Below are 58,262 nucleotides of genomic sequence, written 5' to 3' on the forward strand. Positions count from 1 at the left end.
ATTTCAAGTTATGCAAATTTCCCCCCAGTGACTTAAGCTTTTGCGCACTAAATTGGGCATATGTAAAATTGTGAACCGGAAATTATTTTTTTGTTAATATAGAAGCATAGAGATCCAAACGACCGGGACAGCGATTCAACGAGCCCAGTCATAGAGACTGAGTGTGGAGCGAGCATGAGCAGGGAGGTACAGTACAAGACTACGAGAGCATTGATATCGATGATCGAGTAGCGATAATAATGCACACAGCCACATTGGGCCTCTCACAGCCAGTCTAATGTGGTCTCCAAGTGAGAGTTAGCTTGAATTGACGACCGTGTTTAATTATTATAATTTCGTTTTAATTTAAGGTTTTGTGCGCAGTTCAATTTCCTATGTGCGCTGATTTCAGGCACAGTTTAGAGGGAACATTGCTGGAGGGTATTAGTCAGCCTGTATTCTAATTGAATGAATTGAAATGGATGTGGCTTTGTTCCTCAGCTGTCCTGGCCTGGGACACAGGAGGGATCTGGAAGTCCTTCACTGAGGTTACGGTGAAGAAAGGGATGGGAACACCCCCTCCCTCCCAAAGGCAGGAGCTACATTATTCCATTAAATTCCCCTCATGGCAGAGGTCCTTTGGAAAGGCCGTTCCCAGTCCCAGGATCATCACGTCCAGTTTGGCCTGGAAGTGCGTGCATCTTCTGTGCTCTTCATCAGTGCAGTCTGTTCATCCAGGTGCCACAGAAAAAAAAACTAGCAGGCAGGATATTACGTTTTGGTGGCATGCTAATAAATTCTCAACATTTCTTTGTCACGTTTTTAAATGTGCATTAAAAAAAGATGCCCAGTCATTGTACAGTACATCTCATCTGACAGGACATCTGGGATCTGTGCGCTGGGTTACTCAGTTATTCTGTCATCGTTATTTATTCCCCTAGACCGATGTGTTTTGCATATGTGTGATATTCTATCAATCTGTTGTTTTGTTTTGTCAGCAGCTAATCCAGACACTGCCACCTCTATTACAATTCTACCTGTAATGTGGGTGTGTGAGAGCTGCTCATGAGCCAGACAGATGTTGTGAGGTTCTCCATCACCTCCATATATTACATCTGCTTGCAAAACTGCATGACTATTGTTTGTGTATCAGCTGACATACTACCATTTTTTAAAATGTATCTATAAAATGACTTCTTACATCTACTTTGCTTTCATATGATCAGACTCCACTGCTGTCCTTTACACATTGGAAGAATGTGAAGAAGAACATTCATTTTACTGCTACAGCAAACTCCTAAGCCTTGCAAATCTGTGTTGGACACTTCTTTAGGCAGATCCGCTGGTGCTGTTGTGCCTCAGAACCAGGAGGCTGTTAGTTCCTCCCTGGCAGGAACATTGCTGTCAGTAAACCACCGATGGCTACTACCAGAGCCCCAAGCAGCCACTTCCAAGGAATTCCCTGAAAAGATAGAAACACGATCATTTAGTACATCCATGAGGAAACCGAGTTCATCCATGATTGAAGTGCAAAATCCGCCTGTTGAATTAAGGGGGAACTTTAGGGAGGGCAGGCTGTACAGCCCGGAGTGGGATTTAGCCAGCACACTGGGGTTAACAGCCCCGCTATTACTTGCACTGGAAACTTTCCAGACCTCGGTTTAATCCTCCAGTCCTTGCGGGCAAGAAGCCAGGAGGTTGTCTAGGGTTCTTTCAATCTCCAAACGGGTCAGATTGGTCCAATCAAGCTAATGATTAGGTCAGTTAAGGACAGCACTACACAGTGTCCCGTGTCCCATAGTGGGCGCAGGATTTGGGAAATGCAGTAGCAGCAGGAAGAGTGCCACCTACTGGTTCACTGCTTAATGCAATAAGCAGGTCTTTCTCAGGGTCCTCCCATCCCACGTCTGACCAGAGCCAGCTTCATCTTGACATCTGAGATCTGACAGGATAGTAGCAGCACAGGTATCACGTTGAAGAGGAGTCCAGGAGGAAGTGTCTACCGCAGCACACATTAAAACCGTCATGGTATTCTGTGTCCATGGGATTCAGGGTACTTACAGAGGGCTTTCCTTTGGCGGCTTTCAGGAATGGTGTTATATTTTCCCCCAACATCTGGGCTGGCTTGGCTTTCCAATTCAGGACCTCACTGCCACCTGCTTGCCGTTTCACCAGCTTAGACAGCTCCACGTGAATAGCCTAAGAATAACAGTAGGGCATATGATTGAGTTCCTGTGCAATTAAGTCACATGCTATTAACACAAGACACATAACATTAAAGTTGAGGTAACTGACGGAGTGAAAGTTCAGCTTTTAGTTGAATTCTTTGGTTTGATTTCTTATCATTAAATATCATTGGCACATCCAGAAATATATGTAAATGACTTGCGGTGTAAATGGTACACTCTCTAGAGAGCCCGTGTAGGCTTTCTTAACGAGAAAATACAATGCAAGTCAGGAAAGCGAATAAAGGTCAGGAAGAGTGTTTGACTGCACCACTGTCTCCTGTGAAATGGCGTGCATGGTACCCATGCACACCAGGTCAAGACTGGATACTCTTAGAAGCTCGATAACTATCAGGTGTAATCATTGGGATAACGTTGTTCTGAGGGTGTGATGTGGAGATGATGAGCTGTCACAAGCCATGCATCTGAGTTCAGCTTCCAGTTGTTCTTGTTTAATCAGGAGCTCATGTTGAAATTGTGGTAAACCTTTTAATCACGTATTGGGTCGAAGGTTTAAAAACAATTATGAAATCAGAATATCAAAGGCGTGTTATGAAAGTAAAAATATGTAAGGAATGTTTTTCAAAGGTTTATGTTTTTTAGTGGTCTGTTATTGAGCATTTGTGACAGACCAGGATTAATGCACTGAAACTGGAGTAAACTGTGCATATGTCTTTTCATCGGTAAGGGTCATGGGTTATTAACAAACATTATGCAATGAGTCTGTCAATATAACCAAAACTCTCCTGGCATATTCCACTGTGGTCTTTCTTGTGTCTTTGACTCATTCTCAGGTCTCCGATCTTCTCTCCATCGTTTTTAAGATCATTTGTAATTCATGAAAAACACAGCAATTATTTAACCACTAATGAACTACCAGGAAAAAAATCATTAGGAACTTTTTGTGTGGGAGTCCGAAAACCTTGGCTTGGCGTCCTATTTGAAGTGTCCAGCAGGTGGCAGCATGTATTAAGCTGTTTTGGTGAAATTCTTCCATTGTTGAAGATACTAACAGAAAGAGATCACTTAGCCATATACAACTTCTTGCATCAGGAATTTGTCTTTTCACATACCCCAGGTTGCTCTCCATGAGACACAGACAGGGAGAGAAGCTTGGGGTCAGAACACAGGGTCAGCCATTGTACAGCACCCCTGGAGCAGTTGGGGTTAAGGGCCTTGCTCAGGGGCTACCAGCTGTGGGATTTGAACCAGCAAATTTTCCAGCCACAGACGTGGATCCTTAGCCACAGTGCCACCACTCCGCCCCTTCCACTCTGCAAATGTTTTTCAAGAAGTGAAAGATGAGCTTTAAAAGGTGTATTAATTTGCCTGAGAGCATATGGACAATCATTCTTTACTGTCTTTACCATGCACTTCTGTTTTGAATCTACATTCTTCAAACTTTATTGCCCAGGTTAAGGTTGGCTACCCCTTACAGCAGAGAGACCAGCCCTGTTCCTGGAGGAACCCAACAGAGCTGGTTTTGAGTCCAGCTGGGCTCTGCATCTTCAGTGCTAATTGATGACTCACCTGCTTGCTTGGTTAGACTTTTATCCAACTTGTTTCTTCAATTAGTCTACAGTGTCAAAAATACCCAACTTCAAAGGGTACTGTTCCCAACAGCTTCAGCACACAGAACTTTGCACAGACTCTGCTCAGCTTGCTTGCTGCTTTTTCTGCTCAACATGTTTGCTGTTTACTTTTACTAATTGATTGGACAAATCTTTTTTGCAGAGGTCCACTTGTTTTTCAGCTGCACACCAGAATGAAGGCAGTTCAGGGTTAATGCCACCTTCAAATCCCATTTGACCTTTTTAGTGTTGAAAGCACATTTAGAAATCTGTCCCAAATAGAAAATTGAAATCAATGTGCCTGTGAGTAAGAACTCAGCTGTTCCTCCAGGACCAGGGCTGGGAACCTCTGCCTTAGAATTCATCTTCCCCTTTCTGCACAATGTTTCTTCCTTTTGACTTTAGTGCTTCGTCGTTTGAGCTTGAACTGGTTTTTGCATTACAGGGCCTCAATTGTTTTTGTTTGGTTTTGTCCTCTGTAATCTGTCATGTGTATTTTAGTGGTATTGAAAGGGACATGAAATGCACAGAACTGTTAATGATGGCTCACAACATTACCAATACATGACAAAAAAAACATTTGTATTAAAAATAAAAAGCTTTTAAACCAAAAATTACCCTAGGTTTGAAACATCCTGGCCAGAGAAGGCTTTTCCATTGGTTTGGTGTTTTGACTTCCTAGAATTACAGGATGTTGACTGAAAATTACTTCTGATGCTGAGAAATACATTTGTTAGGCTTTCTGATGTGATTCAGAGTGATTTTGATTTTCAAACCACATTTCTGAAGCTCAGTTTAAGGGAAGAAAGAAAATATTTGACTCCTAATAATGAAGTCTTTGCTATAGAGGAAATGTTTTCGGTAATGTGCTTTTCCTAATCCATTCTATTCAAGTGATCTCATTAAAAGGCACATTTGAAACATCATCTTAATGTGGCTGTGATATGCATTCAGCAGCTCTGATATGGATGGGCTTCAACATGCAGCAGGTAGAAATATCACTTCTTTTGAATAATAGAAGCTTAATTCCTGGTGCAGAATGACTGTTGGTCAGAAACTGCTTTCTCTTTGTTTTTCAAACAAATACATAGCACTTTACAATTGGCATATTCTGTGGTCCAGTAATTTTTTTTCAAGCAGGTTTTTTTACTGATTGACCAATTCTTAACTACATTTAGTCATCATGTGTTCTCAGAACTGTGTGTTAATAATCTAGCTCCTATTTCATCCCCTTTTGAGAAAATCTTTTGAAACTGAACTCTTTAACGAGTTTTGTCACTGTCATTTGTCAGAATTGTAATACAGAATGAACAAGCTTGAAATAGAAGAAGGACTTATCAAGTCAGCCAATTCTAACCTCTGTTGTGTTCAGAGTTGCCCGCTGTTGGTTATTAGTGGATTACCAAAACTTATTTAAAGTGATTTGTTTTAAGAATCATATTTTAAAGTGTGATTTGAAGAACATTAAAATTATTTATTATTCATTCAAAATGTCAAAGATGTTTCAGATCTGTTGCAAGGCAAATTCTTTGACGAACTGGACATTTGCACTTTATACTTATCTGTGTGTGTTATTATACATGCACCATGTACAAGTATTATATGTGTGCACATGTATAGCTAAAATTGTTTTTGCAGAGATATTATTTCAGATCAGTTTTGGATCCTTTTGAAGGACAGACATTAAAACTGTTGCACCAAAAATCCTCACATGCTAAAAACAGTGTTCAGCGCTGTTGGAATCTCTGATTTCCTTACTGCAAAGGATGTAACGATGGATGTGTTCCAATAATTATATACCTTATTTAATTGTAGAGTAGACTGTAAATGGTATAATTGCACAATAAGTAAAAACACAATAATTATAACTCTTCGAGGTCAAGTTATTCTAAACTAGCAGTACTTTGTGAAAGTAGCAGTAAATTAGATGGTGAGTTAAGTACAGACCTTGCAAAACAGAGCAGGCTTGTGTGCCCCAACTAGAACATTTCTTTTGCAAAGCTGGGTGTTTGGAGGGGCAAAACTGAAAAACTCTAAGCCCGGTGTACACTGGCATGTCTGCGGTGTAAGATGAAGTGCCATCAACGTGTTCTCGTCTGACTGCTGGCTCCAAGATTAATCTCCGCAAAGCAGAAAAGACGTCTCCAACAACGGAGGCACTACACAGAATGTTTATATCCATCCTGCTTATTTTTTTTTACATTTTCTGAATGCTGTGGTTCTTGACACTTTGGTTTTTTTTAACAAATCACAGCAGTCGGATTCGATTAAGTTTTCACAGCTTGTTTTCGATCAGCTGGGATCTAAGCTTTCCCTGCCCCTTAAATATAAATGGAATGGAAATGGAAGTATTAATAATGGCATCGCAATTGCATGTTGCCACTGCATGCTTAATTTCTTTTCCAGGGAGGGTGCTACTGCAGCCATTTCAACAACATTGTCATTAAAGAGCCAACAGATATTTTAGTGTTGTCTAGACGAAGTGTCTTGCATGCCAGAGTTGCTGCTGTTGCTGGAAACGAAGGATGAGGATCTGCACTGAGTGCAGTTGAGAAATCCTCTTCCAGGAACCCAGAACAAGCTGACAGGGCTAACAAATCCTGGGGTGTAGAGTTGAGAAGACTTGGAATAGTTTCATATATATATATCGGGGGGGAATAATGCTTTCACATTATTCTAAGGGTGGAAGATGAAACCGCTTTTAAAAGCTCTAATTTGGATTCCATTATTCTAGGACGACTATGAAAAGGATATCTTTTATAAAATGCTACAAAGCCAGAATTAAAAATGGTTCAGGTCTGTGTTTGATCATCTTTTAATAACTTGTTTCCCCTGTTTGAAACTTCTGTTGTAAACGAGAGCCGCTCTTCATTGAAATAGGCAGGGCATTTCATGAAATGGGCTTTTTGGAAAAATACCATTCCAGGATTTTAAAAAATGATTTTGGTTCAATCTCCTGATCATGTGATCTTTAAACTGATGGCGCCTTGTTTGGAAAAGGGTTTGTTTTGTTTGTATATTTTGCTGCAACTACTGTTTTTTCACTCTTCTTTTTTATCTAAGGAGATAAGAGTACAGGGGGGTTGAGTTTTCTAAACTGAGTCAACCTCTGTGTGTTCTGGAGGAGGAGATAAAAGCCTGTGTTCATGTCCACATTTACCAAAAAAGAAAGCTAAACAGTGTTTAGAAGACCCCACAGTCTGTTATTATCTAATTTACACCTTCCGTTTCAATTCTTTATTTTTTCTTGGCATGTGAGCAGAAGATTTGATTTACTCCTCACTATAAAGTTTAATTTTGTTTGTGAGGTTTATGTTTGTATACACACACACATTGGGTGATTGTGATCCAACTGCGAGCAAAGGACTGTATAGCAACAAAAAGGCTCTCAGTCCTTTAGGATTCAAATGATCAATACATGCACTTGAACTACATACTTCAGCCTCTGATTCACGACGCTATCTAACATCCACGGGGGGAGGGGGGGAGTAGGATGTCAGGTAGCGTTTTCAATTTTGTGAGCTAAAGGGTCACTGATCCTGTCAGAGTGGGCCGCCTGGCTCTTGGACACCCCTAAACTTGCAGGCTTTACAACAGAAGTCTCTTGGTCATCCCTCGCCTCACACGGACGTCATAGCGACTGGCCGTTTCAGCCAATTCGGTTACAAACTGGGGCCAGCTGATTAATAAAGGGTGGAGCAGAGGACCCTGAAGCTGTGCTGGCTCAGGACTGACGGTGAGGTGATGATTCTAATTCCAGAACTCAGACAGAGACGTGTTGTCAGTGTCAGAAGCTGCTTCACAACCACCGGCAGGAAAATGCTCCATTGACGGAGACCCTGGCATATTAGTCTGCTGTCTAAAGCTCATCTCACGGTTTTTAAATAGCACCAGGGTTTATTTGTTTTTCTCAGACCTCTGGATTACAAAGAGCCTCATTCCGGAGGCGTTTTTCCTAAAACACTTGCAACCCTGTCATTGCAGCTGGCTCCCTGGCTGCTCTAATCTCTGTAGGCTCTGGATCGGGTTTTTAGGCAAAGCAGCGTAACCCCAGAAGAACAAGACAGAACAGGTACAGATGAGGTCAGAGGCACCGTGAACGGAACAGGTGAACCAATGTAAACAGAGTTCAGTCAGTGCAGAGAGCGTGGGCCCTCCTCGATGGCGCACTGTGTTTGTTTTTCTGCGCTGCTCGACGGCCTGTTTTTCATAGCCCATCCACGAACTGTTGCTGTCACGCCAGCCAAAATGTTTCGCCGAGCACTCGTGGAAAACTCAGAGCAGCTTTGTTTTTGTTCCCTCACCCCATGTCTAAAGTACACCCACAAGTATTAAAAGGGCATTATATTCTAATGCTTTATTTAAACGGCAACCATAAGTGGGTCTAGGATTTCAGTGCTGTGTTTGCTGGCCAGTTGAGGAGCTATGAACAGTAAATAAGGAAGCTGACCATGAGGCGGTTACTGGTTTCAGTAGGAGTGAATTAGCATTTCAGTAGATGAACTGCAGACTTTATGTATGGATTTTTTCCCCATTTTTTCTGTTTGTTTTAAGGTGTCTCACAGTATAACTGAACACCTGGGGTGACTCACAGCCGGAGGCTTGGTCTTCATAATGAAAGCTTTGATTGCGATTTTCCTATGATGTGAGCGTGACTGAGGTCCCCCACTGTCCACCACAGCTGGGGTGGTGTTCCTATTCTTAAAGGGAAAGAGATGTGACTTTTCATTCAGTCCAGAATCCTTGGTCTGCTCTGGAATTGGCATGTAGCCACAGTCTGTGCTGAGTTTCACACAAGAAAAGATTCCCCCTTTCCTCTTTTTTTTCTCTTTTAAAAGAGAAATGAAAAAAAATCCTCTTTTAAATGACATGTGCGTATCTATGTATTCTATGTCCTATTTTCATTTTTCCATAGGGTAAAGTCTTGTATAAACGATGTTTAATACCCCATTTCTAGGTGAATGAACTCCATACTAAGAATATCTCATGACATCCTCTTTGATTACCTCTACATTCTAAAGCACACACGGGTTATGTTTCAAAACCTCCTTTTTAACAGACAGCATAAGTTTGGAGTAAACATGAGGAGCTAAACTGCTCTGAAAAGTAATAAAATTTTGAAAGTGACACACCCTGTATAAGAATAGGGCTGGAATCCAGCCTAATTTGAGTAACACGGACATGCTGGGCATTCACTGTGTTTTTTTTTCTTTTAAAATAATGATTAGCCTATCCATTAACCTTCAGACTTGTTTTAAAGAGATTTGTAGGATTAGGAAGCTTACATAAAAGTTCTGATTTTTCACTGGGTATATTTGTTTTTCTATTGTGAAGAACAAAAATGTGTTTTTTCTAAAGCTGACCAATTAAAATAATCACACTTGACATAATTCATATTTGGTTACTGTTTATGTAATCAGATCCAGGACTTAACTGTTAGTCTAATTTCAACTTCATCCTTAAACCATGTCAAGTTAGAAACAATTTGCTGTTTAAAGACAGCTACTACCCATCATGCTGAATTCCACTAAAAAGTGAATAAAAGTTTTTATTTTGAGACGTGTAAGGGAAGTAAATGTGCTTTGCTCTAGAATCTAGAATCTACACCATGGATACAAATTTAGAAGATGAGTGGACGTAGCATTAATCACTGGTACTAATTACATCACCCCAATTTGAACATTCACAACTTGCCTGTACTGTTTTCTATTAACCATTTCTCAATCCCTATGTAAAAGGAAAATTAATCTTTTATGAGAAATTTTATCAAATGCTTTCTGAAAATCTAAATACACCACAACATCTAACATGCACCACGTATGCTCTGTGTGCATTATTACTGTTCTTGCTTGTTTGAAGAAATCGGACACATTCCTACCTTTTGTAAATCCACATTGAGTATTTCCTAGGCTCTTATTTCTATACATTCCTCAAAGTTCAAATAATTGTCTCCAACCTCACATGTCACAGATGTCAGACTTATTAGTCTAGGATTGCTTGGTTCACTTTTGTCATTCTTATAGATGGGCACTACACTAGCAATGCTCCAGTCCAGGTACTACCACAGTCTTGAGTGACTGTTGGAGGAGCTGTGTCAATGGCTTGTGAGTAACGTCTTTCTTTGAGTACTGTTTGGTAAGATATTATCGGACCCTGGGGATATATATTAACACTGAGTGCCTCTTCTATGCTACTTGTATCCAATACAGTCCTTCTGCTGCCTGAGAAGTGCTGCTGCTATCTCCTTTGGTGAACACCCAAGTGAAATACTCATTTCGTACATCAGCCATTTCCTGTGCATTGTCTAGAAGAGAGTTAAAGAGACAGTACTGAACGGGGCTGGATGAGTGCCCTGTATCTGGTGTTGTGCTGTGAGTGGTGAGGGGGGGGGAGAGTCAGGAAGTGAGGGGGCTGACACAGGAAGAGAGAGACATCAAGTGGGTGTCGGTCTTGCTCACCTTGGTGGACGGCTCGAGTTTCAGAGCTTTCTTCAGGACCTCCATGGCCTCCTGATACTCCCCCTTGTCCGACAGTAACTGCAGACAGACAGCAGCCTGAGAACACGGTCCTGTTCCACTGCATAATTATACTGTGCACATCGTTACTAGAAAGGTCTCTTTCAACCATGGGTAGTACTTGGGGAGTAAATAGCAACTCACAAGCTATAAGATGAATATTTTTATATATTTTCTCTTAGAATTGTTTTAGCCAAAACACATTTCTGCTTTTCTGTGCTAAGCGTGCACAAAATCCAACATTTTCAAGTGTCTTGTTTTTTACGTAGGCTTTGTCCTTATATAGAATATAACCAAAGATGAAAAACAAAAGAAGAACATTTGTCATCATTGTTTTTTCTACCTGAGAACAGTCCCCAGACAATTCTGTTTTATTCATGGTTCTCTAGCTTCCAAGAACTGATAACAAGTTGATATTGATTCTTGCCATCTGTTATAGTCTAGAACCCACAATTCCATGGGAAAAACACTGGGAAGGATCGATGCTGTTAACTGGTCAAGCCTAAATCTTTACTTTAAAATGCAGCATGAAACCACACATGCCACTGGCTGCCTTGCTGGTAGGTCGAGGTTGTCACCTTTCCTTTCCTGAAGAGGGCCTTGACGTTGTTGGGGTCGAGGAGAAGCACTTCTTCGCTGGTGCCGAGCGCGTCTTCGCACTGCTCTAGCTTCAGCTGTGCAGCCGCCAGGTTATTGAGGCACTTTACCCAGCATTCTCGCACTTCCTCCGCCTCCTCCGGCTCCAGGGCAAAGGCTGCATGTGCACAGAGGGCGCGGGAGCACAAGTTTGCTAAGTGATGCTCTTGTCCGGTTTTATTTATATACCTATCCATTTATACAGCTGAGTATTGGACTGGAGCGGTTCAGATTAAGTACTTCGCTCAAGGGTGCAGCAGCACTGTCTTGCCAGGGATTAGAACCCACCACCTTCTACCAGGTCAGAACCCCACACACTGCTCCATGCTGCTGCCCAGGTGTCAGCACTGCTAGCACAGTTAGATTTACGTGGTAGTTTGCGTATTGTATTTTTCCAGGTGTCCCCTCTCGAGTTTTTCTCTCATTGTCTTTCATTCTGTCTTCCTGTGGGTTTAGCCTTGATTTTGCTGCCAGTCTGCGCACCACAGTTACAGTAGTGCTGTAATTTACCTCAAAAGGTTTTTCTAAGGGCTCTGAGACACTAGGTGAAGGTGACCTAAGATTTGCATGATGAAACTAAGAGGAATCAGCATATAATTTAGTGGAGCCCCATGAACAAACTGTGATGTTACTGTGCAATAGCGAACCTTCATAAGAGAACTTCCAGGCATTTAATTATCTACTGCTCTGATCAAGTCCATTTGAAAGATGACCTCTTTGTGACTCTTATTAACTTTTTAAGATTTGCAAACAGTTCCAAAGACTTATCTCTGTGGTTACTGCTCTCTGTCTTTTTTTTTCTAGGACACTTCTGGTTTGTGCGAAACCTGCCCTAAGTTTTTTTTCTTAGGAGTCGAATGTACAATAGAAGCTGTTTTTTTAATTTACACAGAGTAGTTTTTCATACAGTAGCTTTAATTTCAAAAGAAGAAAGGGTTTTCCTTAATAAAATAGGAAAGGGGGTTCATTGTTTTGGGTCTGGGGTCTAAACACTAGAAAATCCTGTTATGGGCTCAGACAAGAAGTAGAGGACTAAGATGTGGCCCAGTGTGGCGTCTCCTGAGTAACAGATAACAGATTCAGTAACAGATTCAGCTTGAAGGAGACACGGCCCTGGGCTTCATTGCTGTTATGTGTCGAAGGCCCGAAGGGTGTGAACTTCATATTCACAACAAAGGAGGTAGCACCTGGAGGCCAAAGGAAGTGGGACAGCTCACGTTTGAAATGCAACTTTCCAGCTATTTGTTTTAAGTTAAAAAAAATGAGCTATAAAACTATTTGCTGCAGACTACTGTTTTGCAGCTCTGTGACTCTTTTGACTCTTTATGATAATCCAGGGACAATATGACCTGACTAGTGCTCTGTAAACGGTTCTCACAGGTTGTTGTTAGTAGGTACGTTAGATTAAAGGGACTGTGATTTTGTTTTCCTCTCACTTTCCACACCATCCTTTTGTGTGGCGACTGTAGTACTGTTGCAGTTTCGTTCTTTGATGGCTGTCTGCAAAAATTCAGTTCAACAGAGGCATGATCTGCATTGCTTTTATTCACTGTATACCTTATTTTGTACTCAGTATAAACTTGCACTCCAATTGTGTTCTAGAACATATTAACATCCTGTCCAGGTTATTTGGGTGCAGACATATAAGAAATTAATGTTCTTGTTACATTATTTTATGTTCCCCTCTCAAATTAAATTAAATATAAGAGCTGTGAACACTTGGAACACTAATGCGCAGTAAGTTACAGGCTGAGTGAGCACAGATGTTCCTATGAAGACAGAGTGGTGTGGAAAAACACTTGTACAGAATGTGTCCAGGCTTTGGGGGTGTTCAGGGTTGGTCGGTTTATTGAATAATTACCCCACGTGCCAATATAGGAGAAATTAGAAACAAAAATATTTCTACTGGTGTCCATTTATAGTATTGGCAGTACATATTACATTCAAAAACCTTTAGAAAAACAGTCTGAAAAAATGAGGTTTAATGAAATGGCGATTTTAGGTGTTTTGTCATGTGTGGGAAATTGTATCACTGTATCAGTTTGGAGCTAACTAAGAGAGGGGGAGCAGAGATTGGAAAGGTGGCATGTGGGGGAAATGTGGCTCCTGTTGTACCCCCATTTCTGGTGTTGCTTGTGGGGGGCAGCATGATTTTTCCCCAGGTGAGTTGCGAAGACCCTGCAATTCTGCTGTCACCTTGGTTCTCTCTCATTGCAGACCCTGATTCAGAATAATATTTTCACCCACCTGTGTCAGTGAGTCATCGCTGATTGTTATTATTTTTGTGAATTATGAGTTTTCTATAAGGAGATGAGGAGTTGAGAGATAATTTATTGATGTGTCACGCTCCATTCGTTTAGCATACTTTGTTCAATATCGAATTGCATTATACATTACTGTCACATCTTCTTGCTGTGGCAGTGCATTATAATAAAACCATTAGCAGAGTGATGATGTGACATAGATCATAAATTGTGGTGAAACTTAATTCTGTGTCGAAGGCCGTGTGGCTTTCATCACCCTTACAGCTGAAAGACAAATTGCGAAATATTTTAACGTGGCTGAATGATGCTAAAGACCTGTGTGTGTGAATATTATATGAGCACATGCAAAACCCCTTTTTCTAAGTAAAAATAGGTAGATGCATATTAGGATCATGGGCTTAAAAAGATCCTGCCACGGGCAAGTCTTAAGCAAGTGCATGTGTGGCCATTGGCATTATCTGTTCGTTTAAATTTTGTGCATCCCCCAGAACTCAGGCCCGTCAGTCGCCCTGACCACGGCTGCCCCCACTGCAGGCAGCAACTAGCCTTCGGCATTAGCGGGAGGACGTCCTGGAAAGAAAGGTACCTGGCTCTCTGAGGGCTTCCAGAGCCATGCGGTAAGACCTTACAGCCTTGCTGTACTCCTCTCTCTGGAAGTAGAAGTTGCCCAGCTCTCTTTTCTGGTTGCCGACCCGAATGCAGTCTGAGGCCGGCAGGGTCCGGGGGTCAGGCTTGTCCCGGATGTGGAGGAGGTGGAGCTGGTACAGGAGAGCGGCGCCAGGTGGAATATCGGGCTCTCTGTCACCCGCAAACACAGAAAAGTGGTCATTACTTACACTGAGTGTCTTTACAGGGACAGGAACCGTTAAAATGAGACAGAAAGAAATGACTAAAATGGCATTACAGCTAGCACTGACTGGAAGAGGGACTGCCATGCAAACAAAATAAAATGTAAAAGAAGGGAGGGGAGCTACAGAAAATCTGGTGGAAGAGGAGTGAGGAGAGATTTTTTTCATGAAAAACAGTTCTGCCTTCTAGGGTTTGCTCAATACCTTGAGAAGCATTGTAACGTAGGCTGTTTCTTTGTAAAGTGTTTTTGTCTCAGAGACAGATCAGCCTCTAGGGCATTTTTGCCTTCAGCAAAGTTCTAACTGTTTAAGAATATAACCTGCCCAGCCCCCACCAAGACACCAGTTTTGTCTCTGGACCACCTAGTGATTTTTTACAGCAGGGGTCTGAACAGATTCCTGATCTTCTGCTGTGCGAAAATGTACGATCGGTGGTCTGCAAAAATCTAATAATGAAGTATCTTTTCCTAAGAAAAGAGTTCTGCAGTGGATCTGAAGAAATACGTTAGGATTTGGATAATTGCATAACTTTCTATAGTACTTCACAGAAGAGAATTGAAAAATTCCTTCACCAATTGATTTAAAAGGGAACTTTAGGAAGAACAGATTGAGCATGTCCATCCCTGTTTGTCTCCCAGAGCAGGGTTTTCACCGGGGGATCCTCAGAGCCTTCTCCTGGGGGGACGGGGGGGAGGTTTCCAGATACAGTGGACAACTTCTCACTCTGAGCCAGGAGCAGAAGTAAATCCCTCTTCCACAGTTAATGTACTCTAATTGGAATTACAGCAGGTCTGTTGATTTATTAACGAATATTCTAGTCTCCACTTTGACTTTTGTGTTTAAGTTGGGGCTCCAGCTGGCACCCCAGTCAGAAAGGGCTCTGGTGTGGTGTGGTTTATCAAGAATTGTGGTTTGTGCATCTGCCAATTACAAAGCAATCCCCTGTCTTTTCTGAGCTTGCACAGCCTTTTTGGATAACAGCAGATTTTCTGTTTTTTTCAGATTTGGAGCATGGCTTCAGAAAATTAAATGCTTGAGTGCCCTAGTGGTTCTGGTTTTTGTTTCACACAGACTTCTTAATTCATTGAACTAATTATTACTTCACAGATCCCAGCTCTGCGAGATGCAGGAAGATTCTGCAGGACACAGACCTCCAGGAGTGAGTTTCCTGAGGAAGGACCCAAGAGCCAGCACAGAGTGCGCAATGAAGCAGGACTGTAGCACTAACTGAAACCTTGCTTGTTTGTCTGATTATGAAGTGAGAAATGTTAAGGGCTACATCATACACATTGTGGGCAGTTTGTTAGGGTGGCAACAGCACCAGACAGCCCAGCCTGTCTGGGACTCTTATGGTGTTTGACCACAGCAGCTGTTAAGTGGTAGCACCTCGTTAGACTTGCCTTATTTTCCTTCCTGAAAAACTAATCAACTCCAAGCATTTACAATTTAGTCAGAAGTAACTACAAATGCTGTAAACAGAAACTGAACGTCTAATAATAACTGAATGTCCTAGACTAACCGTCTGTCCCTGATGTTATTCATTGCACTCCCTGTGCATCCCGAAGCCATCTCTGCACTGTTTTCTGGCTTAGGTTCCCTTTTCAGGGAGATAAACACAATCTGCAGGTGAGGACTTTGACAGAAGCCTTGGCCTTAGGTGACGTGCGTGCCAAGTTTATTTCCTTAATCACTGTCATAGGTATCGTGGAGCAAGTGTATAAAATCTCACAGTACTGCATCCCCATCAGTGGTGCCTGTAATAATAACATTAAAGCTATCTTACATCAGAAAGTGCCTCATCAAAATAGAGCTACCCACAGACTAGCTGGTATGCTTTAGAACTGTGTGCTTATTTTATCTTGCAGCATCGATTGCAAACACAGGTTAAGTAAGGTGAGTCTTATGGTTTGTTCTCTACAAAAAGGATCGTTTTTAGTGTTGCCTAAATAACACGCCGTATCAGGTTTTGTAAAGGACTTGGGCCAATTGGAATATGTAAGTGATGTCGTGTTTGATGAACTTGGTTTATCTGTGTACCATGAAAAGGGGTAAACAGATATGGTCTTATTTTTGTTGTGTATTTGTTAGTAAAAAGTAAAAAAAAAATGTAAATAGTAAAAAGTGGTAAACTGCCAGTTAGAAACCAGCTATTTCCTCGGCCGTTATTACAATATAAAACACCACTTCATCATCTAGATAAGGGGCAGAAGCATCCATAGTGCTTTCACAGAGCACGACACTGGAGATGAATCAGCGGGCATCGTCAAAGTATTATTCCAGCAGCGATCTGTGCAAGTTACTCTTCACAAGACTGCTGCACTGAATCAGTTAAAACCTTCATTCTTTTTACCTTTATCTTAACATCGTGTCTTTTGCTTTTTTGTGTTTTTTTTTAATAGAAAGAAAATCGAGAGGATTGATTCTCTCCATCTCCTGTCTCTCTCTTTCTGTCATTAAATGCAAATTCCAATACGCAAATGAAGTATCTGCAGGCAAGAGCTGTTTGTAAAGTTGGTCAAATCCTCTCTGGAAATGGCACGGTTTAAAGCAGGACCCTCTCACAGGCTGCTCTGCTGGAAGGAAGCAAGCTACCCTGTGTGATGTCAGCAGCACTGCTCTGTGTCTAAAGGCTGTGCTGTTCGTGACTGGATGAAATGGGAGGGGGATGTCTATGGTCATAACATTTGACCCTATAGTGTACTTATCCTGCTGTAAAACCATTTTATTGTCCATCACCCTGCTCTTTAATCAATAAATGCTTGAAGAACCAAACTGGTTTACCGGAATTATGACGCATGCAAGCCACAGGACTCCTAGAATGTAAACTGAAGAGGTTTCATGGTCACATCTTGTAGCTGGAAAGCATGACCATTCCATGTGTCAGACGCGTAGTCTCAACACACCCCAGCAAATTCACTTCTGAGAAATGCTATTTTTATATTCAGCTTGCACTATCCGGAAGGAAAGGCAGAATCTAAACAACTCCCTTCTGTGTTTTGATTTGACAATTGGCTGTATATTATCTTTTACTTGTCATTTACTTTGAGTTTACAAGAGGCCCTTTACTCTATGTACTCAGTTTTGAAGACAATTTATTGTTATCTCAAAGCAACAGCCCCAACTAGTTGCTTGGTTAGAACTTTTACACGTTTGTTTACCCCCAGGGGGGTTGGAGATTTTGCATTACTTAAGAAGTGCAGGCGTTTAAAGGAAACCTCCTGCAGGTTCAGAAACTAAAACTAAAAAGTTAAAAAAATGAAACTTATGATTAGGTCTTTTAATGACATGAATAATAAGGGGCCAATGATTTAAATGAGCAGGAGGAAAAGAAACTAGCAGTTGTGGGGGTCCCCAGGAATGGAAAAAAAAAACTGTCAATCATTTGCCATCAAACATTTTAATGTAGCATTTTATCTTCAAAAAACTTTTCAGTTGCTATGACTGGGTACAGATATAGAGGTACTTGACGGCGAAGCTGTGGTTTCTCTAACACAGATTGAGTGTAACAGTTGGGTCTGGATGAGAATGGACCTGCTCTATGGGGGAAAAAATCTCTACTTTTAAAAATAGTAGATTTCCTTGATGTGGTAAGTACCTCCAGTCAAATTAATTTTTCAATTTGGGATACCTGACAAGGAAAACGTTTAAAAAAAGCAAAAAAGGTTTATTTCTCCACTAAGCCTCTCTTTATCCTTTTCTAGGTACAAGGATAGGTTGTAATTCTGTAATGTTTGAGCCAGTGCTGCTCCACCTCTGAAGCTTGCTTCAGCAGCTGTTTTCCAAATGGTAAAGTCCAATAAACATACAAGGTCTACTTCAACAGAGGCCAGATGCTTGCAGTCAATAAAAAGGTTTAATCTGTAGAGCAGTCAAGAAATTGGATATTGTTCAGCTGCTTGGCAGCGATGGGTTTAGCTGACTCAAGGTACTGCCAGCAGAGAACTTAATTTAGCTCCCAATCAATTGGTCCTAGTGATTGCACTGTAGACAATGGAAATGTGAACCGTTACAGTAAAGAGCCTCTAATTCCAATCCCAGAATGCACCGGTCTGAACTGTGTGACACAGCCAAGCAGTAAACCGGGCCTCCCGAAATGTTTTTTGAATCTCTGACATATTAAGATGGCTGTGCAGGACGAGAAGAGTTTGATTTTATCCTGGACAGCTGTCTAGGGGAAAACTAACTCAGTCTCTGCGGCTACCACCACTGTTGAACCAGATCTGTGACATAAAACAAAAAACAGCTCCCATGTATAGAGGATCTGTGATTATCTTCATTTTCTGCCACCATTCAGATCAGTATATTAAAAGAGGCTACAAACTGTCTTTGTGATGTAAATTGGAGGTTTTACATGTTTCTGTGTACATTTTACTTTTACTGTGGTCTGAAATGCAGTCATCAATGCTGATTCTTTCTAACCCCAAAATATAAAAATAATATTGCACTTCCCCTTTAAATTAACTTAAAGCCAATACAATTGAAATTAATTATCATACAGGGCAAGATTTCTTATGTCCTTAAACTAAATGTACCATATACTGTAGTACATTAAGCAACGGTATAGGGGTGGTTATGTGTGAATCTGGCTGTTCGCCATGGTTCTCTGCACCGAAGTCTTGTGTGTGTTAAAAGCCTTCTGTACTGCAGTGTCAGGAAAATGCATTCAAGTTGTCTGACAGTTTTCCCCGTATTTTTCTACCTTGTCCTTATGGGAATCATTAGATGTGAGTAATAATAAAACTATCTGTATTCTTTTTGTTGGGGGGGTGGGCATTTTCCAGAGCAATTTATCATTTTTTTGAAGACGTTGGCTGTAGCAAAACAGGAGGAGCTAAGTTCACCAGCTTTCCCCACAGTATTGACCTTCCTGTGGTATCAATGCAAGTGTCGTGCATGACACTCAGCTGGGTTTTGCGCACACCCCAGACTACTGCATCCTTTTGTGTTAGTGTGTTCCATTTTGAGCTGGGTGTTATGTCAGAGTTGTGTAACCTCAATGTGGAACAGAAAGTGTGGGGGCTGCCTCTATATGAGCTTCCTCAGTCACCAGGGTCACTCTAAATTGAAAGGGCCCCAAGCAGAATTTTCTGCCCCAATAAAATAAATAGGATGTCAGACAGTTATATCGATGCTTTCACAAGACCTAAATCATATGCAAAGTAGGTCTTTCCCCTCCATTTAAATTGAAAAGTAAGGCAAGTTGATCACAATGTCTATTTTATTCAAGTAATGTTACATATTTTGATGTTTTGTATCTATTTTTGTTATGGCTGCAGGCCTTTTTTCCTCATTAAGACCAATAAAACTGTTGAAACTAAAACAGTCATAATTTTATTTGACTTTATACATCAGAAAGGTGCAAAGGTCAAAACATTTTTTGCAGCATGTTGTAGATAAAGTGATGTAGGTTATCATCAGCCTGGTCTCCAACTGTTTGAGATATTAAAACCGCATTCTTGATATCATGCTTGGTGTAAAATGAGGGTGATTTGTCTCTGTGCACCTGGTGGTTGATAAAATCAAGCCGCCCAATCACCTTTCCTTCCCTAAGGGATATAACACTTTAAAATATGCGTAGAACTGGCTAGCAAGTGACCTCCAGTTGAATTAAATGTCAGAATCCCTGCCAAAGGTCTGACCATGAGGTCAATAACCATGGAAATGATCAAGGAGCTCCAGGAAGTGTTGGTAGGTTTATTTGCAGAATGAAGTAAGAAGAAGGAAATGATTCCTCAGTTCTTTGGGTTTATAGTTCCCAAAAGATTAGCAAGACATCCTTTTATCTGCAGTGTTCAACTATGTGCTCATTTTCTCTTTGTGGTCATCTTTGTAGTTAGATTCCCTCAGTCTCTTATTTAATTTCTTTGTATTCTATATCTCTGCGCTCTCTTTCAATATCATCAATATAAACATTTAGATACGACACAATGCGCTCCGTGTGTACATATGTTAGGTTTCTTTGAACAAACTGATGAATGAAAAAGTACTTAATTGATCAAAATCAATGTATTAATCTGTCCGTTCGAATTTCTTGGGGAAAGGAGGAACAATCTACATCCCGATCACTTGTTCTTATATTGGGTTCTGCTTCACTGTTGCTCTGGGTTCATGGCTGGCTTTTCAAACATGAGGGAAAAAGCCCTAAAAGATCAACCTCACATTTTCATTAATAGAAATATAATTTTTTTACTGACGTCACATGTTTTTTTTTGCTCGTTCAGTCTTTGCCAGACTGATTACAGCTGTCAATACAGAGTATTATAAAAGTTTGACTCAAATCTTTCTTTAAATTTCTGTGCACTCCATCAAGATATTACAATATCTTTTGGGGAACGTTACTGGTTATCCGGTTGGCTGATGCGGCGAAGTCCATGCCTGTTGATCTGGCAACAGTAGCAGCAGAAAGGCCTGGTTGAGCTGCCAGGAGTACTGTTGCACAGTGTCCCCACCCTCGCTCACTGTGAGTATCCTGTGGGGTTGATATCATCCATTATTGAGCATGATGGGTCTGATTCACTGCTGTGGGCAAGGCGCCAAAGTAATTCATTTTCTATAGCACTTACTGCAACAAGATCCTACAGGAAATAAGTGAATCCTACAGGATTTTCTAGATTTTTACAGATTTCTGCACCATGTACACTACCAAGCACCTTGCGGAGCTCTTTTCCAAATCTACCAGGGAAGATCCGGCCTTGTTGCTTTCATCCAAAAAATAAAGGATTTCCTATATAAGCACCAAAATCCTGTGGAATTTCTGCAAGCATCCTGTGGACGTTTTTACAGGATTTGTGCTGTGTGTGTGGTACAGGTCATTCACTTTTGACTTGTCCATGGTGGAAAAGGAGGGCCAAATCTTTTTTCCTGTTTATTGTGTGTTGGGGCACACACAGTAAGCAAAATTAAAACTGACCATTTGGCAATATCTGTAGGCACAACTTTAAATCCATTTTAAAGAACAATTTTAATGAGGGTATTTTTGCCCAGAATGTGGGATTAAGTTTTAGACTCCATGGTGTAATATTATTTAATGCTTTGCTTTGTTCACAGAACTTTTATCTGTTTTAATGATGCTGGCATGACATTTAAGTAACATATACTGGGAAACTTTCACAAAAACGAATTGTGATTTTTTGTGTATGTTGTGTATGTTTCTCTAATGCCTGCTCTAGATTTGTTTCTCAGCAGGGCTTTGGTGAAATGATATTTTTATTATCACAGCGGAAATGCAATAAAGAATAAAAAAACCTCAACATTTATACAGCAGGGATGCATTGTGTATTCTGGCATGTCTTTCCTTTGACACTAATAATGCAATATTAAAAGCTGTCTCTGTGAGCTGTAGGCCAACATTAAAGTAATCTACTTTTTATTGATGATTATTAGTTCTATTTTGTCTCACGGAGCACACAGCTCTGAGTATTTTCCTCTCTAATTATGGCTTTTAAAGTGCCTACTTCAAATCCATCAGGATTCCTGTTGTATTGCTCAGGTTTTAAAAATGTACAGAATGATTTTAGTGATATGGACTTTTTCATTACTGATTAAATTGTGCACAAAGCCTTTCTGCTCTTGATTGTCCTGTGCTTTTAGACAGACTTTCCAAGGAGACAAAAAGGGAACTAGCAACCTGCAACTTCCACCAGCTCACATGCTCTGAAGGTCTTGTTTTTCAAAGCTGCAATGTGTTAGCAATCCCATCCCATCTGAAATGAAATGATCATCCTTGTCAGGATGTGTGCCCGTCCTGAAAAAGTGGGTCCTCTGTTGAGCACTCTAGTGATTAAAACTTCTGAGTTCATCCACTGCCTTGTTTTTAAAAAAACAAAAACGGTACTTTCTAAAATTGTCTCTTTTCCTTCCCAAGGTGCAGAGAATCCACCAATAATTCTGTGCCACACTTTAGATGTATTCTGCTCTTTTTACACTTAAACTGGTTTGCTCTGAAACTGCACAGCACACGCTGTGCTCATCCAAGGGCTGTCTCTGTGTGGACAAAGCCATCAGGCTCTCTCCATTTACAGCCAAATATGGAACCTGTCATTCAGGGTGAGACATAAGCACAGGAAATGACAGAGACCTATGATGTATTACTGAATCATACCATTTTCCCACTCTCAGCATTGTAGTGCATTATTAAAAGGTCTTCTATGAATTGATGTTAAGTCCATTAACCATTATTAGAGGTGAAAACTGGTCATTAAAATACTGTTCTAATGATTTCCTTTTCCAAGAAGTTACATGCTGGTTGGAAATTGCCTTTATACCAAAACATTTTGTATTAAAAAATGTACACAACCTCTCCTTAAAATAAAACCTGTGTATTATGGTGAACAAGGCCGATGCATTCTGACACAAATATAAATTTCTACCCTTGCAGCACTTTATGAGTCCGGCCACACAGACGCTTCAGAATCTTCCAGACTCTTTCTCATCAAAAGATTAATTTCCTCTCTCATCCCTGAACATTAACAGACTGACAGTTTTGAATTTTAGGATTAAAGAACTTCTCAGAGAGTCTCGCAGTGACTGAAATTAATTGACTTTGGCCCATGAATCACTGGCAGCCTTCTTTAGCAACAGCTACGTTCCAGATGCGTGTTTTTTCTCTCTCCATGTAACAGGAGCATTGGTGGAGCAGTGGCACTGTGGCTAAGGATCTGCGCCAGTGGCTGGAAGGTTGCTGGCTCAAATCCAGTGGCTGGCAGAGGAAATCTACTCTGTTGGGCCCCTGAGCAAGGCCCTTAACCCCAACTGCTCCAGGGGTGCTGTACAATGGTTGACCCTGCACTCTGACCCCAAGCTTCTCTCCTTGTCTGTGTCTCATGGAGAGCAAGCTGGGGTATGTAAAAAGACAAATTCCTAATGCAAGAAACTGCATGTGGCCAATAAAGTGATGTTATGTTATAGATACTAATGCCCTCTCTCTGATGAAAAGATGACTCATTTCCAAATTATAGCAGGTCGCTGCTCCTTGTCAGACTTGGTGCACTGTTACATGTGTAGAAAAAACGAGGGCTGCAGTACTGAACATCCACAGACCCACACACTTAGTGTGCCCGGTTGAAGTGCTAAAAAAATTCCTTTAAAACTGCATTTCATTGAACAGAGACTTTTAACACAATAGAAGCCCGTTGGCAGTGGGTCCTATTTCAGATTCAGGTTTACTGAGACAAGTAAATAAAATGACTTTGAATCAGTTGTTAAATTAATCATCATTAGGGCTGTTTCCAGATGTTACATGAAAAGGAATCCACTGTTTCACTTGCTCATTGAGGATTCATTGCCAGTAACCTATAAAGCTTGGTGGACTGCAGCCATCCACAGCAAGGAGTGAATATCACTGGCTCAGAGACTAATTGTTTCAGTTATAATTCAATTTAAAAAGGTATGAAGGGTAATTGGAGAACCTAAAAGAGCAGTGATAGAGCTGGTAGCAGCTATTAAAGTTTCTCCTTCCTTTTTGAACACTGTTAATCTTTTTCTTTGAGCTCTCGTGTGGCCCTCTGAGCAAAAGGTCTTGAAGATTTGCTCTAAGATGGGGGATCTCCCCCTGCAATGCCCTGTCTCATTTAAAAACTTTATAAATGTCTAGTGATCTCCAATCCGGGGCTTGCAGAGTGGCAGGGGGTTTTGGTTTTGAATTTAAATGACTTGATTGAATCAGTCGTCGATTACAATTGGTCTTGATGACCAGTCTTAGCCATTGGTGTTTGGCCATTGGTGATTAAGCTAACTCTCCAGGAGTTGGGAGTGAGTATGTCAATCTGCCCACTGCTCCTGTCAATTTGCGTAAATGAGCAAGCCGTCTGAGAGCTCTCCCGGGCTTTTTTGCTTAAAACGTCACAGCAATGCTATGCCAAGCTCTTACAAAGCATTAGGGGTTACAGTCTGAGTTACAAGTGAGTACAAGACACCTTACAGGGTCTCAGCTATTGGCACCACACAGGAGCCACTTATCAGGTTACATCGATCTCGCATTCTTAGAACCACTGTATGTTGAACATGTACACTTCCATCTCTTCCATTTCTAAACCAATATTACCCTTTCTATACTTCTACAGAAAACAGTGCATGCAAATTGGAAGGATAAGACGTGGTGCTGAAGGATGTGACACATATTTAAGGGACTGTGCAGAAAGCAGGCTTCACTGAAGACATCAACGTCCCCACTACAACACAGCGGGCACCTTGACAAGCCCCTGCAGGGCAGGTTCAGAATAGAAATAGAAACTTTAAGCATGGGGTGGCTCGCTTGGCTCCTGGCTTTGGATTAAAAAGAAGAAGCTTTTCCGGTGAAATCTGACCCCTGAGTCTGAGAGACAGGGCAATGCCTCACGAACAAAACAAACACCTGCTTCGGTTATGTTTTCTGCCAAAAACAGACAAAAGGCAGCTAGCAGCGAGACTGTCATTGAGAGGACACACAGCTCAGGTTGTGTCTTATAAAAGGAAAAGTTTATTTTCTTTTAATTTTGTGATAATCCATGACTTTGAGAAACGTTACAAATGAGAGGAGGCCGCTAAGCTCATTTTGTTAATGTGGTTGCTAGTATCTTATCAATCCAAGGATCATGTCCAGTCATTTCTGGAAGGATACCAGGTAATCCTCTTCAATAACATCTGTTCGTTCCAGACTCCCACAACTCTTTGTGTAAAGAAGTACTTCCTTATTTCAGTCACAAATGGACTCCTTCCTGATTTCCAGTTGTGTCACTGGTTTGCAGTTTCACTGTTGGTCCTGAAGCAATCCTTCAGGTTGTCTTTGTTAGTGCCTTTTACAATTTTAAACTTGAAACCGTACTCCCAATAGTCTTGTCTGCTCAAGAGGTGGAACATTTGAAAAGAAAAGAAAACTTTTAAATAATTTTCATCATTTCAGAGCTCATAGTGAAGCTGTGAGATTCAGTGCAAAATTTCTTCCAACTAGTTCTCTCCATGATATTCCAAAATAATAATGTTTTCACTTTTCCATAATTCTGTTGTTTCCTGCTGCGATTGCGCCTTGTTTCACCAATTACTTTCATAATAGAGTGGGGGTTATAAATATTTGAACATGGCAGATTCGGTCAGATTTATGGAATCGTTTTTTTTCACAGATTCAGAACACATTACCTTAAAATTGCATTAATTCCACTTGATAGTTTGATTATTTGAAATTATTTGGAAGAGCAACATGAACGGAATAATCTCCTCATCTAGATCCAGTGCAAGAAACCTTTATCAGCTCACTTTTATGGGGTACTCATTTGTAACATCTTGCGTATTAGCAGCAAAGCCCAGTTTGGGATCTGTGAATTATGTTTTAAGCCACATGTTCAGTGGTCACATGAAAAATACACTTAAACTGACTAGGCAGACATGCTAAGTTTCCTTTCTCTCTTGGGTCTTTCTAATTTTTTATTGACTGTTTTCAAGGCATGTTGAGACAGGGTCTGACTGATTCTTCTCTACACAACAGACTCAAACATTCTCTGTGCCTTTTGCTTTCTGTACAGTAATGTATTAAAACAAAGTGGGCTTTAAACAAAGTCCTCAACCAGACCATGATAGGTAGTGTATATCTTTAAAGAGCGATTCAGATCCTGAGTTGCCTTTCTCGTCAAATACTTGATCAGCAGGGATCATGTCCTCAGATTTTCTTTTAATGTTGTCCATTTTTTTTGGATCTGCTTTCTTTCTTTGCCGATAATTTATTCCATCATGTCTGTGTTTTCGAAGAAAGCAAACTAACTGAAGATTTTGATGAAGTGCAGGACTTTCTGTTAACATTATGAAGGAAAACAAGAATCATCCGAATAGTATAGGTTGCATGACTTAATTTCAGTATCTGATGTTAAAACTTGATTTTGTTTAAAAAGTCCCAATATAAAAGATGTGCATTTTAGGCAACGAGCAATCTTTTCCTCCCATGTCCTAGCAGACTCCACATCACCTGCTTGCGATCCTGTGAGTGGGGCATCTGTGGGTGGTTTGCAGGGGGGTAGATCTGATGTGGCGTGAGATGCAGCTCTGCTGGGTGTGTGCGAATGGCCCTTTGGCACTGGGTGGGGCTCGCTGGCAGCTGGGCCGCGGTCGTTCACAGAGGCTCGTGCGGTGCGGCCAAACAAAGAGCCCTGGCACACGCCGCTCTCTCCGCGCAGCTGGGGCGTCGGCAGGTGTTTCTGTTGCAACATCTGCCCGTCCTGTCGGAGGGATGACAGGCACACCTGAGGGCAATGCTGAAAGAGTTACAGTAAGCGTAGTCTCCGATTCTCGCCATGGATGGGCGGCTCCTGCCAGGCCTGCGAGCAGAGCTGCGAGTTCTCGCTGGCCAGGTGTCACGCCGGCTCAGTCCGGCGGAGCTCAGCAGGAACTTGAGCTGGGGGGGCAGGAGAGCGGACACTTGGAAGCACAAATCTCAGCAAGGTGTTGCTTTAACTTGTTCTTTCTGCTCTTCCCCCTTATTGAATGTTATCATCATCTGAACCTGCTTATTATTTTTTAGCTGATGCCGTTATCTACGAAGACTTGCCTCCAAAGCAATCTGCTTTTTAAAGCTTTGGCTCCTTTTGACCTAGTTTGGTAGTTGAGCACAAATATACCGTACCAGCAGGATCACATGCAGGGCTTTAGAAAGTGATACAGGTCAAAACAGAAAAGGATAAAAAAGATAAAAGCACTGTTACATTTTGTATTTCTAATTTAATTTTTTATTTCTATTTTTTTTTAGAAAAACACAAAGATCTGCAATTGGCTTTGGGAGGTTGCATATCGTATCAAAGGTTTTTGTTTTCTGAGAACCATGGCAAAATGTGTGGAAGAATGCTTCTGATTTGTCCCGTAAATCAGTGCTTTGTTTCTCGTTCAAGGATGGAAAACCTGTACGTGTCTGAATTCAAGTCCCCTAATTGGAAAATGACCGGACCTGAGAAGTGTGAGACATGACAGTACTTGTGCAGTGAGAGAACTGAACTGACTCGTGGCGTCTGCTCGGATAACACTGATAATGTCTTTGCAGGTTTTGTGGGGGATTTCTGAATAAACATATCTGGTAGGCCCCGCAGGCCAGAAACATCAGGGCAGTTTGCAGAGGCTGCGTCCCAGAGTATTCAGTTACGGTGATGGGATCTCTCACCCACACACCACCTGCTGAGTCGGGCTTCAGTGGCTGTGATCGGGTATCAAGGGGAAATGCCGTGGGCACATGGGCCACTTCTTCTTGTTTCCCTCCTGCTCAAACAGGAGGACAGTGAGTTTACACAGATAAGGAGGTTACTGCTCATAGACAGGGCACAGTGAGTCTTTGGATCCACCTTCTCCATGACCACTTGGACTGGCCTAGAAGACATGCAGTACTGTGCTTCCTGAATGCAATTATTCAGGTGTCACCCATCAAGATGGGTCTTCCAATTTTTTTTTAAATTGTTACCAAAGTGGCATTATAAAGACAATATTTCAGAGGTATTTCATAGACATTTAAAAAAAACAAACATCCATCTCTTATCAGGGAATTGTTCTTGATAAAGGTTATGACATCATCCTGGAGCTGATCCCAGAACTGCAGGACCACATGCTACGTGGGATACCTGTCCATCACACAGGCCTTTGAGAGGTTAGAGTAAACTAGAGAAAACCTATACAAACACGGAGTGAACATGCAAACTCCACACAGAAGGTCCCACCAGCTTGTAATTGAATACTAAACCAAAGAGCAGTGAAAACTGCCAAGCCACCATGCCACTCTAAAGAAAACTGATTGAAAATACATTTATTAAAAACATAGTTTGCACAGCATGAGAACCCTTATGGTTTATATATCAATCAGAAATAACTCTATAAGATCTTTCCAAAAGTGAAAGTCCGAGAAACACTTCTGCTTTCTTCAACTCCTTTGCAGTGAGTTTAGTCCCAATTGTCATTGAGGCTGAAAATAAAGGTTTAGTATCCGGGACATTACCTTATAAACCACCTTGTTCTTATTTGAAAAATCTCTCTCGTTGTTTTTCTAATTTCTGCTTCTGAATTCCTGTAACTCTCTAACAGTTAATCAAGTGGAATGTGCTTGTATTTCGTTCTCAGACGTAGTGAATTTGTTTTCACAGTGCATTAGGTTCGTACATAATGGACACCAGATACATTCACTGGCACTTGGCTACACTGATGTGCAGGAAAATCACTCCCTCTCTGTCATTTTAGCAGCAGACTCTGTGCCTCAGCCCCTGCCAACTGACTGTGTCCATTTACCTCACAAACAGTAAAGCCACTCTGATTTTTAATTTCCTCCTGCGCCTGAGAGTTTATTGTTCTTTCCACAGCTGACTCACTCCATTATCTTTTTAGCAGAAATCTTTCTATTAAAAAAAGAAGAACAAAAAAGAAAACCTACCGCGGGATAAACAAAATTCCCAGCCTTTTGACAGAATTTCTGCTGTGCTGCCTAGAGTAATAAAACTGAACAATGAGAGTGACGAGAAGAGTGTACCTGGAAATCGTTGTCATGGAGATTACTGATTGCACTCCACTCTAGTAACAAATTCCAAGTGTAGCTGTGTGCATGTACACACCGAAGAGTAAGGAAGAGTAAGGCGAGTGATGGCCTCGTTAACAACAGTTATACATGCTGTTCATGTGGCTTAATTGTCAGTGGGGAGTGTTCTAAAAATGTTCTTTCTTTTATTCAGTCCATAGGCTTTAAAGGTACAGGAAAGCTCAGTATTATACTTCAAATGAATACTGAACATTGTTGACATGTCTCAGAAACCAACATTGGAGTCAAGTTTTAGGTTACTGGTGCTGGTATTCTGGTACTGGCACCTGATATTCATGGAAGTCAAGTTTTCCAAAGCGCCTGATATTCATTCAGGTATTTACTGAAAGAAACTGTAGCCTTTTACTCCATTGGTTTGTGGCTATTGTTAGTTTCTTAGCCCTTGCCGTTGAATAAGAAGGGAAGCGACAGTAATCAAGGCAAGGATGTCTGTATTGCCTTGGGCAGAGCGCTTGCAGAGTCTGTAGCTGGCCTTCTCGGTCATTCACATTAATTGCATCTTCACCCCTAGGCTATCATCAATGGCTAGAATAGCTCCTACTTACAACAGCATGCATGGGTAACCAAAGATGGGTTTTCAAGGCTGACACTTGTTGTCATAAGTCTGTTACACCATCCGCTACCAATAGTGTGGAGCAGGAGCTCAACTGCAGCGGGACCCTTACATTGTCAAACCGCTCATCCAGCCGATGATTCTCTTGCACATTAGAACTGACGCACTTGATGTGGTTGGATTTTCAGGTTGAATATTGCTGTGGATGAGCCTGTCATTTTCTACACTCGACCGCACTGTCGAAACTGAGCTATGAGAAAGAAACTCTGTGGTGCAGAACATAGCAGGATAAGAATAGCTTTGATATAACAAGGAGATTTTCACCATTTTTAGTAGGACATAGCAACTCCTATGTGATTAATTAGAAAGCCTGTGTCTGTGTTATGATGAGAAGACAAAGTATATAATACTGTAAAGTCTGAACCTAACAGCATTACGAATGGCTAAATATTGTTAAAATTAAAATGTTTATTATCTTTTATCTACTCCTTCTGACACATAGACCGACAGTTGGCCACTTTTCTGTGAAAGACATTTGCTAGTTATGAAATGTTAAAAACTTATGTGTTGTTGACTGCAAGATATAATGTTACCTATAGTAATTTAAAAAAATAAAGTTTACACTGGAGACAGCAATTCAGTGTTTAAGTATTAGAATACAATGACATACTATGACATGAACAGCCCATTCAGTCTGTCTGAGCTCACCCTTGCCTTTTACACTGAGTAATTCTTTAACAGTGTCACAGCGGCTTCTGAAAGATTTCTGTGTAACAGTCTGTGCATTGTAGCCTGGAAACATACTCTGATCCCTCTTACATCTGTGTTTAAATAAATCGACCATCAACGCAGAATCCGTTTTCAAATCTGCTTTCTCTGTCATGTATTTTTTTCTGTCTCTGTAAAAAGTGCTATTTGAATCAGCTGATAATGGGTCCCCAGAAATCAGATCCACTTTAAACCAGTTAAACCACTTTAAACCAGTTAAGGAAGAGCCAATGGTACAGTTCTGCCCTGGGGACTGAACCCTGGCTCGGTGAATCCCCTTAGTGAGGCAAATAGCAAAAACACAGTTAAGTAATAATGACAGCTTCTCGCTTTCTTTGCCTATAATTCACATGTGAGCTGATGTGAACAGACCATTAGGGAATGCAGATATGGACTCATATCTGTTTTGAATTTTGTGCTTTTTAAATCACATCAGAGGTCAAGGGGCAGAGATACAAAGTGAAATGCTTGAGACACACGTTACTTTTCTTTTTGTTTTTAAGTAAAGAGTGTTGTGTGAGAGGCAGGGAGGCTTAAACTAATTGAATGCAAGCTCCTTTTTTTATAGACCCGATAGTTAAGATTGAAGCTTAACCCATTAAAGTTATTATTCGTGAAACGTGGGCTTTGGCCATCGCTATTGAAAATCACCCATTTTTATTTTAACAGTACAGGTAATACACAACTTTACTGTAACAAGTACTTGGCTGGGTATGAAAGATTCAAAATTTTAGAATTATAAATAAATATTTTGTTTCTGCATCTGAGCATCACACCATAAGAAAAGCTTTTGTTTTGCTTTTCAACATACAGTATTCAGCAAAGAATGAGAACATTGGGAAGCTTAGAAAACATATATACAAACATTTATGTGGAATACTTTGTAAGTCATCATTAAGCAAAATTATAAAATCTATATAACTTCTACTTTTTTTATCAACTCTGAATAATATGAGCAACAGTTACATAAAACGTAAAGACTAATTTCATCTTAATGCTTTTTTCATGTACATTTTATAATCCCTTCCTTTGGATATGCTGTAGAATAACAAGTAGAATAACCAAACAGGTCTGAGTAGGAAGCAGAGCCTAAATGTCCTGTATCTAAAAAGAAGGAGTGACTCAGCTGAGATCAGCTTTCCCACGAAGTTGTAAACTCATTTTGTTACGACGTAATTGGGTTGTCACACCCTCGTTCTGCATCTGTATGGCCAGACCCATCCTTTATCTGAGCTATGATATCTTGATCTCAGATGTCACAGCTTTATGTACCACAGTAATATGTTTCTATACTTTAATTCTTGCCAGAAGCCTGCAGTGTTAAATCCAAACTCATTGGAACAGAGGAACTATGTTTCAGAATGATCACAGTGTTAAGGGACTATCAAAGGAAGTAGTATGTTATTGTCCAAACATAGGAAAACCAAGTGAAGTGCTGTCTGGCCCACTGATGTGTCCTTTATATACTAAGACTGAAACATTGATACGGCTCCTCATGTCATTCTCACACATGCTACTGGTAAATTACCAAGCAGACAAGAGGAGTCCATTCACAATCAGGTCCATCTTGGTTTGTAGCTATCATACTGATCCAAATCAATTTAACTGAAGCTTATCAGTCCCCTTTTCTTGAAGACTTCCAGCACATCAGCTTCTACACTGAGCAGAGGGTTCAAACGCCCCCTAATCTCTGATCAATCATTCAGTTTGTCTACACACTTTCTTATTCAGTCTCCCTTTCCTGTTTAAAAGCTCAAAGCAGCTGTTTCCTAGACCTTGCCCATACATCGCACGGCGTTGTTAACGCAGAACAGGCTCGGTTTAAGTGGAGTTAAAGTGGCTGGGCAGCGGTAAAGGAAGGGCAGCTCCAGAAAAGCCCACAGAAAACAAATACAACGGAATCATATAAAAATCAAGTGAGACACAAGCCAGGAAAGTGCATGTGAACCGAGCCACGCCTTTCAGTTCCAGCCCCACTGGGAGGGAGAAAAAACAAGGCCTAACGAGAATAACTTTTTTTTATTTAAGTTCATATCCTTCAAAATATTTATCACAAACAAGCAGCCCTTGGAATTATCCTGTGTATACTTGTCATGCTTAACCCAGCAATTATCAGCCCGGGAGTAGAGAGTTTTACTCTCTCTCCATTTCTCTCTCAAGCCCCGGAGTCTGGCTTCCCTGCGGGCGCTGGGCCTGTTGGTCTCTGCACTGTGCCTCCTGCCCTGGGTTACTAATTAAGGGGCTGTCTCTGAGGTTGCCATGGCAGAGCTCCTCACATCTGGGGCACTAATTATAGCAGCATTATTGTCATAACTAGTTATTGTGCTCTTTATATACCACAGTGAACTAGAGGGGACAGCGAAAACTTCCACACACTTTAACAGGCGTGTGTACAATTCAGGAGGGTGGACTGGACTGGCTAGTGGCTGCAGGTGACCACTGCCGACATGTACTGTATACATCCTGGAGAGGTTTCCAGAATCTCAAGAGCAGTGTGTGCACTGTTTGCCCTGAGGTGTTTGCAGATCCATTTCCAGCTGGTGCTCCTGAAGTTATATCTGTGTCTGGGTTTCAAATAACCCAAATATACTCTGAGATAAAAGACAAAGTAGCAGCTCTGTTCAACAGTGGTTGTAAAATTCTAAAACATTCAGTATTTGTTCATAGGAACTATGGGTCAAAATGACTAGGGAGTCGTATATGAATAAATAAACTACTACATTGTTCAGTTTCCTCACAAGACACTTAGTTATTACAAGAAAGCAGCATGAATAATTCATTTAGATGCATTGTTATTGATATGAAGAAAAAGAAATGAAAAAGGGATGATTTTGTTCATGAACAGTGTACATTGTTATCTGGATTTTATTTGCCAGGTTGAGACAGGGACACGCCAGGCGAATAAATGCTGTCTTTACTTTCAAGACGTGCAAAGGCAAGTGTGCCATGATGGTGAGATTTGTACACCGGTGTGTGATCAATAGGTTCACATGGCAACAGCTTGTGACAGCATGCTGACATTTCAGATTCCCTTCTATGACTCACTTCTGTAGATTCATAAAGAGCAGGAGCACCACATGGCCTGCAAATTTGTCACAAGCTGGCAGTTCACTTTAGCAGGGAAAAAAGAAATCAGCTGCTCTTCTTCCTTCATTGTGTTTCTGGCCAGCAGTATGCCATTGACCTTCAGAAAAACAAATAATTATGTATCGGTGATTGGTTATTAGTTAACTGGCTGAAAGGTATTATCATTAGGGTGGACTCCTGCTCTTACACCTGCTGTCTACAAAATAACACCATAAGAAAGGTTACGAATGGGATGATTGACATAATTTGACCCATCAACCCTAATCTCATCCAGCTGTTTCTTCAAAGAAGCCAGAGTCAAAAACATGGCTTGGTAGCTTGTTCCAGACTCCCAGAACTCTTTGGGTAAAGAAGTGTCTCCTGTTTGTACTTTCAAATGCACTTCCACAAAAAAAAGTGTTTAGTTTTCGATTTTTGACTGCCTGGTTGTTAATTTTTGTCAAGAAAAGCAGAAAAAATAAAATTGAATAGAATTTACACATGCACACTGCCTGCAACAAACAGTCCTTCATGATTCCTTCAGACACCTTGAAAAACACTGCAGCAGGTTAAATGGAACCAAACTCCTTAGTGGTTTCTTCTTGCTATTTCAGGAATTGTTTACTGTTTCCCCTTGAAGTAAATTGGGATATTTCTTTTTTGCCCACCAAAAAGCTGAGTTTATTAAGAATATATGCACCTGTTTTTCTATCTGTGCATGTATTTGGGTATTAAGGGCTTTCTGCTGCAATAGCAAATTTCTCCCCATTTCCTGAAGTAACATTTGAAGGTTAATATCCTGCTGTGAGATAGCATTTTTTTCACTAAGCCTTGGTTTTCTGACAAATAACTGAAGCATGAGTCAAATACAAAAAAAAAGAAGACCACGTACGATACTTGTTTCTGTTTGACCAACAAAACATAAGCTGCTCAGGTAATTTTGATATTCTTTGTGTATTCCCATGCAAATGCTCTCTTGTTTCCCCCTTAACTGTCTCGAGAGAATTGAAATCCCCTGACAATAAAACTAGCAGAGGAAAATTTTGATTCCAGTTAAAATATGCGACAAATCTACCTTAAGACTAATTCCTTCTCACACACCTGCATGTGAAAAAATATTTTTTTTAAAGAAATGAAAAATAGTACCAATAAATGTCTTAACTTGTGCCATAAATAGTACAAGTTAATTGCAACTCCTAATGCTGCGGCACGCTACTCCTGTTTGTCGTATGGAAATCCAGCCTGATTACTTCTTGAAGCTATTAGAGAGGTACAATGCCATTGCGTCTTAAAGAAAGAAAGGATTAATCATGACTGTTTTTGCAGCACCTTCACACTGCAGACTCGACAGGAAATAAGAAGCTGTTGAATTTTAAATTGATTAATGACCCCAGGGGGCTGTATGGTGTGTGCGGCCTCACAGCTCCTGTCTCCTGGGTTTGATACAAGCCTGGGGCACCTTCTGCTCGGAGCTTGCATGTTTTCCACATGTCCATGTGGGTTTTCTCTGGGTGTTTTCCTCCAGTTTTCCTTTCACCTTCCAAATATATGCTGGCCATGTTAATAGGCTTCCCCAAATTGCATCTGTGTTCTGGTGTCTATGTCTGCCCAGCGATGGACTGGCATCCCACTTAGGATACAGCTCACCTTGTGCCCTGTGCTTCCCAGATAGGCTCTGTGTTGTGTGTGCCCTGTGCTTCCCAGATTGGTTCTGTATTGTTTATGCCCTGTGCTTCCCAGATAGGCTCTGTGTTGTGTGTGCCCTGTGCTTCCCAGATTGGTTCTGTATTGTTTATGCCCTGTGCTTCCCAGATAGGCTCTGTGTTGTGTGTGCCCTGTGCTTCCCAGATTGGTTCTGTATTGTTTATGCTCTGTGCTTCCCAGATAGGTTCTGTGTTGCGTGTGCCCTGTGCTTCCCAGATTGGTTCTGTATTGTTTATGCCCTGTGCTTCCCAGATAGGTTCTGTGTTGCGTGTGCCCTGTGCTTGCCAGGAAAAAAAGCAACTTTCTAATAAAGCACCTGATCACACATCAGCATGATCGTATCTTAATTCCAAACAATATCCCCCTTGCTAACTCACCTACTCTCAAACTTCCAGAGCCAAGACAGAGCGGACTTGGAACAGTAGTCCGTACAGTATAGTGTGGCTGTTGCACTGATTACAACATGCCTGTGCTTCTGCGTCTACCCTACATCCTTCAAAGAAGAAGCTGCTAATATTTTTTACTCTGGGGGAGTTGAGAGATTTGTCCTTTCTATGACATGCTTTCTTCATCTCTTGGAAATATTCCTCAAGTGCCTCATTCGGCAGGTGTCGACTTGCTGTGGAGTGAAGAGATAGTAAGTACTAAAAACAGGGCTGAACAGAGCGCCGCATGTATTGTCATGTGAGCCTTGCTTGGAACAAGACTTCTCTGGCCATGGAGAGACAACTCCTTGTTTAAGAGCCTTTAACCAGGGAGAAGAATGACAGGGTGCTTAAAAAATTCAGCAATTTGACAGAATGGAATAGCTTTGGCATTATTATTTTTTCTAGTCTTTTCACACGATTGACATTATTCAATGCCACAAGTAATAGGTTTATTCCATGCTGAAAAGAGAAGAAAGAAAACACAACGTTTCGGCCGTGGAGCCTTCTTCAGGTGTGAGCCTCACCAGAAGAAGGCTCCATGGCCGAAACGTTGTGTTTTCTTTCTTCTCTTTTCAGCATGGAATAAACCTATTACTTGTTCCTTTGCAGCCTACGCATGCTGACGCAGCTCCCCACCTGATTTATTCACTGACATGCAATTACAGTATATAATGTATAGTATGATAGGTATATGCGGGTGTTAAAAAAAACTCAACATCTGTCCTAGTCCCTGCAGAAAGGGAGAGGGGAACTATCAGTTGTGACCGAAACAGGTAGACAGGAGGTAGGAAATCAGTCAGGACTGGTAGTGAAAAGTGACGGCGCACAATGTTTCTCACTTGGATCTGCATATTGCAGAATGTAAACTTTATTTTAACTAAAAAAAAAAGCTTTATGTAAGCAGTGAACGGCACAGTAGAAATATTTTACAGAAAGAATAAATGAAACTAAATCGGTTGCATGATGGGGTCTTCTTAAGGGTTGTCAGAAACAGGCTGAAACTAAGGGGAAGGACATATGTCAAGAGTGACAAGAGGCACTTCTGTATACAAAGTGTGATTGCTATCTACTGTAGCTGTAAACTCATAGAATTTAACCACAACAAAGAACTGCGATAGCTGTACAACACAACAGTTAACAGGAATATGGTGTACATTTATGACTGAGTGAATTGTCTATTTGCAACTGCTGGAGACATGATTTATTTAACTAGTTTCCATGAAAACCTTCCTAAATTGTCCTGGAAGATTTCTTACACTGAAAAGCAGAAGTTCGGGACTTTCAAAGCCGCATCACATTACAAGTGAACTTGTGCCTCCACAGATCTGATAAGGCACTAGTTTAGCAGAGATAAGTGAAAAAGGGGAAATGGCTCGCAGTCAGGTGGCTGCAGATTAAATTAGTGCCTGTACAAGGCTGAGTCAGGTGAAAACAAAGGTGAAGGAAGACCAGGTTTATTATTTCTTACATTCTTCCAGACATCATTGATAGATTAAAGGTTAAGCTAAATGCCAACATGAAAACAGAAGCAAAGTGTGATCAGTTAAGTCTTGCATTTCTGTTTGTTTAGACTGAGAGACAGGAAGGCTTTTTTTCTGGCCTTTCAGATCTGAACAGCAGCCTTCAACCAACTTTCCCTTCAGCAAGTTCAGATTTTACTAGGCTTGCTTTGTGATTTCTTGCTTTTTACCACACCTGTCTCTTTTCTTTCTATGACTTTACCATAAGGTCTCAACTTCATTTGAATTCTGCATTGCTTCTACCACAGTACACCAAGGTAAAACTTTCTGGGAGATATTATTGATTAAAAAGCTCATCTGTGACTTGGAGACACTCAAGGGAAATAACTTTTTGTTTATTTTTAGTGACTCAAGAGGGTTTATTTAAGAGTGATTTTCTTGTAAAAAGTCAAATCGGAAGTACTGGGAACACTGTGTTCCGCTGTTAAGCATAATTTGATTTTAGTATGTGTATCACATTGTGTGTTACAGATTCTTGAATACTAAAAAAAGCTTACAAATGAGGGGGATTCAGATCTCCTCCAGTTGTTTCTTCAAGGAAATCAGGGTTATCAGCTTGAACAACATAGATGGGTAATCGTTCTGGTGTCCCTCCACCCTTAGAGCAAAGTAATGCCTCCTGTTCACAATTTCAAATACACTTAAATTCATGTAGTGTCTGACCCAAAACATCATTCATTTCATTTCAATTCCAAACTATAGAATTCAAAGAATTGTCTCTCTTTACTAATGCTATCGTTTATGAATATCCAATGTAACTCATATTGTAGTAGTGCGCTGATTGTGAGCCCCATTGCTATGATTTGTGTTCTACTCAATACGGAATGCAGTGGATGTATTATTTAGACTAGTTTTTTTCTTATCATGTAAATGTATCAATATAAAATGCATTTGCAGATTTTCATTGTCTCATTTTATTTACTATTATTAACAATTTCATTAACTTATTAACACGAAGTTCCCAGTTCCCGGTATCTGCTTTCTGCCTGCACATGTCCGGTGATAGTGATGTCATTCTTTACGATGTCTGACATGGAAGGGAGTGGCCTGAATCATGGAAAGAGGCTGGGGATGCCTCACTAAGCCACTGCCTGTCCACTTCCTACATTCCTGTCCATGAACAAATCCGGAGTCATAGGGCTTAGAGGAGCACCTGTGTCTTGAAACTAGGTGTGGTACAAAAGCAAAGCCTCCCTTGGTGGATTCCTGCTTTGAGTTGCGATCCTTCAGCCAATTTCTAACTCATGAAATGGAGTTTATTTAACGAAAGTTCGGGATTGATGAACACAACCACGCTCAATCATTCCCAGCTGTCAGTGATTAGCAATCAGTCCCTTCGTCCTTCCTCCACCAAATGCTATAAATACCAAATGTGATATCTCTCTCCCTCGCGTGCTACTTTTGCATCCCACCTCCACCCCAACTCCACCTCTGCAGCGACCCCTTGGTTACCTTGCAGGGGGGTCCTGGCCTCCTCGTCCTATGGCCAGGAGGTCGGCCCTCAGGCAAACGGGTTAAGCCAAATATTCGCTCCACAATAGTTCGTCACACTTTGATATTGGGCGTTGTCATTCCTAGTGAAAGCAGATTTAATTATAGCAAAGAGTACATTTCTGCATCTCGATTACAATACTTTTTCTAACGACTTCTCTGCTTAGGTTCAGAGCCGTGGCCGTGACAGGAGGAGCTGCTGGCAGTGTCTTGGGGTGTTGCCCACACAAGCTGTGTCTCATCGGGGTGACACACGCTTCTCCCTCACACAGCCGGCTTGTGGCAGGGGGCACGGAGATAGCTATGGGAATGTAATGAGGCCACGAAGAAGGCCTTAAAAAAACACTAGCAGTAAAAATGCATTTCACCAACTGTTGAGAATAGAACACCAACTGTTGAGAATATTTAAGATTGAGTTGGATTTTTCCATCTGCTTGCTGTATTGTATTGTATTATTGCATGCTTACATTGTCGAAAGTGAAGCTGCTGTCGAAAGAGAAGCTACTCTGCCTCTATTGACAGAGTAAGAATGTTGTTTGCTTATAAAGAATGGAGAAAATGATGGAGAGATGCACAGTCACTTGGCTCTTCAAGCAAGATATAACTGGTCCATCTTAAATAGTCCATGACCTACACGGAACTCGACTCACATTCTGCGAAAGATACACTACTTACCGTCTACGCATAGTGTTATCTCTTGGATAACCTATACTGTCAATGTCAGTGTGCTGAAGGAGTGGACACAAGCAGGAACTATATCCTTCTCTAGTTCTTTGTGGATGTTGTTTTGCCTGGAACCATTTACTGCAACACATGGGAACAAACTTGCCTCTGTTTTTAAGCAGATTCTGCCTATTTTAAGCAGATTCTCAGCTACTGTGCATCAAAAAATTTAATTTGGGAGAGTCGTCTGTCACCTCACCTTAGGCACCAGCTTCAGTAATACTAGGTTCTTGGCTTTTGAATGTGCAATGTTTCAGACCAGCAAGCAGAATTTTGTTGCTTATAATGGAAAAACACAACACCACCACACCAACTCTCCCGTGACTGAATTGAATTTGGCTTCAGGGCACAACAACATATCACCAGTCTGTCACTGTCATTATTATCAGCCATATTTTACTGCTGCTCATTTTGTATGTGTGGGGCATAATCGGAGTGAAGAGCAGAAGCTCATAAAAGCACTTCTGAGGTATTCTCCACGCACCCCCTGTTCCCTGGAGTCAGGATACTTAACTAAGCACACACTGTTTATTACTTTCCCTGGATATTCCCTAGTCTGCAAAGGCAGTTGTGGTTTTTAAAGTTAACACACATTGACCGACCCTTAAGTGAGCATTTTTCTTCTACCTGTTCGATTTTCTTCTAATTGAAAATGACGGAGACTACCAAGCTTGCCTGTTGAGGTCTTTTGCGCAACCTCTCCAAGTGTATATTTGTTTAGGACATGATCCTAAGACCAGCTTGAGAAACACAAATACTATCAGTGTGGGAAAAATGACTCACATCGCAGAAAATGATTCTAGTGATACCAGTTGATGTAAATACTTGCTGGAGAAGGAAAAACTTGCCTAGTTGTGATGCTCTTGTTAGCAGAAAGCAAGCTGATGGCCAGGTGTTGCACTGAGTTTGATGTTCCTTCCAAGATGATATACTGTAGTGCCGAAACAGACAACCTTGAGACATCAATCATGTTGCACATTCATTGCACAACTTTTTTAAAACCATAATTTAATTCAACCTTAATGACTTAATTGAATCCTGCATTTAATTATGGGTTAGTCCAAAACCAACTTATAATGGAATGCAATGAGATGGACATGCCAAAGCCGTTACATATATTCCGAACTTTTTTCTTAACCACGTCCCAAGTAGAGCGGTGACTCACTCCAGAGTCCCAGCTCAAGCCAAGAGAACACTGATCACATGGCACGTAGACTCATCTTTCTGCATGAAAGAGTTTTTCTCCTAATTGTTGGGCTTGATGAGCCAGGATTTCTCTCAATGGTGATGACACCCACATGTTTCCGTGTCTCATTTCACACGTCTGTTTCACACGCAGCACTGAGTGTCAGAGACCACACCATGGCAGATGATTCTATTAAAGTCACCACATGGCATGTTTACACACTCTTGCATGTCAACCAGTTCATTTTTGTTCTGTGCAGGTTGGTGTGTTACAGACATTTCATAGGCTACAGGTGTGTGGACTCTTACAGCTACAGGTTTTATCTAATGTTACTGAAATGAGGTGGGTTATTCCCAGTACAACACAATACGGCCTGTTAAACCAATTTAGCAAAAGCCAGAGAATTTGAAAACGTGGTCGTTCACAACGACCTATAGCACAATACTGTATTTTCTACTGGTAAGAGAGAAACGGAACACTTTTCTGTCCTTATTTGTAATACAAGACTCCTCTCCTGAAGCATATTAATCGAAGATTCCTGTATTGTTTTTTGATCTATTGGATATACTTCCAATTCATGTCCATTAAGTTCCCTCGTGAACAATGTGGCATTAAGCATGTGCAGAAGGCACAAAGAATTGGGATGAATGCAAGCTGTGCTGCTGTCAGAAGGTCTGGCAGCAACATGATCTTGTTTCCAACTCCATACCTGCCTTTGCAAAGAGTGTGCAATCTTCTCATCGCCTAGCAAGCTTGCCTCTGAGGTGAGCGCTGAGGCAGAGGCACTTTGAGTGCTCCTGTCTAATAGGGCTGATGGCTGATAAGGCTGTTTAGCCTGTGCAAATGCTAAGCACTTGAATGGCTGCCTATATCCGTGTGTACTTTAAGCAATGTCCTGTGCCCAGTAGTATGCTAACCAGACCTGCCACAGTAAAATATTTCCCCTGTTGGGTTTTTTGTTTAGCCAAATAAGCGGTTCAAAGCACTTTAACAATGCCCTGGTTTTGGCACATTTTGGTCTTCTTATTTTTCCAGTTTTATTTTGGCTCGATTCACTACACTTTCTGTATTCTGTTTCTTATATACTTTTACAGTGTTATTTTGCTTTAAAATAGTTTGTTTCTTAAGCTCGATAAACACGGATGCTTACTTCATATGGCTTTATCTTTCTGCCTGGGGTTTGTTACAGGTCACATTGTTGAATATAGTTTCTATCCAGGAATTGAGAAGGTTCTGGGCACATGCTGGTTATTTATCTACCGTGGAAACTGTGATTGCCAATCTGCTGTGCAAAACTGGCCAGAAGTTTAAAGGCAGTTATGAATCAAGAATTAAAATAACAAAGATTGATTTCCAAGCCCAGCATGTGGTATTTAGTGGTTGAACAAACATTTTAAATGAGCAAGAAAATATAAAAAAGCAACTTGATTTAGTCTCCAAACTACCAGTCTGAACATTCTTTTCCTCTAATAACTACTTTGTATATTCAAACCGTTCAAGTAATAATGTTTTAAAGGTGCTCTGATTTTACCTCTGTATTCATTCCTGGGCTCTTAGGCATCGGCTATTTAGATGTTCTATCTCACTCTTCCCAGAACAGATCATTAGGTGACAGGTGCTGAGACTGGGGTAGTCGAGCAAGTTTTAAGAAACGCTCTTTCCCTAAATTCTGTATGCAGGGTCTCCACAATTTGTAAGCGTGCTTCGATCATTGTGCTGTTGTATTTTTATTCATTTAGAACTCTGCTTTTAAATATTTGGCCTGAACTGTGTATCAGTTTTGTTAAGTTTGTTTCTCTAAATATGAATGTGCCACATCAAGCAGACAAGAGGCAATCTTTCTTAAAAATCTTTTCCAACCTCAACAGTTATCTTTTACAGCTGCATGCAATTTCTTTTCTCTCTTTTGCTTTTTGCAGTGAATACATATTTTGCAATGGGATTAGCAGGAGAAAAACGCATGTTCATAAGCAATGTGACAGATTCAGAAAGAGTTGAGTGCTCTGCAAGAACATGCCTTTATTTAGAATAATGGTTATAATTTGGATAGAAACTCTTCAGTTTTTAATGTGATAGTCTTCATTTTCAGAAAGTCTTGAAGAAAGATTAATGGCTGAGCCTACAGAAAAGCTCGTTCACTTCTTGGAGGATGATGTCCATGCAACGTTTTTAAAATCAAGACCCTAAATCTTGAAAAAGTGAAATGACTGTGCTTTGAGTGATCCCAAAGTGTGTAATCGCAGTTGAAGCAAACAGACAAACTATAACCTCTAAAAATTATTTAAAACAGATTTTTAAACATTTATGTTAACTTAGCTTCTTAAGGTTCATCAGTTTTAAAAAATCCACTCTTCATCTTTTGTTGTCACAAGTTCACCAACGGTTCATGAAACATTGCATTAGAGATATTAAGGTCTTCTCTTGACTAACACATTAAAACTGATTTTTCCCTTTCGGTACATAAATCTGCAAAATATGTTTTCTGTTTTTAGAAAAAAGTATTTCTGATGGTGGTGATGCTTTACTTTTTAGCCCAAGACGGGAGGTTTGCCAATTGTGGATCTTCAAAAAGAGTTGTGCCCACCCTCCAAAACATATTAGACAATTAGCTATTAGCAACCGAACAAGTGGGGCCAAATGGTCTCCTCTCCTTTATAACCTCTCCTATGTTACCTTAATGCAACCCCTTTTCTGTGTGTTTGAAGAAGCTGACATTGTTTTTTTCCTGCTTCAGGAGTATCAAAGTTGGCCTTTGAAAGACACAAGACAACTTTATTGACTCTTTTCAGACTTTATAACTCCAGCGTCAGGCTTCCAATCTGCAGTGACAGCCAGAGTATTATAACTACTGTACAGTATTTTTTCTATTCAGCGGCTGGCATTCATATGTATGAGCTCTCTAGGGAGGTCTTTGAGTGGAGATGCCCCAAGATGTCAACCTGTCAGGATCCCTGTCTTTGTGTTTCCATCTTCATTTCAGGATGCGAAGCAAGACTCTCGGGGAGTTTGTATCTCTTATTCTAGCCCTTGTGGATACTATTTCTAACATGTTCCAGGTAGACTTGAAATGTTTCAAGTTCACGTCTGTTAATGATAATAACCTGTTTTATATACTGTAGCACTTTTCAGAGTGCATGAGTTTCAAGGCACTAAACAATAAAGCAATCAGACAAAAGAGACAAGATTACACAAATTAGCAGAGTACACTGAAAATAGCATACAGACCAGATTGCCAATAAGACACAAAGATTAAGTCCAGACTAACTGACCATTGCGCTGGGTGTGCCAGATTCCACAGATCCTGAGAGATAGGTGATTCTCCACTTAAACCACAGGTGAGTCAGGGTCTGTGACCTGACCTGAAATGGAGGACTAGACTGGAGACAAGGGCAGCGTTGTGTCACCACAACAGGTATGACACAAATGAAACTACTAATATGTTTTTTCAAACAATAATAAGTAAAATATAAATACAACATAATATAATATGCATCCATTGCATATTTTCTGAAATGACGTCAATAAAGAAAGGGCACGTGAATGATGACTATGTGAGAGAGATTATGACAGATCTTATCAGAGATCTGATATGAGGTCATGCGATGAGGATGTGTGACGCCACTTCATCACAGACAGGTAGGTGTATAGGGCATTAACAGTGCACGTGGTAGTGCCAGGAGCTGCTCTGCTTCTTTTTGTATTCTGAAATCCAGAAGAAACCAGTGTAAGGAATCTTAAACAGGTGATATATGCTCATGCACATTTGGCCTGAAATCCCAGATTCTGAGCACTGAACATGCTGTAACTTGTTAAAAACAGATGTGGAAAAGACAACAACACACAGTTTCTTTTCTGCAGCAGACTGGGAGAGATGCAAGCAGTTACACTCAGTGTTACACAGATGAACAAAAGACGTCCTCACAAAACTGAACTTATAATACAGGACGTGAGTCAAAATCAAGCCCACAATGCCTGACCAGACTGCTTGGACTTTTTCCAGAACCATCAACAGTGAAAGTGAGGACCAATTGATAAGGAGAGATCGTTAGTATAAGTGGTCTTGTTAGAATTCAGATGTAAAAGGTTTAGTTGCGTCAATTTTTGTATGTTAAGATGTTATCAAATCAAAATTGATGACATACCTTCCAAAAAATGACCCATATAACATATAGATATGAAAAAGAAATAGGCAAAGACCGAAGTCTTGTAGGACACTATATGTAACCAAGGAACAGCAGATGATTGGAACAGTTTTTAGTATCTGATTTTAATCACAACCAAGCAGATCAGTCATCATAACAACCCACTCAAATCTATTCAGCAGTATGGAATACAACCATATCAAAGGCAGCACTAAGGTCCTGATCTGAAAAAGATTTATTATATGTGCTTATTTGCAGATAAGTGAGCATGCACATGAACGGCACCAGCCCATTCTAGGAACTTAGCCAACAATGCAAAGTTAGATTGCATGCCAATTACTGAGTAGGAGTAAGGAGAGGGAGCAGAGTCTGAAGTCTGCTTGTAGGGGTTAAGGGAACCATACTCTAATAATTCATTGATAACATTTGCTACAGCAGGGCAGAGAATTGCAACATTTGAACACAGCAGAGTAGTGGGGATATTTTATCATTATTTAAGACCACAAGAGACAGCATGAAAACTGCCAAGAGAGATACACTTGATTCTCGGAAGTGGAATCACAGTATACAGGGTGATTCCAGGTGGTACCAGTTTCAGGGGATTTGGATTGTTCTCCCAGAAACGGTCTCTTTCCTGAGCCTTTCCATGGTCTTCTTGACAGAGCTGTGCCTGCTGCATTCATACGCCACTTGACAAGGGGGCCACTTTTTATAAGTTATATCAGCTAAATCATCGAGAGGGTGGAATGGTCTGCTCTTTGAAATGCGGAATGCAAAGCTTGGGTGTTATGTGTTTTTCTCACTTTACTATTTTGCGGTGTAACAGTTCACTTGGGCACCTCTGCATCATAATATTTGCCTTTTCCAGTCTGTATGATGAAGGTGTATCAGTACCTTTATGTCCACTGTGGAAGTACCGTGAAATACCACAGTAAAAGCAGAGTGGAAGGCAATAAAACACAGAGAATGCATGGTAAATACACGTTGAGGCATACAAAATGTGGTGAAACATGATACCATGAGACCACACTATGGTGCAGTATAGTGCACACCATGGTGTATAAATGCACAGGCGCAAATATTAAAAATAAAGAAGATTAATGTTATTACCATAAAGACTTGCTGTGTCAAGTTCTCATAATGGAAGACCCTTGCTCATACAGTAGATAAATCCTCACATTTCAGTTAGCAGATGTGATTAATAGTCATAAATGACACTGTTCAATTTTATTTTCGTGGTAAACATAATTTCTAGTCATTTATTCGGGAAGCTGAAGGCCTAATGGTTGACTTCCAAAGCTTAAAATGTGCTCTGTTTTACCCATGCCAGGTAATGTATTGATAATTCTCTTTAATTATGTTTAAGTGGCAAAACAAATCCACTCCTGTCTTTCTTATTTCTGCTGTCCCTTGCTAGATTTACACCATTAAACCTCTACAGCTGCTTTAGGAAATCGGAGACAATCCTAAGCAAAAAGCAAATGAAAATCCTGCTGTTCTCAATCCCAGGTGCTAGAGAGCTGCCAGAGTTGTCTGGTTTTTGTGTCAATAATTAATGGGAAATACTTGAGTAAATGAAAGTAAAAATCAATTCTTCTGTCAAGGCCTGAAATTTGTTATAGTTATTGACAGACAAATATATAATTAAATCGTGAGCTTCAGAGGACCTTGAAAAACAACAAGATGAAATAGTTCTTGTTTGGCTAATAAGCAGATTGGTTAATTGAGAGTTTAAGTTGAAACAGAAACTAATAAAGCCTTGAGGCCTTCTCAGAATTTAGCCTTCCACCCCTGCCACAGGCAGTATATGATTTAAGTCTCTTTTTCTGGCATATTGCTTTGGCATGCTTTCCTGTGTTTTTACTGTCTTGAATAATATATTATGTTGCTACTGTATATGTAATGTTGCTTTAACAGGTTTAGGTCACATTTCAGCAGAATAAAGTCTTTCAAGGTTTTGTCTCTAATATTCCAAAAAATTAGTTCACCATCTGCATGCCTGCAATGTGATTTGTGTGATATGCACCATCAAATGTTTAAAATGACACTTGGAAAATTAAGCAAAATGACGCTGAAATTACCTGCCCTAGCCGTATACGATTGTACAGTCTAGAGAGAGAGTGGCTTGGTGGTGTTAGAGAACTCAGGTCAGAAAATTCCAGGAGTTTCACAGGCTCTGGATGGAAGTGATTTATAATTAAGTCACGGTTAAGGGATCCTGATTTTGCTTTCCATTAATTGCTATGGTTTTGATGATTATTGGAAATCTTTGACTGCGCGAAAGAATGGAGAGTTGTCTTTTAGTACCCCTCTCTTCCTTATTTCTATACAAAAAGAAGAACAATTCTAATTCAATTTATAGTGAACTTGAATATATTTATAGCAATGTTTTTGTTTGTGGCTGTCAGTCAAATGTTAATATTGGAAATATATCTCAGAACATGTCTGGATATTACTTTTTCATTGCCAAAGAGATGAGCAACAACCTATAGTAGGTGCTCCCTCCCATCAGAAAGGTGACTTGGACACAGTGCTGGCAGCTCAGATGGGCACTGCGCAGAGCAGCCCTCAAATTCAGCAACAGGCTACCAACAGAGCTCAATTTATACCTCAACAAGCTACTGCAGAGAGACAAAATGACTTTCCTTCTCTGTCATTTCACTGCTGAGCTAGGCCATCACTGTCTAGTTCCATTAATGAAATATGTGTTCTGTTGCAGTCATTTAAACATATTTTTTTTATTAGTAACCTAGTAAGATTTCCATAAACATACAGCACATATAAACTAAGCTTGCAAAGTTTTCTCAGTCTATGTGCTGCATTGTTTGCAGAGTTTTATCATTCAAACCAGAGGTTTGTTGTATCTTGCACTGCGCTGTGACTGTGGATTATTCTGGATCTTTGCTCCCTTCAGTGGCTGCAGAAGATGATGAACAGAATATGCAGATCTATTGCTCTTGTCCTGTTCTGAAGACCCTGTGAGGCGGATGTGTTTTTTTTATTAAGCTATATGCATGAATGTGTATCCTCTGTGTACAAACGAGCAATGGAATTACATTAATGGACTCAGGTGGATATTATTACTGTTTGAAGAAAGTAAAGGAGTTTTTATTCCACCTCTAGGTACAATCAGAGCAGTAAGTCATAAAGCAGCGTAGTCTGCCACCTTTATAAAACCCCACTGCAGAGCTGTGGGGGACTCTCTCAAGAGGAAATCTATATTCAGCCCAACAATACACAGTCCTAATGATCACCGACTTGGCTGCCATTAGCTCAGCATCCTCCCTGCCTTCCTGCCGGGTGCCCATTCACAGGAGAGGCTACAGCAGCACAGCACTCACTCGCACCACATAAACACCTACAGCCCCGCGCGCAGAGCAATCAAGGGGGGAATATGGGAAACCTTCTCAAATACACCAGGACACTCTTACAAAAGGGGCACTGATTCATAATTCATTAGGTGCAACATGGGATATCATAAGGCGTTTTGGCTTGCTGTGGTGCAAGTGGTATTAACATGGTAAACGTAGCAACATATGTGACAGTAACTGGAGCAAACTTTTGTAAGAGTGGCCTTGTATCTGGAGGATGCATTTGCTATAATTTAAGACGGAAGACATTTTTGGATCACTTTGAAGGTTTCTGTTAAGCAACGCGAGGTGTTTCGACACCAGTTCCTGTTTCCCCCATGCTGCCAGCCACTGCTTGATCGTCTCCAAGCTCTGAACGTGCTCAGCCAGTACCGGACAGATGTTGAGCTGATTGCTCCTTCCTCCTAATGTATTGGCCCTGACTGAACAATACGGCGCCAAAGAAAATACTTATTCTTGGAAGTAGCTTATTCTGGTTTGCTCTCCTAAAAAACCAAAGGCATCAGCATACCGGCATACGTGTTGCAACATGCAGAGCTTTGCACAGCACAGTGACACAGAGGTTTATGATATTTGGATCAGTGTGTGCAGACAGAGCACACTGTGAACACCCAACAGACTGACCACAGACCATCAGAGTGTGCTATTTTGTTCACCTTCTAAATAGCCAGGAGAAAGATGATCTATCTGTTGTAATAATAAAAGAGATTCAGAGTGTCGAGTTTGGAGCACGCTCTACGATGCTTCACTCTTGCTTTACTTTGCTGGAAACAAACTGACTAAAGAACCAAATTACAGCACTCTTCTTAAAACATCCATCCATGCACAATACAAGCTAACCTCTAACCCTAATGCATTACTGGGAATTTATCAGCAACTTGCAGGCAATGACATTCTCAACTTGCAATCCAGTAATGTGAAGATTGTCCTCAGGAGAACTCTTTTTAAAGTTGTGAAGGAAATAACCCTGTGCAACAACTGCTCTGCAGAGCTTTGAAGTTTAGATGTCCCAAAACACACAACAATAGTGATCCCATTAATAATTTATCTTCTTTGAAAAAAAAAGTCTTTGATTCCAAGCTCATTATGCTTGAAGTAACACTTTGTGCTTCACAGAATTAATGTAAAATCAGTGAATATTCAAATCCTTAACTGTTCTCTATTTAATCATATCATGTCCCCTCATCAATTCTCTTACAATTCTCTTACAATAACCTGTTTTGATGTTTTTGCTATATATTAAGAAAGTGTGTAATTTCAAGCAGCACAATCTTATCCTGATGATCGGTTGTTAATAACAATCTGAGGATGAAATGATTTATACATGTGAAGCCAGTGGCCTTTTAATTGATTCTGGTTTGTAAAACAAAACTCATTAACTATAATTAAAGTGTCTGATTTGGGTTTCAGGATTTGGAATCCCTGAATAAGTTTTAAAGCTGCCATCTGCCACATGTTCATGCTTCATTAACTGCTATGCTGACGATGGGAGTGCTCCCAGTGACCAACAGGTACAAAAGGACTTTGTTCCCCAGTGAGAAGATGTCAGATTACTTTTTTTAAAATGGGGCTGATGAACAGCCCAAGCTCTTTTGTACTGCCATCATATCAGGCCTTCCTTGATTCATGATTGCACAGAGGAGCAAACAGAAGCTGTGCACAAAACGGTTGTGGTGCCACCAGACATGAGGATCCAGGTTTTTTTACAGTTGTAAGCAACCCATCTTCTCTTTTTAAGATCTCTTTGCGTTTTTCTCTCTTCTTATTAGTTGTGTATTTTTAAACAGACTCAAACTGCTGAATCACTCGTTAAGTGCGATAACCCAAGATATACTAATATCTCTCAAGGCAAATTCAAAACCGGCCTCCGTGGAAAGATTATACTTTCCATTCTGTCCACTTGAAGTGGAGTGATTTGGTTGAACATTCATTATGAGCACGTCTTCCTTCAATTCAGCAAGGGCCATAAACATGATAATCATGAGGAATCTATTAAATATTACTCCTGTTTTTTTAAACTTGTTCTAATTTGTCTAGTCTGTGGTTAAGATGACATAAAATGGGAAACAATCTAGAAGACCACCCACTGCCTAAGAGCCACATAAATGCAGAGGCTGTACATAGATTGCTATAGGAAAAAGAACTAACAAGATCTTTGCCAGCCATCTACCTAGCTTTGCGGTCTGTAAGATAAAATGGGATTTTATTGGCTTATGTATTGTCCCATAGCACTTCCCTCACAGAGCCCAAAATGTACAGCATTTATGTTGCACCCACGACAGATCTCATACCTTCCTTGTTGGCCATAAGCATACTGTGAGTCGGTGATCAGTAAAGCAATCTCATCCAACTGCATTGAAGGGGCACAGAGTTCCAGAGCCTATTAGCAAGGAGAAAATAATTCTTTATAACGCAGCTGTTCACAATTACCAAAGAATTTAAATAACTGGCAAAGAATTTTAAAAGAGATTGTAGATCTATATAAAATTCTGTAAATCTTTTAACCAGTGTGGCATTTGTCTTATAAATTGTACAGTAATAAAGCCCTGGGTCATTCACAATGACCCTGGCGTGACCTTCATTTTTTTCCAGCAGAGTGTCAGTGCAGACTGTCTTTGTCACAGTAATGGGATTCTTTAATTCGCTTTTTGAAGTGGAAACAATCATCCTTTGGTGAAACACTCTTGGGTTTATTTGTAATGAAGTTTGCATCACAAGTTTAAGTGTGATTGTGCGAATCATAACTGTGACAGAAAAATACTTTTCCCTTCTCCATTTCTAGTTAACATCTTGTTTCATTGTCTGCTGTTCAAAATATCATTTCTTTCTTTTTGAGAATGTTTCGAAAAATTATACTGTTTGCAGAGAAAAAACATTGAAACAAATCTCACAAATCTAATTTGAAACAAATGAAATAAAATAGTAAGTGGTTATCTGTGTTAGTGTAACCCTTATATTTCTTTCAGACAAGAACAGATGCTGCTTCTGGATAAACTAATCTCAGATCAAGGACTTGCAAGGCCCATTGAAATTCTACGACTTTACCAAAAACAAGAGAATATAATTGTTTCTCTTTATCGCATTTCAAACATTAATTGGAAAACATTCACCCTAACAATTATTTGTTTTTCTCTAGCATTGATAATTGTTTCTCTAGCTGGCCAATTCCACAGCATTTACTCAAGTTTATTTTGCACAAGAGCAAAGTTTGCCTCACATGAACTGAAAGTAAGTACAAAGGTGCCATTTTAGGCAAAAAAAAGCATTTGCAGCCTAGAAAGGACCAAGGGCTTTTATTTGTCACTTAACAATGTCACGGGGCAGATTGCTGTAGTTACTGTGATGTTTGAGAAACAAAGGAGAAAATGTAAAGAGGAAAAGTGTTGCACACATGCGGGTATATTGTGAATGGAGCAGCCCACCTGGTTGACATCGCCCTCCCCTATAACAAAGGTCAGCTTGGGGTCCTTCTCCACCACCGTGCCATCTTCCAGCACCCCTTGAAGCTTCACAGTGACCTCCTGACCCCAGCTCGGGCTGGCGGCCTGCTCCTGCCCAGGCTGTAGCACTCTCTTCCTCAGGAAGCCCTCTTCTGCACAGAGAGCAGGGTGGGGTGTCAGGCCGCCTGCGCTTCTTAAACTACTATACAGAGAGTAGCTGTTGCTCACTAATGCCGGTGTCACACTACAGTACACGACTTTTCCTAGGATTTTCAGTTGTGGCCTTCATTTACATGATCATAAAAAAAATCACAGCGAGTTGTAGAGAGTTCGTTACCGTCAGTTGTGTAGTGTGACAGAGTCATAGCACTCTTAACAGCCCCTACGACTCTCTGGGACTTGCTACGACACAATCAAACTGGTTTGATTTTCTCATAGAGAGTTGCAAGTCGTAGGGGTGGGCTCTTGTGTCTGCGACAGTCAACAGCCAATGACCACTCAACCAGAAGTACCACGACCAAACAAATGTGGTCTACTCCAATTTTTTCAGCCTATCCTCTTCTTTTTTTTTCACGTCACAAAGGAGAGCACAGACTACAGGTGACAACTACCTGCTTGTTCTCCATGTTAGTTCACTTGTGTGCGGTGCTCCTCCTCTTATTCCAGGGTGCTCCACGTTGATTGGCTGCCAAAATGAGGCGACCTCGCGGTACTTTCGCAGCGCAATACGAGATTTGGAACCGTGATGAAAGGTCGTGAGGGAATCGTGTGATTAGTCACCCCCTGCGATTCCTAGTCATATAATTTGACACCCGCTAGGACAGAAAAGGCAGCGAGATTCAGAAACTGCAGTCGTTAAATTTGACATGCTCTCCAACTAGAAGTTGTGTCGAGTCCCATAGTGTGACGCCGGCTTAAGTGTAGCAGTCATATCCCATCTCCTCATGGAATGCTCTCTACTCTAAACTTGCAAAAGGAGGAGCATCCTTAGAAAAACAGTGGCTAGCCATCCCCACCCCCTGACCAACTCTCCAGTGACCAATGTGCCTGGAAACTAGCATAACTGACAGATCCATCAGGATACATTTTTTGGTTTGCTTCGGTGTAATTCTGTTTTTCATAGACAGTGCAGGGAAAGAAACAGCATGGCTAATCTACCTATAACGTTATGGCATGGATGTTTCATTTGGATAGGCCTACCTGTTATGTCCAGCCACTCCTCATCCTGAAATAACTCTTCAAATCCAGCAGCAGTCCACTCATGCAGCTCGTACCCAGGGAAGAAGCTTTCTTCAGTGGGGACACTCGTCATATCTACCTCCCTGTTAGGGGGCAACTGGAACCGTACTGTCTTCCCGAAACTGGGCGTCTTCTCTAGTTTCCTCTTGCCATCTGGGCCCCCCTCGCCAGCAGCCTCTGCGCTCTCTGTCCCAGGGACGCACAGGCTTCCAAATGCGCTGTTCACTTGCTCTTCGTCCCTGCTTTTGTGAGGCTGGGGGGGCTCATGAAGTGGGTCGCCCTCCCCAAGACCATTCCAGGTTTCCACATAGAGGCATGTCTCCGCCGTCTCTGTACCGAGCTCGGGCCTCTCCATGTCCCCACAGGTTGAGGATGTCCTTGTGTCTCACTTCAGAAAGCTGCCACGGCTCACCATCCGTTGAAAGCGTGGCAGCACAACAGAAATCCCAAGGATTTTCTTTTCAGCTATGAATGTAACTTTGAATGTCGGTGTGGCCTCAGATCCACAAATTGCTACTGCTGCACAGCGCCTGCTAATGAGACTGACAGCCTGAAGTATTTTTTAAAGCAGACGCCCACATGGATGCTAATTGAATTAAACCCAAGCTACATCACAACCAAGACACTGCAAATCCCTGCCTGCGCCAACAGAGAGCCCCTCCGAGCCAAGGAAGGCGTTGGATGGGGACTCGTCTGGGAGCTACTGGGGTTCACTCAGGTTCTCTGCTGCAGCCCATCGCGGTTTTTTTCAGGGGTTTTTTTCTGGGCTCCATCTCCTTGTGAGAACAAAAAAAGATTTCAATGAAAAAAATAACAGTATTGTACATCGAAGCAGTCCTGGTCAGTAGGACAGTGTGATATAATCTCCTGGATTAGAAGAGCAAAATCTCATCTGCCAGAATGTCTGTAAGCTTCTTAATGACTCATCGGCCATTCCCATGAAGCATTGCTCCCAACAGCCATCTACCAATGAGCTCTTTCAGTGGAGTCTTTTATCACTGTGTAGTGCCTGTGCTTGTTTTCTGTATTCTTGCACTGTCCTCTAAAAGAGATCTCCCCTTGTTTTCAAAGAATTCAGTTGTACTACTTCTATGTCAGGTGAAATGAGATGGCAGAGCTATGAGCCAACCCATTCTGTTTTACTAATCCCTAATCCCCGGCCAGAGTATGCCTTGTTGAAAGGAAGGGTTTGAAGTATGACTGCCGGGCATGCCTGTCTCCAGAGTTTCAGATGAATGTGTGCTGTGGGTACATGTTCTCGAGACTGGGTTGCTTTTATTGTTGTTGCCAGGTGATCAGATTCAGCCCTGGCTGCTTGAAAGGGCTCAAACTGCCAACGGTCGACACTGCTCGAAATGTACGTCAAACCAGTGACTGAAATGACCTTCAAAAGAAATTAAAAATAACTTCTTTTGTGTCTCCACAGTCAATCTGTCGAGGCCACAAAAGTGACTCATCAATGGCTCAGGGCACCCACAATTGGATTGTGCATTCTAACTTTTGATCTAAGCTCTTTGTTGCTGTGGAAGGGTTGCTTATAAAATTATTTCACTGTGATTTTTTTTTCTTTTTTTAACTCCGTCTGACAGCTTAGCCTGTTGCTCCCCTAGTCTCAGATACTTTCTTTGACAAAAGCCCTGTGTGATTACAAGATACAGCACATTGACTGAAATTCAGCTAATGGCGAACCATTGTGAGTTCAACCACTCCCAGCAGCCTGACGAGGGAATTTTAATTTTTCTTTCTTAACACGCATTAGCACATTTTTCTCAGATGGCCTATTCTATTGGTCTTGTTGATTAGTGAAAGACGGTGCTGGTGGAACAAAAACACCCCAGAAATAGCCCAGACACGGCTATCTGACAGGAGCAAGAACAGAGCAGTTTGCTTTTCTCTGAAGACAACAGAACAGGTTTATCTAGGCAAGCTACATGCCTCAGAGCAGTGGATAGAATCCCACTGAATAACACTAAGCAGCAAGACCAGACAAGCTACTGCAACTCACAACATGCGCACCCCAATTAGGAAACACTAGTATGGTGCTTCATTCAGAATGCCTAATAGATTAATTGTTTGGCTGCTCCAGCAGGGGATGTGTTTACCGAAACTGGTGAGAAATCATCATCCATTAGTCTCTGATGCGTGCACGCTCTGATGCTGAAAAAGAGCAAAATGCTTTTCGATCTCTGACTATTAACAAAGAAATTGTTTGCAAGAAATCTGGTTGAAATTCCAAAGCCCTAACATCCCAAAATGTTGTAGCCTCCTTTTATTTTCCTTGTTTTTCTGAGACAGCAACAATGGCCATCTTGAGTAGAACGACACTAAAAGACCTTTTGACCAGAATCCCCACAGGTTCAACAGCAGCAGTCTGTCAGATGTGACCTGAGCATTTCCTCTGTTTGATGTCCTGTATTTTTTCATTTGAAAGTTTTAGAATGGCCAGCTTTTATTTGTTGTACACAGTCGATTCGGATGGAATTGCCAATGGTGTATGTTCCTTGTCTTGGCTCGTGGCTTCAAACCCTGTGACCGTACCATTTAGATGAGTGGTATTTCTGTCCCTGATCTCACTGTGAGTCTGCAAGCATCCATCAAGTCACAGGAGTCGCTGTTATTAGCAGCAAAGTGGACCCTGCCTGACTAACACCCACCCTGCCCAAGCAGCCCTCTGCCAGTGAACACACACTGCTTGGGGAAGCAGTTGAAGTGGCCGAGACCTCTGCTTGCAATGTCTGTGCAAAAGGGGCCCGGCCAAAAGGGATCTGGGTCTTTCTTGCTCATTCTGGCACACAGTAAGTGTGAAGAAGATAACTTAATGCTTTGAAACAAGTCTGTTTTGCCCTACCAGTCAGAATCAGCATGGGTGAGATATCAGCCCTGAACTTGCCCAGGTTGATTAGTCTCATCTCTAATTAAGTGCCAATTGGAGAACGGTCACACACTTCTCTGGAGAGACAGTGGCATGCACTCTATAAGGAGGAGGGCGACCTTAGTGTTGCACCACACCAGAATACACTACACAGCCCCGGAGCTTTGATTTCATTCTCTTGTTATTGTGGATCCCAGGCAGGCTAATGCTATTACAGTGGGATGTTAATACCTTTCTCCTCAGCAACGTGTCCTGCAAATTTAGCTCCGTTTTTCTGCCAGTGGCTTCTTCTGAGCAGACCATATGGCAAGTAAGGACTCTATTAATGACTATAAACAAGCTTCTTAATCCCCTGTCCAAGCATCTTTCCTTGGGAGGATTATGACCCACTAATTAACCCAAATTCGCAATTTTTTTTTCCACTGGCCATTTCACCTTATCCATTTGAGGGTTTAAAGGGATGGAGGAATACTAACTCAGTTTGAAAAACAACATTCACTGGCCTAATCCTTTTTGAATAATTTGGAATCCTCCCTCCTTTCCGTATCTCTCATTTGTGTCATCTGTTATTTTACAAAATTAGTAAAGAGAGAGCATTTACCCTTAGGATAACCATCATCAAATTTTGGATTTCTCACACAGAATTAGTTTTGGTGCTGCTAATATTGCTGCTCTCCTTTTCAAGAAGTAAAAGTAGCATTTTGATTGATTCAACAGATAAGAAACGAACTGAAGATAAATGCCAGTAACCAAAAATTGATGTCTGCTTGGTCTGCTGCTCTTAAAAATACTTTGCTTTGCTTATATCTGAAACATGCTCTCTTTGCACATTGCAGAGCTTTCTCGTGACACTGACCTAACCAAAAACTCAAGGAGATAAAGGGAAAAGACCATCAAAGAGTTATGACAGAATTAGCCATGGGGATGCACAAAAAACAAATTCTTTCAATGAACTTTATAGTACACCCCAGGAAGACAATCTGTGGCGTGTAGATGATTTTTAAATAAATTCTGCAAATAATAGTTGATCCAATTTGACGTACTCCACTGTTTCAAACATATGGTCAGAATGATACAGAATAATCAATAGTTCCAACCAAGAAGAGATCAGAATAATTTGAATGCATCTTTCTTTATTTACACTGCAATATATTTAAAATAATAAAACAATCTGCAGATCCAGTGACAGAAAATTGCACCTGACATTAAATGTCGGTATTTCAGATAAAAGTAGGCTTGGGTTAGCAATAATGCTCATTAGCAATATTAGCTCAGAGCATCAGTAGGCTATAAATAGACAAACATTAATATATAATGTTAATAACAATATTAACATTAATAACATACAGCTCTGGAAGGCCAGACACCGTTGAATACAATGAGCTGCTCTGCTGTGTGTTTCATTAAGACTTTTTCCTCAGTTCACAGAGACACATAAGATTTCAGGACTCTTTTGCTCATTTCTTGGTTTTTCCTCATACACTCAAGTACTTTTAGCAGCTAATATATATATATAAAAAATGTATATATATATCAGTGATGTATCCTAACAATTTTTACTCTTAGCTATCTACTTACCTTTTGTTGTATAACATTTTGTAATACCACAAAAGGATCATTAATAGAGTTTTTAAATAAATGCTGTATATCTGTAATTCACTTTTACTATCTGTAATTCATTGATCATTTATTATAAGAATACTGTTTTAAACATCTGTACACCGGTTTTATCTAATGCATGTAATGTTATTACAGGCAGGAGATCTGCATTTTTACACTTTAATGATTAAAGGGAAGCCTTTCTATTAACATGGGATGGCATTTCAGCCACCTTTTGTCCATGAGACTTATTTAATATTTTACAGGCTTTTAAGAAATAATTATTACAATTATATAATGATTCTGTTCAGTTGTGTAAAACATATATTGTCAAACCACTTTTCTTATCTGCATTTAGAAAGAAATTAGTACTTTTATTTCCATAATCTTCACATATTTACTTCTAATATTTTGTTTTTTGAGAAATTGGTTTTTGAAATTTTATAAAAATCAAACAATTGCTGCAGGCACAAATTGCTCCTTTCTAGTGCTGGAAGCCAAAATCCGGTTTCTAGTCTTGAGAAAGTAAAGTCCTTTCACTTCAGATACTGCTGTTTCAGATGACACCAATGGTTCATCTGAAGATTATTTTTCTTATACTACTCTGGAGCCATCTTCCAAGTGTAAACTGTTTATTTTCCAAAACGTTTTTATTAAAATGGGGATTGCTTAACTTTTTATGAGTATGAGTTCAGAAGTACAGTATGTTCCAACCTCTACTCTTGAGCCCAGATTTTATTTCAGCTTTATGCTTACAGGAGTTTGAATGGTTTCTTTCAGACCTTGAGTATTAAAAATAGTAGCAGGAAATACTGTGCTCAGGCATCAGATAAAATAAATCACCCAGCCGCTATTTTTGCTATTTTCTGAAGCCTCCCCTGTAGACAATTTAGAGAATTCAAAAAAGTATTGTGAAATTCCTCTTCAGCCATGAATTAATATTTTGCTTCATATACTTTTACACTGAAGTAAAATTAATTCTGCCTGCTGGCACATTTTCATTCAGATGTCAACTGACAGACATTTTTTTCACCTTTTCTAATTTCACTAATCTTTTTTTTTTCCAAGAGAGATTCACTATTTCACAAGACCTGGAGAACTCTAAAAAAATCAACATGATTGAAATAGAACACTGTACTGTCAAATAATAATCTCAGTCCTTCCATAAGAAAGCTCAGGTACCAATTTTTTGGGGCCTTGAAAACTTTTATCAAAGTGGTGCTTGCTGCTCACGTTTGACTAGAGTATTTAATGTGTAAAATGTCACTTTTAAACATGCATTTAAAAGAGAAATTTCACTGGTTATGATGTTAAAGCTTCCACTCAAGGGTGAATTCTCTTGGAAAGAAAGAAATTTGCGGTATGAAGTCATCGCTGAGCTACTGTACATATCAATTTGGTCATATAAATGGCTTGAAAAATTGACAATCTGCTATATTTCTTGTAAGAGACCTCATATTTTGCCAGATACAAGCAAGCACACATAGTGTACATCGTGTTCCTGAATTATGCACTGTACTTCCAGAAGCATAGCTCACACACTTCTAAATATTTACAAAAATATTGCAAAACATCCTCAACAGTATTGATCCCTA

General features: G+C 40.7%; 1 protein-coding gene across 1 annotated transcript; it reads right to left on the bottom strand.

Annotated features, from left to right (window-relative positions):
* Positions 1-1,354: 1,354 nt before the first annotated feature.
* fkbp16 (FKBP prolyl isomerase 16) lies at positions 1,355-52,551 on the bottom strand. The gene is made up of 8 exons (XM_088922339.1): positions 52,158-52,551; positions 50,940-51,109; positions 49,809-49,897; positions 13,777-13,988; positions 10,869-11,044; positions 10,234-10,311; positions 2,041-2,178; positions 1,355-1,441 (listed from the first exon to the last, which is right to left on the bottom strand). Exons 1-8 carry the CDS (start codon positions 52,549-52,551, stop codon positions 1,355-1,357), a joined length of 1,344 nt encoding a protein of 447 aa, XP_088778465.1.
* Positions 52,552-58,262: the final 5,711 nt, after the last annotated feature.

This window comes from Atractosteus spatula, chromosome 7 (assembly GCF_055471065.1).
Source record: "Atractosteus spatula isolate fAtrSpa1 chromosome 7, fAtrSpa1.hap1, whole genome shotgun sequence".
NCBI classification, from domain to species: Eukaryota; Metazoa; Chordata; class Actinopteri; order Semionotiformes; family Lepisosteidae; genus Atractosteus; species Atractosteus spatula.

What these genes read in the sequence shown, in the direction of transcription:
- fkbp16 (XM_088922339.1), bottom strand. Translation starts at nt 52,551, where the DNA reads ATGGAGAGGCCCGAGCTCGGTACAGAGACGGCGGAGACATGCCTCTAT. An exon ending in GGAAGCCCTCAGAGAGCCAG is followed by an intron (nt 11,045 to 13,776) that starts GTACCTTTCTTT and finishes GTGCACATGCAG; the next exon opens with CCTTTGCCCTGGAGCCGGAG. An exon ending in CCGCCAAAGGAAAGCCCTCT is followed by an intron (nt 1,442 to 2,040) that starts GTAAGTACCCTG and finishes CTATCTTTTCAG; the next exon opens with GGAATTCCTTGGAAGTGGCT.